The sequence below is a fragment of the Ovis canadensis genome, chromosome 12, assembly GCF_042477335.2.
Source record: "Ovis canadensis isolate MfBH-ARS-UI-01 breed Bighorn chromosome 12, ARS-UI_OviCan_v2, whole genome shotgun sequence".
NCBI lineage: Eukaryota > Metazoa > Chordata > Mammalia > Artiodactyla > Bovidae > Ovis > Ovis canadensis.
This window is the reverse complement of record NC_091256.1, coordinates 55,929,241-56,001,329: the sequence shown is the minus strand read 5'-3', so window position 1 is coordinate 56,001,329 and position 72,089 is coordinate 55,929,241. Positions and strand designations below refer to the sequence as shown.

The 72,089-nt window shown below is 43.0% G+C and overlaps 1 protein-coding gene across 2 annotated transcripts; it reads right to left on the bottom strand.

The window, feature by feature from the left end:
* Positions 1-25,570: 25,570 nt before the first annotated feature.
* ERRFI1 (ERBB receptor feedback inhibitor 1) lies at positions 25,571-39,687 on the bottom strand. 2 transcript variants are annotated; one of them, XM_069544779.1, is made up of 5 exons: positions 39,507-39,664; positions 29,254-29,449; positions 29,066-29,142; positions 28,651-28,766; positions 25,571-28,207 (listed from the first exon to the last, which is right to left on the bottom strand). In XM_069544779.1, the coding sequence occupies exon 5, from the start codon at positions 28,182-28,184 to the stop codon at positions 27,024-27,026; it is 1,161 nt and encodes a 386-aa protein (XP_069400880.1). In that variant the 5' UTR covers positions 28,185-28,207; positions 28,651-28,766; positions 29,066-29,142; positions 29,254-29,449; positions 39,507-39,664; the 3' UTR covers positions 25,571-27,023. The 2 variants fall into 2 exon arrangements, with proteins under 2 accessions (XP_069400880.1, XP_069400879.1); XM_069544778.1 differs by lacking the exon at positions 28,651-28,766 and having other exon boundaries at positions 39,507-39,687.
* Between the last annotated feature and the right edge of the window lie 32,402 nt (positions 39,688-72,089).

The following is a 72,089-nucleotide window of genomic DNA, read 5'->3' as shown; positions in this document are numbered from 1 at the left end:
TTCTCCATCCCTAATACAAGAATAATAGACATTCATCATACTTACAACAGAGTAAATTACCTCTGGGTTGTGGATAATGCTATGCTATTAGTCCATAAGGCATCAAGCTCAATGCCACCTGAGTCTTCAAGTGCTTTAAAAAAAAATGTACTTATACTGCAGGCATATTCCACCGTTTATCCATTGTATTGCCGATGAATATTTAAGCCCTTTCCAGGCTCCCAGCATTTTGCTCACATCTCCTGATACATATGGGCCAGAGTTTCTCCAGTTGTTATTGTTCAGCCACTCACTGATGTCCGACTCTGTGACCCCAGGGACCGTGGCACATCAGTCGTCCCTGTTCTTCACTGTCTCCCGGAATTTGCTCAGACTCATGTCCATTGAGTCGGTGATGCCATCCAACCATCTCATCCTCTGTCGTCTCCTTCTCCTTTTGTCTTCAGTCTTTCCCAGCATCAGGAGCCCCTGGTGACTCACACAGTAAAGAGTCTGTCTGCAGTGTGGGAGACCCGGGTTCAGTTCCTGTGTTGGGAAGATCCCCTGGAGAAGGAAATGGCAACCCACTACAGTATTCTTGCCTGGAGAATCCATGGATGCCATGGCTATCTTGGAGGCATCCTAGAGGAGCCTAGCAGGCTACGGTCTATGGGGTTGCAGAGTCAGACACGACTGAGCAATTTCACTTTCACTTTCCCAGCATCAGGGTCTTTTCCAATGAGCTGACTCTTTGTATCAGGTGGCCAAAGTATTGGAGCTTCAACTTCAGCATCAACCCTTCCAATGAATATTCAGGGTTGATTTCCTTTGGGATTGACTGGTTTGACTTCTTTACAGTGCAAGGGACTCTCAAGAGTCTTCTCCAGCACCACAGTTCAAAAGCATCCATTCTTCAGCATTCAGCCTTCTTTATGGTCCAACTTTCACATCTGTACATGACTACTGGAAAAACCATAGCTTTGACTATATGGACTTTTGATGGCAAAGGGGTTTTGAGATACCTGCAACAAATTCAATGTGATACACAAAATCTATATTATTTTGGTTTGTAGAAGTCACAAGTCCTAGTGACACAAAAATTTAGTTGGTAACAGAAGGAAATGGCAAGCTTCAGTTACAGTTAGTGAAAACACAGACATTGTTTTTTTTCCCATTCAAGTACATGGACCCCCCTGAGTTCTAATTGCATATCCAGGTTAAGAACTCCTGCACTAGGAATTGCTAAGCCATTTCCCAAGCAGTTCTGGCAATTTATTCTCCATGAGCAGTGAGCAAGAATGACTGTTGCTTCATATCATGAGACCATTAGTTATTATCAAACTCTTAAGTTATTGCCAGTTTGGTGCATGTGAAATAGTATCTCCTGGAGGCTTTACTTTGCATTTTCCTGGTTACTCAGGAAGAATTTTTCTTGGGGTTTCTTTTGTGTAATGACTCTCTTTTGCTCATTTTCCTGTTGAGTTTTTGTCTTTTTATTTGTAGGGATTTTTTTATACATTCTGGATATTAATCATTATTATTTACATGAGAAGAAAGGGGGAGAAGTGAGTGAACTGGTTTCGATTTTAATCTAAATAAAGAAGAAAAAAACAAAAGCGAAAGCCCTGTTAATTTATGTTTTGCAGATATCATTCGGATTGTGGCTGCCTTTTCATACTTCTTAAAAAACAATGATGTAGCTGATTTACAATGATCTATTAGTTTCAAGGTATAGCAAAGTGATTCATTTATATATATATATATATATATATACTAGATTCTTTTCCTATATATCTATATTCAAAATACATACATATTAGATTCTTTTCCATTACAGGTTATTAAATATAGTTCACAGTAGGTCCTTATTATTTATTTTATATTTGATAGTTTGTATCTATTAATCTCAAACCCCTAATTTATCTCTCCTTCCAATTTTCCTCTTTGGTAACCATAAGATTGTTTTCTATATCTGTGAGTCTATTTCTGCTTTGTAAATAAGTACATTTGTAGCATTTTTTTAGATTCTATATATAAGTTCAGTTCAGTCGCTCATTCCTGTCCAACTCTTTGCAGTTCCATAGACTGCAGCATGCCAGGTTTCCCTGGCCTTCACCATCTCCCAGCGTTTGCTCAAACTCATATTCTTTGAGTTAGTGATGCTATCTAACCATTTCATCCTCTGTCACCCCCTTCTCCTCCTGCCCTTAGTCTTTCCCAGCATCAGGGTCTTTTCTAATAAGTCAGCTCTTCACATCAGGTGGCCAAAGTATTGGAGCTTCAGCTTCAGCATCAGTCCTTCCAGTGAATATTCAGGGTTGATTTCCTTCAGGATTGACTGGTTTGATCTCCTTGCTGTCCAAGGGACTCTCAAGAGTCTTCTCCAGCACAATTCAAAAGTATCCATTCTTAGGCGCTCAACCTTCTTTTTGGCCCAACTCTCACATCCATATGTGACTACTGGAAAAAACCATAATTTGTCCTTTACCCCAAGTTATCTGCCATTTCAAGGTCCTGAACCTTAATCATATCTTCAAGTCTCTTTTGCCATGAATGATAATCTATAGGTTCTGGAGATTAGAACATAACATCTTTGGGGGAGGTGAGGTGGGGGGTGGGAATATTATTCTGCCTGTTGTAATAATATTCTTTATTAGATTAAGGAAATATACTCCCATTCTTGGTGTGCTAAATTTCTGTCATGAATGTTGAAATTTATTAAATGTTTTTCCCATATCAACTGAGATCATTAAAGCTTTTTTCCTTTAATCTGTTAATGTGGGGGATTTTATTAGTAGATTTTGTAATCTACTAATCTCACGCATGCCTGAGATAAGCACAACTTGGTCATCATGCTTTATCTTTTTTATACATCACCAGATTCTGGTTGGTAAGAATTTAATTTAGGATCATTTCTTGCATCTCATGTGTAAGGTTGAACTGGAATTTTCCTTTCTTGTAGAATTTTAGTATAAAGATTATGGTAAATGTCATAATTTGAGTTGGGGACTGTCCCTTCTTTTCTTTTCTGTAGAAACATTTGTGAATGATTAAAATTATATATTCTTTGAATGTCTGATGAAATTACCCTCTAAATCAATCTAGATCTGGAGTTTTCTTTGTGGTGAGATTTTTAACTGACCTGAAATTCACATAATGTAAAATTAACCATTTTAGAGCAAGGAATTGCTGGGTGTTCTACGGCTTTGTAATTTCCTGTTTCACTTTTTGAGAAACTATCGTTCAAATTCTTTGCAGGCAATAAGATTATTCAGGCTCTTTTATCTTCCTGAGATGGTTTTGGTAGGTTATATTTTGTCTAGGACTTCACTTACATCATTTAAGTTCTCAAATTTATTGGCATAAGCTGGTTTATAATTTCTTAGAATGTTTTTAGTCTTGGCAACCACCTGTAATATTGTCCCCTTTTTCATTCTTATTATTGCTTATTTGTGCTTTTTTCTTTTATTGATATTTTCTTTGATCAATAATCATGCAAGGGTTTTGTCTATTTTATTAGTCTTTTCAAAGAATCAACTTTTGGCTTTGATAATACTTTATGTTTTATATTTTACCTACTTTTGAGAAACTTCTTTCTTTTTCCTTTCCAGACTTTTCAGCCTCTAAAGTTGGATGCTTGGTTCATTAATCTTCAGATTTTTCTTCTTTTCTGATGTAAACACTCAAGGCTCTACTTTAAATGTGTGTGTATATATATATAATTTAAAATATATATACAGTTCCAAATTGGGAAAGGAGTATGTCAAGGCTGTATAATGTCACTCTGCTTATTTAACTTATATGCAGAGTACATCATGCAAAATGCAGGGCTGGAGGAAGCACAAGCTGGAATCAAGATTGCTGGGAGAAACATCAATAACCTCAGATATGCAGATGATACAACGCTTATGGCAGAAAGCAAAGAGGAACTGAAGAACCTCTTAATGAAAGTGAAAGAGGAGAGTGAAAAAGTTGGCTTGAAACTCAACATTCAAAAAGCGAAGATCATGGTACCTGGTTCCATCACTTCATAGCAAATAGATGGGGAAACAATGGAAACAGTGACAGACTGTATTTTCTTGGACTCCAAAATCACTGCAGATGGTGACTGTAGCCATGAAATTAAAAGATGCTTGCTCCTTGGAAGAAAAGTTATGACCAACCTAGATAGCATATTAAAAAGCAGAGACAACAAAGGTCCATCTAGTCAAAGCTATGATTTTTCTAGTAGTCATATATGGATGTGAGAGTTGGATCATAAAGAAAGCTGAGCACTGAAGAATTGATGCTTTTGAACTGTGGTGCTGGAGAAGACTCTTGAGAGTCTCTTGGACAACATGGAGATCAAGCCAGTCAGTCCTAAAGGAAATCTATACTGTCCATGAAATTCTCCAGGCCAGAATACTGGAATGTGTAACCTTTCCCTCTCCCGGGGATCTTCCCAACCCAGGGATTGAACCCACATCTCCCCCATTGCAGGCGGATTTTTTAGCAGCTGACCCACAAGGGAAGCCCAAGAATACTGGAGTGGGTAACCTATCCCTTCTCCAGTGGATCTTCCTGACCCAGGAATCAAATGGACTTCTGCATTGCAGGTGGATTCTTTACCAACTGAACTATTAGGGAAGCCCCCTAAAAGGAAATCAGTCCTGAATATTCATTGGAAGAACTGATTCTGAAGCTGTAGCTCCAATACATTGGCCACCTGATGCAAAGAACTGATTCATTGGAAAAGACCCCCATGCTGGGAAAGATTGAAGGCAGGAGGAGAAGGATGAGATGGTTGGATGGCATCACCGACTCAATGGACATGAGTCTGAGCAAGCTCCAGGAGTTGGTGATTGACAGCGAAGCCTGGCCTGCTGCATCTATGGAGTAGCAAAAAAGTTGGACACAACTGAGTGACTGAACTGAACTGATATATACAGTACATATATATACACATACATATATCTATGTCAATTCATGTTAACATTTGATTCTGATTATTTCCAAGTGCATGCATTTTTTCAGTTTATTTAGCTATATTTTTGCTATTGATTTCTCACTTAATTATAAGGTGGTCAGAGAACCTGGTTTGCAGAGTAACAACCTTTTATACTTTGTTGAACCTTACCAGTTCATCGGTTTTGTAAATATTTCATATGTAATGGAAAAGAATGTGTCTTCTCACACCCCTCAGAATGCTAAGATGGAGAAAGTAGGATGAAGCTGAGCACTGATGATGAGGGAGCACCTGGAATGCTCCTGGTGGGAACATAAATTGCTACAATCAATTGAGCAAACTTATTGGGAACATCTACAAACAATATAGGCTCAACCTACTCAACAAAAATATGTACATGTGATAGTCAAAAGACATGTCCAAAAATGTTCATCTCAGCACCATTTGTATTAGCTGTGAGGAGGAAACTAAATGTCCATCAGTGAAAAAAGGGATAGACATCCTGTGGTTTATTCTTATAATGGAATAAAAATGAAAAAGACATTTCTTTGTGCACAAGTCTCATAAGCATGATATTGAGCAAAAGAGATACAAAAGAGGTCCACTGTACAATTTCATTTATACAAAGTAAAAAGGGACACAATAAATCTATAGTGTTAGGATCAGGATGGTGGTTACCTACAGCATGGATTGTAACTGGTGAGGGGTTGGACAGCAAGAAGTGGGGTACTGCAATGCCGAGAAGTTGTATTTCCTGGTTTAAAATAAGTCCTGGCTCTATAATGTGTCCACTTGGTGAGAAATCAATTCAAATATTTTTATCCATTTCTTTATTTTTGGCTTTGCTGGATGTTCATTGCTGTATGCAGGCTTTCCCTAGTTGTGATGAGCGGGGGCAAATTTACAGTTGTGGTGAACAGGCTTTTCTTTGCAGTGGGTTCTCTTGTTGTGGAGCATGGGCTCTGGGGTGTGAGTGCTTAGTTGCCTCGTGGCACATGCTATCTTCCCAGACCAAGGATCAAACTCGTGTCCCCTGCACTGGCAGGCAGATTCTTAATCACTGGATCACTAGGGAAGTCCCGAGTCATAGATATATTTTTTGTTTATCAATTTATTTTTTGGCTGTGCTGGGCCTTCATTGCTTTTGCGCAGGCTTTCTCTAGCTGCAGAGAGTGGGGCTACTCTTTGATGTGGTGCATGGGCTTCTCACTGCACTGGGTTCTCTTGAAGAGCACAGGCTCTATGGTGCACAGGCTTCAGTAGTTGTGGCTGAAAGGCTCTGGAGCACGGCTCAGCAGTTGTGGCTCACCGGTGTAGTTGCTCAAGGCATGTGGAATCTTCCCAGACCAGGGAGCGAATCTGTGTCCCCTTCAGTGGCAGGCAGATTCATATCCACTGAGCCACCAGGGAAGTCTTTGAGTCATATATTTTTGATCTGTGTACTTTTCTCTATGTTCTCATTCACTTAAAAATTTAGTTTAAAAATGTCTATTCTTGGGAAAGAATCTGAAAAAGAAAAAATAATATATATATATATATAAAGAGAGATAATAACTTTGCTGTAGAGCTGAAACATTGTAAATCAATTTTGCTAAGTGCTATATTGCTTCAGTCCAGTTCAGTTCAGTCACTCAGTCATGTCTGACTCTTTTCAACCCCATGGACCACAGCACGCCAGGCCTTCCTGTCCATCATCAACTCCCAGAGTTTACCCAAACTCATGACCATTAAGTCAGTTATACCATCCAACCATCTCATCCTCTGTCATCCCCTTCTCCTGCCTTCAGCCTTTCCCAGCATCAGGGTATTTTCAAATGAGTCAGCTCTTCATATCAGATGGCCAAAGTATTGGAGTTTCAGCTTCAACATCAGTCCTTCCAATGAACACTCAGGACTGATCTCCTTTAGGATGGACTGGTTGGATCTCCTTGCAGTCCAAGGGACTCTCAAGAGTCTTCTCCAACATCACAGTTCAGAAGCATCAATTCTTCGGCGCTCAGCTTTCTTCACAGTCCAACTCTCACATCCATACATGACCACTAGAAAAAGCATAGCCTTGACTAGACACACCTTTGTTGGCAAAGTAATGTCTCTGCTTTTGAATATGCTGTCTAGGTTGGTCATTACTTTCCTTCCAATGAGTAAGTGTCTTTTAATTTCATGGTTGCAGTCACCATCTGCAGTGATTTTGGAGCCCCAAAAAATAAAGTCTGACACTGTTTCCACTGTTTCCCCATCCATTTCCCATGAAGTGATGGGACCGGATGCCATGATCTTCGTTTTCTGAATGTTGAGCTTGAAGCCAACTTTTTCACTCTCCTCTTTCACTTTCGTCAAGAGGCTCTTGAGTTCCTCTTCACTTTCTGCCATAAGGGTGGTGTCATCTGCATATCTGAGGTTATTGATATTTCTCCTGGCAATCTTGATTGCAGCTTGTGCTTCTTCCAGTCCAGCGTTTCTCATGATGTACTCTGCTGAGACGTTAAATAAGCAGGGTAACAATATACAGCCTTGACGTACTCCTTTTCCTATTTGGAACCAGTCTGTTGTTCCATGTCCAGTTCTAACTGTTGCTTCCTGACCTGCATACAGATTTCTCAAGAGGCAGGTCACGTGGTCTGATATTCCCATCTCTTTCAGAATTTTCCACAATTTATTATGACCCACACAGTCAAAGGCTTTGGCATAGTCAAGAAAGCAGAAATAGATGTTTTCTGGAACTCTCTTGCTTTTTTGATGATCCAGCAGATGTTGGCAATTTGATCTCTGGTTTCTCTCCGTTTTCTAAAACCAGCTTGAACATCTGGAAGTTCATGGTTCACATATTGCTGAAGCCTGGCTTGGAGAATTTTAAGCATTACTTTACTAGCCTGGGTATATTTCAACAATTCTGGAAAATTCTCACCCATCATTTTTTCAAATATTGCTTCTTCCTTATTCCTTTGTCTCTTCTTCCAGATAATGTAATTTGCCTCCTTTTATCACAGTATCTTTCATACTTCTCAACCTCTCTTTTCCCAGATTTTTGTATTTTGATACTGCATTCTTCATAATTTCTTCAGATCCATCATTGAGTTCATTAACTCTTCAGCTGTTTCCAACCAGGTGGCCGACATGTCTTTTGAATTATTCTTCTTAATCATTACATATTAATTTTATTTTAAAATTAGTTTTAGTCTTTTTCAAATCTGTTTGTTTTATTTACATGTTTATTTATTTAAGTATACCAAACATATGTTTTATAGTCTATGTCTGATAACTCTTTTTAAATTAAATTTCATATGGAAGTATCGTTGATTGACAATGTTGTGTTAATTTCAGGTGTACAGTAAAGTGATTTACTTATGTGTGTGTATATATATATATATTCTTTTTCAAATTCTTTTCCCACTTAGGTATTATAGAGTATTGAGCAAAGGTCCATGTGCTATACAGTTCCATGTGCTATACATGTGCTAACCTTGTTGGCTATCTGTTTTAAATATAGCCGTGTGTCTCTGATAATTCTAGAATCTCAAGTCTTGGCATTTCTGTCTCTGCTGTCTCTGGTTCCTGCTGTTTTTACTTATGGTGCTTTGTTTCCTTGTGTGTTTTATGGTTTTTGCTTCAGAAGTGTTCATTTTCCTTTATTTTTAATTTTGTAGGATTCTTTGAGGTTCAGAATAATTTTGAATTCCTTTCAGAGAGAGTTTACACTTGCTTCAGAAAGTCACCTGAGGGGCCCTTTCATTCTAAGACCTGAGTGTGTGTGTGATCAATTTCAGGGCTCAATGTAGGAAACAGAAACTACTCACTGCATTTTAAGACTTTGTTGTTGAGCTGCTAAGTCATGTCCGACTATTTGCGACCCCATGGACTGCAGCACATCACGCTTCCCTGTCCTTCACTGTCTCCCGGAATTTGCTCAAGCTCACATCCATTGAATCTGTGATGCCATCCAACCATCTCGTCCTCTGTTACCCACTTTTCTGCCTGCCCTCAATCTGTCCCAGCATCTGGGTCTTTTCTAAGGAGTCATCTCTTTGTATCAGGTGGCCAAATTATTGGAGCTTCAGCTTTAGCATCAGTCCTTCCAATGACTATTCAGGGTTGATTTCAAAGGGGTTTAAAACAGGAAATTAGGTGCTTATAAAATCACTGGAAAAGCTGGAGTCATGGTAATCAGGACGCTTCCCCCAGAATTATTGAGTTGAAGACCGCATCACTGTAGTTTTGATTCAGGCATAAAGAAGCCAGGGTTAGGAGGCTACTGCCACTGCAGCTGTTACCACAGCAACCATAATCTACCCACAAAGCTGCTGATTAAACCCTGAAATGCTGAGTCTGGCCACCGCCAATCTTTTATATTCATCTCCATGACCTTGGTTGTCAGCAGAACAGTCTCTGCCTCAGTTGCAGCTACCAAAACTCATGCAGGTCCATGCAGTTGGCAGAACCTAATTCACATCTGGGCTTATCCGCTGGCTCAGTGGTAATGAATCTACCTGCAGCGTAGGAGACCTGAGTTTGATCCCTGGGTTGTGAAGATCCCCTGGAGATGGGAATGGCAACCCACTCCAGTATTCTTGCCTGGAAAACCCCATAGACAGAGGAGCCTGGTGGGCTACAGTCTATGGGATCTCAAAAGAGTCGGACACAACTTAGCAACTGCAAAAGAGCATCAGAAATTAAGCTTTTATGTTCCAGCCTCTACAATTACGGGAGTTGGAATGTGTGCTGAGTCTGTAGATTGTCTTGCTCAGAGCTACCAGACAGCTTCTCACCTCTTTGCAGCCACTCTTTGCCCTTTTATCAGCTTTTGCTTAGTGTATCTTTTCCATCCCAATATTTTGGTCCTGTGTGAGACACTGTTCACTGGCTACAGAATGTTCATTTTGAAATCCCCATCTCTTGTCTACCTTCACTAAGTAAGCTGGGGTTTCCTCCTCTCTTGCCAGCTAACAACAGTGTTGATTACTGAAACACCAGCAGAAGTCTATTGAGAGTGCTGGGAAGGTTTTTGCTTTTCCTGAAAGAGGAAGCCACGTGACCACTGTTGCTTTTCTCCGCTTCCCACCTTCAGTATAGATGCAATATCTGAACCCTTGGCAACCACTTTGTGACCATGAAGAAAGAGCCCAGAGACTTGCTGAGGTGCCACCCTTATGCTCATGAACCAGCGCCAGCAGCCACATACTTCTAGACTTCAACAAGAAAGATAAGCGCTTTTGTTAGCCACTGTTAACTGGCATTTCTGTTAGTATTCAAAAGGAGCTGCAACCAATATATAACTTTTTTTTTACGTACGTCTTCTGTGAATAATATATCAATTTGGTTGCTACTAACTTAACCTGAAAGTCTCTATTTTAAAGTGTTACCCTCATCTTTGTTGTTAATGCTGTTATTGCTTTTTATTTTATGTAAGTATATTTGATTTACAATGTTCTGTTAGTTTCAGGTGTATAGCGCAGTGATTCAGTTATACATGTATATATGTGTGTGTGTGTGTGTGTGTGTATATTCTTTTTCAGATTTTCTCTTATAGAGAATATATTTTGATACTATACTCAAAATATTGAGTATAGCATCCTGTGCTATATATTCATAGTAGGTCCTTGTTGGCTATCTGTTCTGTGTTTAGTAGTGTGTATCTGTTAATCCCAACCTCCTAATTTATCCCTCTCCTACTTTCCTCTTTGGTAATCATAAGTTTGTTTTCTTTGTGTGTCTATTTCTGTTTTGTAAATAAGTTCATTTGTATCTTGTTCTTCTTAAGATTCCACATATAAGCGATATCATATGGTATTTGTCTTTCTGTGTCTGGCTGACTTCACTTATTATGACAATCTCTGGGTCCATCCATGTTGCTGCAAATGGCATTACTTCATTCTTTTTATGACTGAGTAATATTCCATTATGTACAACTATACCACATATTTTTTATTCATTCATCTATTAATGGATATTCAACTTGCTTGTAAGTCTTGACGATTGTAAATAGTGCTGCAGTAAACATTCGGGTGCATGTCTATTTTTGAACTAGAGTTTTCTCCAGATACGTACCCAGGATGGGATTGCAGGGTCCTAAGGTAGTAGTATATCTGGTCCCATCACTTCATGGGAAATAGATGGGGAAACAGTGGAAACAGTGTCAGACTTTATTCTTTGGGGCTCCAAAATCACTGCAGATGGTGACTGCAGCCATGAAATGAAAAGATGCTTACTCCTTGGAAGAAAAGTTATGACCGACCTAGATAGCATATTCAAAAGCAGAGACATTACTTTGCCAACAAAGGTCCATCTAGTCAAGGCTATGGTTTTTCCTGTGGTCATGTATGGATGTGAGAGTTGGACTGCGAAGAAGGCTGAGCACTGAAGAATTGATGCTTTTGAACTGTGGTGTTGGAGAAGACTCTTGAGAGTCCCTTGGACTGCAAGGAGATCCAACCAGTCCGTCCTAAAGGAGATCATCCCTGGGATTTCTTTGGAAGGAATGATGCTAAAGCTGAAACTCCAGTACTTTGGCCGCCTCATGTGAAGAGTTGACTCATTGGAAAAGACTCTAATGCTGGGAGGGATTGGGGGCAGGAGAAGGGGACGACAGAGGATGAGATGGCTGGATGGCATCACAGACTCGATGGATGTGAGTCTGAGTGAACTCTGGGAGTTGGTGATGGACAGGGAGGCCTGGCGTGCTGCAATTCATGGGGTCGCAAAGAGTCGGACACGACTGAGCGACTGAACTGAACTGACTGAACTGAAGGTAGTATGATATCTATTTTTAGTTTTTTAAGGAACCTCCATACTGTTCTCCATAGTGGCTGTAAATTTACATTCTTACCCACCGTGGAGGAGGGTTCCTTTTTCTCTGTTCCTTTCCAGTATATATTATTTATAGACTTTTTGGTGAGATTCATTCTGACCAGAGGTGATACCTCATTGTAGTGTTGATTTGCTTTTCTCTAATAATTAGTGAAGTTGGCCTGTTGGCCATCTGTATAATTTCTTTGGAGAAGTGTCTATTTAGGTCTTCTGCTTATTTTTGTTATTGTTGTTTGCTTTTTTACATATTGAACTGTATGAGCTGTTCGTATATTTTAGAAATTAATTTGGAAATTAATCCTTTGTTGGTTGCATGGCTTGCAAATATTTCCTCCTGTTCGGAGGTTATCTTTTCCTTTGCTGTGCAAAGCCTTTAATTCAGTCCCATTTGTTTATTTTTGTTTTTATATTTTGTTTGTATTTCCACTGTTGCAATTTATGTCAAAGAGGGTTAATGGGAATTTAACTTATTCCCCTTCTGTGATTACTGCAATGTTTTGACTTATTCTTGCTATCTTATGTTTGCTTTTTACATGATTTTTCATGTTAAATTTCTCCTCTTTCACCATTTGTTGGATTAATCATTCTCTTAAAGTTTCATTTTCTTTTTCACCAAGTGTTTTAGGGGCCATACATCCAGTTTCTACCATTCCTCCTGAGACAGTTTTGTAGTCTTGTTTCTTTTTGTGCTGTAGTTTGAATACCATCTGTGCGTGTGTGCATGCTCACTCTCTCAGTAGTGTCTGACTCTTTGCAACCCCATAGACTGTAGCCCAGCAGGCTCTTCTGTCCCCCGGATTTCCCAGGCAAGTGTGTTGCCATTTCCTCCTTCAGGGGATCTTCTGTGTCTCCTGCATTGGCAGGTGGATTCTTTACTACTGAGCCACCTGGGAAGGCCCTTGAATACCTTCCACTTACCTTAAAGTTTGTTTTCATGTTCACATTAAAAGTCCTTTCTTTTGCAGTATCTAATCTGTTGTCAGACTCCTAAACTTTTTTTCAGGTATAACATTTTTCAGGTTTAAGACTTCCCTTTGGCTCTCTTTTCACAGTTTCTGTATCATTCCTAAAAAGTTGTCCCTGGGGACTGCCCCTCTGGTCCAGTGGCTAGGACTCCCCACTCCCAGTGCAGGAAACTGGGGTTCAGTCTCTGATCAGGGAACTAAATCCCACATGTGGCAAGTTAAGAGTTTGCATGACACAACTAAAGATCCCAAGGGCCTCAGCTAAGACCTGGCCCAGCCAAATAAATAAATGTTAGAAAAAGTCAACCCTAAGTCTTTACCCATTATATCCATCATTTCCTGTCAAATCTTTAACATGTATAATACTTATTTTCACATCTTCACTAAGTCTGGCACATGGCTTTGCTGTGGGCCTTCTTCTATGGACTGCTTTTTCTCTTGATTATGGGATGCACGCTCCCACTTCTTTGCAGGCCTCATAAATTCTGATGTACCCTGAACATTATGGGTGAGGCACTGTAGTAGGGTGGTTTCTGTCATCTTCCTCTGAAAGGTGATGAACTTTGTTCTAGAAAGCAGTTCAATTACTGGCAGATAAGCTTTGATCCCACGGCAGCTTAGTTCTCTGCTTTGTTCAGGTAGGTTTACTTCAGTTTTGCCCTCAGTTTGGGATGTGGGCTTCACTCCTAAAACATCACCCTTCTGGGGTTTTAGTAGAAAGTCTAAGAGGTTTACCAAGCACCTCGAACTTGAGTGGACTTAAATTCCAAACTCTGTGTATGCAGTTGGGCAGCTGCTGAAATCTCAGCTCCATCCTTTGCCCCTCCAGGTGTCACTTTCAGCCAGGCTCCTTGGAGGCATGACCCATACACATACTGTACTGGAGCCAGCCAAGGACTGAAGGGGTGTTTGTACACAGATTTTGGGCATTCCTCCTTTTGGGATCTTCCCTCCCTTAATTCCCAGCTACTCTGGCAGAACTGAAACCCAACTTCTCTCTTTCCAGCCCTGTAAGACGGCCAGCCAAGCAAGAGATGTGGGTTCAATCCCTGCTGAACTGGAAAGATCCTGGTGAAGGAAATAGCCACCCACTCCAGTATTCTTGCCTGGGAAATTCCATGGACAGAGGAGCTTGGTGGGCTACAGTCCATGGGCTCACAAAAGTGTCAGGCACGACTTAGCAACTAAACAACAAGATGGCCACTTTCTGTTTGAGTTCTGTTTCTTGTGTGCAGAGAAAATTAAGAACTCTTAGGGGAAAGCTGGCTACTCATGGATCACCCCTGGATTCCTTCCTTGTAGGGCACTGGTTGCTTTCCAGCACCTTTACATAGTTGTTGTTTATATTTTTCCTGAGTTTATAATTGTCACAAGTAGGCTGGGCGAATCTGACACAAGCTTCTGTGCTATTATCTGAAGTGAAACTTATCCTGTAGATTTTGAAAAAACATGTATTTATTTATTTGACTGCACTGGGTCTTAGTTGTGGCATGCGGGCTCTAGCTCCCTGACCAGGGATTGAACCCAGGCCCCCTGCGTTAGGAGCACAGAGTCTTGGCCACTGGACCACCAGATTTTTAATGTACACTGTGTGTGCTCTGTTGCTCAGTCATGTCTGATTCTTTGTGGCCCCATGGACTATAGCCCATTGCATGCTCAGTTGCTTCAGTCATGTCCAACTCTTTGCCACCCTATGAACCATAGTTTGCCAGGCTCCTCTGTCCATGGGATTCTTCAGGCAAGAATACTGGAGTGGGTTACCATTCCCTCCTCCAGGGGATCTTCCCCCACTAGGTGATCGAAATTCACGTCTCTTACCTCTCCTGCATTGGCAGGCAGGTTCTTTACCCCTAGCACAACCTGGGAAGCCCATAGCCCATTAGGCTCCTCTGTCCATGGAATTCTCCAGGCAATACAGAAGTGGGTTGCCATTTCCTTCTTCAGGGATATTCCTGGTCCAGGGGTCAAACCCATGTCTCCAGGCAGATTCTTTACCACTGAGCCACCAGGGAAGCCCCATGTATACTAGCAATATTCAAAATATCCAGAATTAATCAATTCTATCCTCTTCTCCAAAAAGACAAAAATGTGCATTTGATTTCACTTCTTCCATCATTCTCCTTTTCCCTAAATTAATCTGGGATCTTAGTTCTCTGTTATTATTAATTTTTTAACTATGCAACGAAATGTATACAAATTATTTAAATTTCACTAGAAGTTGTAATGGCTGTCCTGTTTGCCTCTGGCCCATTGGATAACACAGTTTCCTCCTTCTTGGATTCTTTGTTTCTTGCTCTCTTTCACCTTGAGGAATTCCTTCAGAGAGCAAATCTGAGAGTTACTGATGTCCTGAGGTTTATATGCCCTAAATACTCCATGTGGCCTTTCACCGGAATGCTGATTTGGCTGGGAAAAAGATTCTGGGATCAAAGTCATTTTTTCTTAGATTCTTGATATTAATATTGCTCCATTTTCTTCCAACATCCTGTGTTGCTGGGGCTCATATAATTCCTAACTCTTTGTAGATAAGTGTCTCCTTGTTTTCCTTTGGAAAGGATTTCCCCCTCCTTTCTTCATATTCTGAAGTTTTGGGAAAGGTGTCTGAGTGTGTCTTATTTCCAGGTAAGTCATTTGTAACCTGAGGGCCCTTCCCATGTGAAGACCTGTATCTTTTCTTCAGATCTGGGAAATTTTCTTCTATTATGATTTTTAAAAAATATTTATTTATTTGTCTATCTTAGCTGCAGCACACAGGATCTTCCACTGTGGCATGTGGGCTCAGTACCCCTACACATGTTCAGCCACCTGATGCAAAGATTGGACTCATTGGAAAAGACCCTGATGCTGGGAAAGATTGAAGGCAGGAGGAGAAGGGGATGACAGAGGATGAGATGGTTGGATGGTATCATTGACTCAATGGACATGAATTTGAACAAACTCTTGATAGTGAAGGACAGGGAAGCCTGGTGTGCTGCAGTCCATGGGGTCGCAAAGAGTTGGACACAACTTAGCGACTGAACAACAACAAGGCTTGGGGGATCTTGTTCCCCAACCAGGGACTGAACACTTGTCCCCTGCATTGCAAGGCAGATTCTTAACCACTGTGCCACTAGAGAAATACTGTTAAGTTTTAACAGTATTTCTTTCATGCCATTCTTCATTCCTGCCTCCTCAGATTCTAACTGTGTCTTTACTTTTCTTCCCCTTTTCTGTTCCTTGGATCTTTTTTCCCCATACGTTCTTAGTCACTCAGTCGTGTCCGACTCTTTGCGACCCCATGGACTGCGGCCCATCAGGCTCCTCTGTCTACAGGGATTCTCCAGGCAAGAATACTGGAATGGGTTGCCATGCCCGCTTCCAGGGGATCTGCCCAACCCAGGGATCAAGCCCAGGCCTCCCACTTTGCAGGCAGATTCTTTTACCAACTGAGCCACCACGGAAGCCCAAGAATACTGGAGTGGGTAGCCTATCCCTTCTCCAGAGGATCTTCCTGACCCAGGAATCAAACCAGGGTCTTTTGCACTGCAGGCGGATTCTTTACCAGCTGAGCTACCAGGGAAGCCCTTTTTCTTTTTTTTCTTTAATGCCTTGTTTTTGTGTCATGTAATACTGTGTCTAATCTCTGAGGATTATTTTCATGTGTTTGCTTTGTGAAATGTTTGCACGAGTGTTGGTCTCTGTTTATAGAGTTTTGTGCTCTTCTTGATATTAATTTTTTCCCAAAGGCTCAATGATTTTTCATTTTATGCTCATGTTTGCATTTGAAAACTCTTCTCTGTCGGTGGATCCAGGCTCAGATCTCATGTCCTAGGAAGAGGAAAGGTCTGTGCTTCTGGACAGGGTGTGCAGTGGGGACGGGTCCTTTTCATCAGGTAGGGCTTTCCTCCCCACCTGGAGACTTCCTTGTCACCTGGGGCCTGTCTCTTGGACACCAGCACTCTAGCCTGGAGGCAGACACTCACTGGCACGGCTTAGCGCAGGGCTGGGGGTGGGAGCGGCTGGCCAGCAGATCCTCTGCAAGTGGTTCCGCAGATAATCACCCTGACGACTGCCTCAGGGCTGCTTCCTGTTCTGTGCCCATAAACACAGAACTTTCGCAGAACTCTTGGAACGGCTTTCACAGAAGTCATTGCCTGCAAATATTTTAGCCTTCCTTTCCCTTTGATCCGATTGCTCCATCAGACCACACCTATCTGCTCTGCGTCTTTCATGAATTCCTGAAACAGTCTGCGCTGCCAAAGTGATGTTTTTGGCTTCTATTCTTCATTTTGGGAGATTTCAGGAGATGTTTAGAAGGGAGGCAGGAGGGCTATACGTGTTAGGCCGTGGATGGACTCCCCACAGCCCTGCCGTGTTACATCCCTAGCGTTGAACTACAAGAGGGGCTCTGACAACTACTGAGACCATGTGCCGCAGCTGCGGAAACCTGTGCACTTACAGCCCGTGCTCTGCACCAAAAGAAGCGGCCTTGACGAGAAGCCTGTGTGCCGCAGCTAGAGAGGAGCCCCACTCTCCACAATGAGGGAAAGCCCGCGCGTAGCAGTGAAGACCCAGAGCATCCAGAAATAGACGGAGGCAGTTAAAAAAAAGGGAGGCTCTGCACCACTCCAAATAAGCTCCAACTTTAGGAAAAAGACCTTCCAACAGTAACCAGAAAAGGAGTTGAAAGCATAAATTAGACTACAAAATTTTAGAAGGAAACCTTTCTGTGCAATTCCCATCTAGAACCAGTTATGGGGAAGTGAGGTGATCAATAATTCCAGAAAAGTATAAATGGGCTCTTCTAAGTCAGCCACAACTTGTGTCAATACACACTGATGCATAAATAACACGGCAAAGTTTTATGTGCAACTCAGGGCGTGGCACTTCTGTATGATTCAGAAAGAATAATATGAGTTTGCATAGCTGGAAATGAGCATTGGGTGGGGATTAAGCAAGGACAGAATTATAATGCACACTGGGTGGGATGATGTGTGTGCGTGTTGTCACTTGGTCACGTCCGACTCTTTGTGACCCCATGGACTGTAGCCCGCCAGTCTCCTCTGTCCATGAAATTCTCCAGGCAAGAATACTGGAGTAGGTTGCCATTGCCTCCTCCAGGGGATCTTCCCAACCCAGGGATTGAACCTGGGTCTCTTGCATTGTAGCCAGATTCTTTCTCACCAGGGTAGGAAGAGAACACCCCTTTTTGCCTATAAGGCTGTTCAGAGAAAGTTCTGCATCCAGAAAACTGTCTTAATCATTAAGAATAGGATTTGAGAAAAAAATAGACATAAATAGATGTCTATAGATTGATCAAAACTTCAAATAAGCAGATGATACCATTCTAATGGCAGAAAGTGAGGAGGAACTAAAGAGCCTCTTGATGAAGGTGAAAGAGGAGAGTGAAAAAGCTGAGTTGAAATTGAGCATTCAAAAAACTAAGATCTTGGCATCAGGTCCCATCACTTCATGGCAACTAGAAAGGGAAAAGGTGGAAGCAGAGACAGATTTTGTTTTCTTGGGCTCTCAAATCACTGCAGATGGTGACTGCAGCTTTGAAATTAAAAGGTGCTTGCTCCTTGGAAGAAAAGCTATAGCAAACCTAAACAGAATATTAAAGAGTAGAGACATCTCTTTGCCAACAAAAGTCCGTCTAGTCAAAGCTATGGTTTTTTCTAATAGTTGTGTATGGATGTGAGAGTTGGACCCTAAAGAAAGCCGAGTGCTAAAGAACTGATGCTTTTGAATTGTGGTGCTGGAGAAGACTCTTGAGAGTCCCTTGGATTGCAAGATCAAACCAGTCAATCCTAAAGGAAATCAACCTTGAATCATCATTGGAAGGGCTGATGCTGAAGCTGAAGCTCTAATACTTTGACCACCTAATGCGAAGAGCCAACTCATTGGAAAAGACCCTGATGCTGGGCAAGAATGAAGGCAAAAGGAAAAGAGGGTGGCAGATGTGATTAGATAGCATCACCGACTCAATGGACATAAATTTGAGCAAACTCCGAGAGATAGTGAGGAATAGGGAAGCCTGGCATGCTGTAGTCCATAGGGTCACAAAGGGTCGGAGACTGAACAATAGCCGGAAACTCCAAGATTTAGAGGAAAATATTTAAAATGAGGATTTCATGGACTTTCTTGGTCGTCCAGTGGCTGAGACTCTGTGCTCCCAATGCAGGGGGCCTGGGTTTGATCCCTGATCAAGGAACTAGATGCTGCAACAAGAGTTCACATGCTGCAGCTGAAGACTGAAGATCCCATGTGTCGTGGCCAAGACCGGTGAAGTCAAATGAATGAAACAAATATTTTTAAAAAATAATAAAATGAGGATTTCAGTTAGATAAATCAATTTCTTTATAAGATCCTTATCAATGACCAGATAAGTGGCTATTTGCTTAATCCCATTAAAGTGTGTGGTTTCTTGCAGAAGGAACAATCGAACTGATTCAGCATCCAATGAGTCTGGAAGAAAAGAAAAGAAAAAACCCTATAGCTTTGAAAACAAAAACAAAAACAGATTTCTGGCTGCTCTCCTCAAAATCCTCCCACACGGCTGACTGACGGCAGGATCAACACCTGTTGTGTTACCCCCTCCCACGGCTCAGCTTTCTTTCCTGAATAAGCTGTTGACCGGCATGTGCCAGTTGAGATTTTGGTCTCAGTGACAGTGACTTGGTTGCTTGGCTCCACACAGGTGTATTTTCTTCTTATATATTCTATTTTTTTAAAATATGTATTTATATATTTGGCCATGCCAGGTCTTAGTTGTGGCCTGTGGGATCTAGTTCCCTGACCGAAGATTGAACCAGGCTGCTGCATTGGGAGTGCTGAATCTTAGACTCTGGACCACCAGGGAAGTCCCCAGGTGTCTTTTCTTTTGAAGAAGATGGCTTGGTTGTAAAGCGGGTGCTGATGTCTTCACAGAAGATTTCAGGGTGCCTTGTGAAGACCCTGGGAAACAGAAGTTTCTAACTGTTGGCTGTCAATATGGTCAAGGAGCTGCAGGAAGAGGGCCCACCAGTCAAAGTGGCTTCCCACGATCTGCCTCGTGGGCCACAGCTTCATTGTATGGGGGAAAATCCAGCTGCTTGGGGGCCTGATGTTGTGTTTTTTTTTTGCATTGGTTCTGCTGCGATGCCCAGGAGTTTTCTGCTATGCAAGTTGGAGATCTGGAGGAGATGGAAAGTTGAGCTGAAAGACTGCAAAGGTAGAGCTTGGTCGGAACCTTGATGGGAGGATACAGTGGTGGCAATGCTTGGAGAAGAGCCGCCTGGTTAAATGAACTCTTGTTGTCTTTGGAAGGCGGTTGTTATAATTTATATTGAAATGACGCACGGGGCTCAGAGGAGCCTCGCCCACCGGCTGCGAGGGCAGTGAGAACTGTTCCCGCAATCTCTTCACAGTTCTGGGATCATGTGAGCTGGGCCACCTGGGCTCCTGCGAGCCCCAGACGTGTAATTAGAGGCTCCTGGGCCGGGACGATGCGTGGACAAGTCTTATCATGCATCTGGGCTGCTGTGGGTGCGCTGAGCTGGGCTCCCAGGCCTCCCTGTGCCTTGGGATCCTGCGTTGGCTTCTGCTTAGCCAGGAACTGTGATTGGTTACTATCAATAGACATAAAGCTGTGTATAGGACACCAGTACCTGCAGGAACCTCAGCACGGCCAGGGAAACCAGCAAAATTAGCTTCCTGTGCACTAAGCTGGGGACGGCTCCGGGCTCAGCCAGACAGATGGACTCATCCTGCCTTACTCAAGAGGGGAGGGGACAGAAGTCATGCAGTCCCCGGAGGAGGCGCTGGGCTCATCCTTCATGACCGTGATCTTTGAAGAAGCACACCAGAAGCATGTGATGCAGATGTTTATTTGACGTGGATCCACAGTGATTGCCAAGGAATGAAGCTGCTGCCTTTCTGCATCAGGGCAAAAAGTCAAGATGATGAATGTTCCTACATTCCCAGGGATTGGTCCCTTGATTATAACCAGTTGGTTCCCCCCTTGCCGGCTTCTACTTTGGTTGGGAGAAGGGGAAAGGCAGGCTTATCTGCCATCAGGGATGCTGTTTTAGAGGACTTGCTACAGGTGGGCTTGCTTGGGGTTCCTGGCCGTTTTATGAGATCACGGGGTGAAGGACGACGGCATAGGCGAGGCATGTGTAAGCCTAGTGGCCTGCCAGCAGCTCTCTTTCTAGGCAGGGAAAACCTTCCCAACCAGCTCCACCCACCAGGTGGCCATGGGCTGAGGAACAAAGGGCTGTCAAGGGCTGCTCTGACGTGAAAGCACTTCTGCAAGTGTGGGGAAACATGCACGGTGTACGTAGGTTTGCCACTGAACTCTGGGCATATCATGTGAGAGCCGAGGTGCGCTTGTTTAAACATGCTCTAGTCACAGTTCTGGATGGCTGAGGAAGGAGTACCTTGAAATTTGATACATGCAAGTGAAAAAGCAAGCATGAAAATTCACACCCTCAGATTGCATTACGCTTGAGTTACATGATTTCACTCAGTTTTTTTTTTTTTAATTCCCTGAGCTCTTTAAAAAGATATATAATTTATTTATTTGGGTCTTCGTTGCTGCGCAAGGGCTTTCACTAGTTAAGGTGAGCAGGGGTGACTCTCTAGATGTTCGAGGCTTCTCATTGTGGAGCACAGGCCCTAGAGCATGTGGGCTCAGCAGTTGTGGCGCACAGGCTTAGTTGCCCCGAGGCATATAGGATCTTCCCAGACCATGGCTGGCCCCCGTGTCTCCTGCATCGGCAGGCGGACTCTTAACTACTAGACCACAAGGGAAGCCCCTCACTTAATCTTGATGAAAGGAGAGGCAGCCAACTTTGAATGGACTTGAACCCTCTATCCCGTTCTCACTTCTCTCTACTTTTTCCAAATAAAACTCCAAAACTTCTCTTAAAGGGTGTAAGGTTTGAATGTGGAGAGGAGAAGGGTCAGAACATTTGTCAAATGGCCTAGTCTGCAAAGCAAACAAGTCCCTCAGTGTGTTTTAGTTTGATCCAAACTTACTTTCTTAAGAACAAGAATTCAAACACCGACACCTCAAGCTTTAGGACTGGTTTAGAAATTCACAGTGTGCCTCCTGGCTTGTCTCAGGTTCAGATTCAAAGATATGGAACATTAAGTCTCTGTCTATCTGAAGGCCTTTAAAGGAAAAATCATTCATGAATCCTCAAAGTCTGAAGTCATATCTTTACTTGAGTTAATGAAAATTAATCTTGCAGAAAATCTTGGCAGATCAAAATGAACATGAGTCAGTTCTATCTTCTCAACTACCATTACCAAAATGTAGAAATTTTTACAAGGTAACATAGTTCTAAAGCTTTATTAGCTTTTCACAAAATGCCTAACAGAATGACGGAATGAATTTCTAAGTTAATTTTTAAAAGTAGGACCTAAGTCTATTTTGATGTAACTATTGCTAAATAAAATATTGTATTATGCGTGTTGTGACAATGTAGTCAGCTTCCTGGGGTTATTTTTGGCCGTACCCCGGAACTCCCCAACCAAGAATTGAACCCACGCCTCTTGCTGTGGAAGTGTCTTAGCCACTGGACCACCAGAAGGCCTCACTTTCCTGGTTTTGATAATGGATGATGATTATATCTTATTGTTGGGGGAAATGGGTAATGGGTCCAGGGGACCTCTCTGTACTGATTTTGAAACTTTAGAATCTATAATTAATCTCAAAATGAAAGTCAAAAAAAAAAAAAAGAAAGAAAGAAAAGCTATATATGAAATAACCAGGAGCTTATTTTTGAGAAAAAGTCTCCATGTACCCTAAAATAATAGATTGTGTGATCAAATTAAGAACTAAATTACTGGGAATGCTCCAGCAGTCCTGTAGTTAGGACTCCATATTTCCACTGTAGAGGGCATGGGTTTGATCTCTGGTCTGGGAAATAAGATCTCGTAGGCCTAGAAGTACAGCCAAAAAAAGGGAGAAATGAAACAGAGAACAGCATAATAAATATCTTGATTCTTGAACTAGTGGGCGGATGTAGTTCTCTTTTCTATGAACTGCTCTAGAAAAATCTACAACTTTCTTGTTTTGACTAAGGGCCCTAGCATTGAAGAAACATCCCCTTAATCTTTTCATGACATAGTTAAGACAGCCCTTGAGACCTAAGGAAAAATAAACAACATATAAACCAGGTTAAACTTCATTAGAATGTGGAATTTGGTGAGATTGGCAATGCATATTTGATTGTTGCAGCCAGAGAGACTTTGAATTTAATATCATTCAGATTTGGAGTTGACTTACTAAAGAGTCCTCTTGAATTTAACTTCTGTTTTCTACCATGAAACAATCCCTAATAAAAATAGGGCTGGGCCCTGCTCTGCCATGGTCTCCCATGGATGGGGAACAGAGATTGTGGGAGGCTGAGAGGCGCCTGCATTTCCTGACTTAAAGCCAGAGCTTTGTTACTGGGTATGACCTCTCTTTAAGAGAGACATCAACAGTGCATTCAGTGGCTGCTAAAAGTGGCTGTTTCCTTGACATAATGGCCTTATCAACACTAAGAGAGCAGGCCCAGGGCTGTCCTAGGCCAGGGAAGTGCTCAGCATTCCCTCTGCTCTGTGTGCTGGCTGAGGACTGAGTTGGCAAATGGATAACATTCTGGTTGCTAGTGGCAATGGCCAAGAAGAAATAGGAAAAGATAATATTTTTGCAGGACTTCCCTGGGAGTCCAGTGGTTAAGAATCCGCCTTCTAATGCAGGGACACAGGTTAGATCCCTGGTTGGGGAACTAAGATCTCACATGTCCCAGGGCAACTGAGCCTGTGGGCTGCAACTAACAAAGTCTACACACCACAATGAAGACCCAGTGCAGCCTGCCCCCTACCAAAATATATACACACACACATATATAATTGCAAAATCAAGGAAAAACTCAAAGGCGAAGAGGGTAGCAAATACACAATGAATTAAGGATTGTCTTGACCACAGCAGACTTCCCATGTGGCTTAGCAGTAAAGAATCTGCCTGCCAACAAAGGAGACATGCACTCCATCCCTGGGTTGGGAAGATTCCCTGGAGAAAGAAATGGCTGCCCACTCCAGTATTCTTGCTTGGAGAATCCCATGGACAGAGGAGCCTGGCAGGCTTCAGTCCATGGGATTGTGAAAGAGTCAGACATGATTTGGCGACTAAACAACTTGACCACTGTACAAAGAAAAGGCATGCAGAAAGCTGCTGCTGCTGCTGCTAAGTCACTTCAGTTGTGTCCGACTCTGTGTGACCCCGTAGACGGCAGCCCACCAGGCTCCCCCATCCCTGGGATTCTTCAGGCAAGAACACTGGAGTGGGTTGCCATTTCCTTCTCCAATGCATGAAAGTGAAAAGTGAAAGTGAAGTCGCTCAATCATGTCCGATGTCCAGTGACCCCATGGACTGCAGCCCACCAGGCTCCTCCGTAGAAAGCTGGGAGATACTTAAGGCACCCCAGGCCACATACCCGGGACTGCCTCCCACCTGAGGTCCCCAGCCTGCTGTTTCTACCTTGAAGTATTATCTTCAAAGCCAATTTTTCTTCTTTCCCACTGTCCAACGCTCGGATCTCTGTTCTGACAGCCTCTGTCCTGAAGTCTCCTTGTTTCCAATCTGTTCTCCATACGACTGGCCTTTTGAAAACACATCCCACCGCATCCATCCTCTGCTTGGTGGTACCCACCACCCTTTCCCATTGTCCATCTCACTGTATAATTTCTGGCTTCTGGAAAACATCCAGCTCTCCTCTGGCCTGTGTCTCCTCTCCTGCCCTTCCCTGTTCACTCTGCCTCCTTCAGCTCAGATTCCACCCCTGCAGACCCTACCACCTTGGGGGATGCAGCGAGGGGACGGCGTGCTTTGTCATCCTGTCACCACCATCCACGCCTTCCTAGGGTTTATCACAAATGGTCATTATGTACTGCTTCAAATTCCTGGGTGTGTGTTCCACGGATGTAGTTACTCAACGTTATGTCTGATAAATGAACTCAAGTTCATTTCTTCATTTGTTAAATGCCAGAAATAATGCCCAACTTGCAGGCTTAGGGTGAGCAACACAGAATCACAAAATCAACTCCCGAACCAGGCCCTCACTGTGTGCGTTACTGGTTTACATGTAATTGTCAAAGGTAATTCCCATAGGTATCATCCCTGCCCCCCTACTAACTTTACCAGTGAGAAAATCAAGGTACAGATTTTGAAGAATCCGCCCAACGGGTCATTAGAAATAGCCGGAGCTGAACTTTTAGCCCAGACTGTGTGTTCAATTCTCACTCTTGACCCTGGCAGGAACTGAGTACGGGCGGGGATGCAGTCAACATCACGGAAGCTTTGCCGTCATGTGGGAAGCTCAAGGGGAGAGGAGAGCAAAGCAAACTAGGCGAGTGACACTGGACAGGAGGGTACCTTCCCCAACAGCATCTCCGTTTCCTCCTACTTCCCAAAACCGTGACTCTGAGAGACCAGGGCAGGCTGTACTTTCTTTGGGGGCCTCAGGTCAAGCGAAAAGGAGGGGCTTCGAAAGGACCCACAGCAATCCAGACCTAGTCCTCAAGCCCAAGATGAGACATGTCACATCCACGTCAGAGCTGGTTCCTTCCTGTTACAATCCACTTCATGGGGACATCCCTCCCCACATGGAAACTGTTTCCCTGGCAACATACCAGCATCAATTTAAAAGGACCCTTTTAATTACAGGTAAATACAAACAGCTCATTTTTGCTGTTGTCTGTATACTACTTAAATCTAAATTGCTCAAATTATTTGCCATTTTAAGGAATGATGGTAAATTTCAAGTGCATATTAGATGTAAAACATCCTCCTTTGTGCTTAAAAATGGTCAAGTAGTCATATTACTTGAGACACAAAATTATATAAGAGTGTAGGCAAGAAACATTATTAACGGTGTCATAAATAAGTATTATAACTTTATTAAAATGAAAAGACAATATTCAAAATAATGCAACAAAAAATGAATAAAATCCTTTGTCCAATACTGTACACATAAATGCAGAAATCAGTGCCTTTTTCTAAAGCATGTTTTAACCTTCATTTAGTTCATACTAAAATATAAGCTTTAAATAGCTCAAATAACATCACTCAGCAGTTTAAACTGTAAACAGCTTGTTTAATGTGGAGAACATTGTAGTAAGGTACTTCTGTTAATGAGCACCATTTCTTCCGTGCTGCTCTACACGAGATAAATACAGCGAAGCATGTGAAAGTGGAACACAAGCTCTGTGTCTCACCAGATCCAAGCGGAGCAGCCTGCCGTGAGAATTTCCAAAGTAGATGATGTGACCTCCGGTCTTAAGACATACTGGGCTATTGGTCAGAAGGGTTTTACTTAGAAAGCAAATAATCCCCAGGAAATACTGAAGAGGAACCAGCAACACAAGGCCAGCTTGTGTTGTATTTGTTTATTCATATGCAACTATAATAGGGGAGGGGAAAAAAAAAGAAACCCACAACACTCATCTCCACACAGATACTCTCAAGCCAACAGCTGACTGTTTCATTATTGCTTCAACTGACATCCTCAACACTGGCCAAGAGTTTGCTTTTCCCCATGTGTCCTGCGTTTCCTGGGGGTGGAACAGAGAAGGAATGGTAAGGAAAAATGACTTATTCTGTTACCTTCCCATTTTTTATGAGACTCAGACAGGTTCGAATACAGTACCAAAGGTGCTGCCACCCCTCCAGCAAGACCTACAGGATTTAGGTCTCAGGACGACTTAAACCAGGCAGGTGAAGTCATGGAAAGAAATGTACGGCCTGCCCTCCATGGAAAAACTGCTTGTAAAAATAAATGAAACAAAACAGAACAGGCCTCAGAGCTGGCAATCTTCAACCTTATTATGCAAAAAGTAATATATATATATATATATATAATATTTTATGATTCTGAGCTAAACAATACTGTATTCTCTCCCATTTGCTCAATTTTCAGTCTCTCAGGAGCCATCCTCCAGCTTGAGTTTTTATTGTTCTAAATATATATTACTCTAAGACAGGAACTACTGGGTTAACTTGCAACTAGAATCTATGATTTTACCACAAGTGTAGATGCAGGCGTCTAACGTGCACACATATGCGTGTCCCTTGTCCTTCCTCCCTGCAGCGCACCTTTAAATGACAGGCTTGAGCAGACTTTTCTCTGACGCTCACACGGTCAGGGATGCTCAGCACCTCAGCACCTCCCGACTCTCTAAGCCCTTCCCATTCAGACGGAGAGTTCGACTCTCTGATCCTGTGATCTGGACTATTTTCCTGGGGAACCTTGACAGGTCTGGGGAACTGCGAGAGAACCACTTGCTCCCATGGCACCTCTGCTGAGCTGCGACTCCAGGGTCTAAGGAGAAACCACATAGGAGAAATGTTTGCGCTTCACATGGCCTCCCGGGTCCACTCGTGGCTTTAGGTCCAGCTTTTCTGGGGCTGAAGAGATACTGCCATTGGCCAGGAGTGGGTGGACGGGGGTGTTCCCGTGTGTTTCTTCTGCTTCCCTAAAAAACTTTTCGAATCTGTCCAGGTAGGGTGGCCTCTCAGGGAGCAGGTAGTAGTGCGTGGAGCTTGCCTTCTTCCCATTTTCAATGATGGGCAGGATGCAGGGTGCCTTGCCGGCAGCCCCCTCGCTGTGCTGTCTCTGCAGGGCTTTGCTGCTCACGTACTTGGGGTCGGGGGCAAAGCTCTGCGTGGGGGGCATGACCCCGTTGAGGTAAGATGGGAGGCTTTTGGGGCTTGGGGTGCGGGAGTTGCTCCGGGACAAGGGCTCTCTAGGTGGGACTTTGGGGGGCCTGTCCTCATCGCTATAGGTACTGGAGGTGACCTCGGCCGACCACCTTCTGTAGTCTGGCTTGGCCGGCCGGGGAGGGATGGGGACCCGAGGGGGAACTTCAGGCTTGTCGTCGTCGGAATTGGGAGAAGCCCTGTGCACAGAGCTGGAGATCCTGATGGCCGGCTTGTTGAAGGAGCCCGCGGGGCCTGAGTGAGACCTCCTCAGTCTCCGGTGGGCCTGGGGCGGAGGGGGGTTGGCACTCGGTGCCCCGGCTGCCTGGTCAGGCTCCTGGCTGAGATCCACGGCGGAGACGGTCGGGGTGTCGAAATATGCATAGTTGATCTGTCCGCAGCCTCGGAAGCTGCGCCTGCCGGGGCCGTCAGCTCTGAAGTCGGAGAGCCCGCAGTCTTCCAGAAGGAAGTCCGTGTCCGAGCTGGTGAGGAACTCGACCTCGCAGTCGGTCTCGTCCAGGGCCAGGTCCTCGGAGATGGGCAGTGGTGGCAGGGGCCGGGAGCCCCGCTCGCAGGGTGCTGAGCTGGAGAAGAGGGTCAGGGGGCTCTTGACGGGGGTCAGCGGGGGTGTGGCGGCACAGACCCCGTTCACCGCCAGCTTCTTCAGCCCACACGCCACCCGGTCCTGCTCCTGCTGCCCCCAGCCTTCACTTGGGGGGATGATGAGGGGAGGTAGGCGGGACCTCAGAGGGGGCCCGTGCTCTGCACAGTGGCTGCTGCTCATCGGGCTGGATCCGGAGGTGCGCCCTGGAAGGAGATGAGATGTTATGGAGGATGGTCTGTGCTCTCCCCGCGCGGGGAACTGGACCCCACCCCAGCAGCCTGGATTCTTGTTGCCTTCAGCTGGGTCACTCGTGGTGAAACACCAGCTGCTGGAACGCTGAGCACACCCAGGCAACTGCCGCGGGTGTAATCAAGGGCCTGGAGGCGGGGAACGCACCTGATCTGGTTCAAAGAACAAATTATCTCTTCCATCGTCTTGGCCGTGTGCACGGCGCACGCCCACACGCCCCAGACAGGTTCTGTGACATGTGCGAAGTCCACTGAAGGTGAACAGCATGTAATTTGGGGAGCCAGGCCACACCAACCTGGCCATTTGCGAGACGGGCCACCCAGGACATGCAGGGCAGGCCTGAGATAAGACGAGGCCTTACCTGGCCCATTGCAATACCCAGAGCCGGTAGACTCACCCGTGATATGACAGGCAGCCCTTAGCAAAAATCTAGAAGGGCTGATGATACACACATTCGTCCAAGTTTCTGTCAGTATCTGTACTATTCTGTTACTTTCAAACAGGTGTTCGAAGCTAGTAAGGAAGAAGAGAGTTCATGTCTGAGGTTCTGGAGAGTTCAGTGTGTCTCCTGGCTGGGGTAGCTTCATGCCTCCACACAGAGACCCAGTGACTCCGGCTGAGCCACCGAGAGCCTGACAAGAACACGCTTACTTTAGGATCTGCTGCCACTAGGGGTCAGACTCCTGTCGGAAATGGCCTCGGTCACTCCCTCATTTAGAAAACAGCACTGGGGGACAGGCTCCCTCGGGGCTGCCAGTCTCCTCTCCCCACACCGAGGGCACCCGGGTTCTCAGGATGCTCTGGATACGTACCGATGGAGGTTAGCTGCTCCTGCGCCCGCGAGTTCAGACTGTAGGCCATGGTTATGGGGTCGATGTTTAAAAAGCCGCTGAAAGGGAAAGACGGACATCTGGGTCACAAACAAGTAGCAACCGCGTCCCCTCTCTCGCTCTGATGTCACCTGCTTAGGGGCTCTGGCGACCCCACATCTTGCACTTACTTCTCAAACTCGCTGCGGCCACCCCAGCAGGCCTTCAGGCTTCCCAAGGCTTGGCCATCATGCAGAAACCCAGTTTTTAATGGGACTCTGATCTCCTGAGCAGCCACTCCTGCCATGGACATGGTGCCTTATTCTGGGACGTCTTCAGACTTGTGATGCCCGGGGACGCGTACAGTCAACCAGTGGCTTTCATTCCCTGGTTGGGGGGAGGGGAGGGTACAGAGGAGGTTAAAAGCAGCATAAACAATCCCAAAACACGAGGAGCTCGAGGGGAGAGAATTTCAGCGCCTGCGGAACAGAAACATCCAGTTACAGACTTACATTTGCTGTTGCTGCTGTTCAGTTACCAAGTTGTGTCCGACTCTTTGCGATCCCATGGACTGCAGCACGTCGTAACACTCCTGAGTTCTTACTTTTCACGAGGTTACTTAAATGCAGACATTAAAAGTCTTTTGGGGGGGTGGTGGTGGTGGTAAATACAGGCTTCCCAGGTGGCACTAGTGGTAAAGAACCTCCTTGCCAATGCAAGAGGCATTAAGAGATGTGGATTCGATCCCCGGGTTGGGAAGATGCCCTGGAGTAGGCAGTGGCAACCCACTCCAGTATTCCTGCCCTGAGAATCCCATAGACTGAGGAGCCTGGCAGGCTACAGTCCACAGGGTTGCAGAGAGTCGGATATGATTGAAGTAACTTAGCATGCATGCGGAAATACTAAGATTTGAGATGTTTTCAGCCAATGAGAAACAGTCCGTCTCGGGCCAGGGCAGACCTTGAGGTTGGGCGTGGGGGAACAGACAAGTGCACACAGAGAGGCCTCACACAGACGTCTCTCCTGCCTCCTAGTAGACCGACCTGCCCGTGTGTGGTTGCACTGAGTGTGGAGCTCATTCCCTACTCCCTGCACCCCACCCTGTCCCAAGCTAAGAAAGTCATTTCAGGAATTACTGTGTTCAATATGGAAGCACCCTTGTTCACGAAGACCCAACTCTGATGAAGCAGAGGGTCTACAGCTGTCACTTGGTGACCCCACAAGCCCAGCACTTGTTTAGATTCTGTATTTCAGGGGTGGGGGGTGGAGGGGGGGGGTGCAGATGGGCCCCGGGAAGACAAATTCTCCAGGCACTACTTGTGCAGGAATCAAGAAGTCCTCACACACAGAGGACACTCATTCCCGTTCTCCTGTAAAAAAAAATCAAGTTCTGCAGGATGACCGGCTTCGGGCAGAGGCCTGGACAGCATCCTCCTCCCTTTTGAAGGCAAACTGCGGTCTGCATTCTCTGCATTCTCCCCGGTGGAGTGCCTAGTAATTTATGTGCTGCCTCGCTGCAAGGCACGGGCGACAGAGGCCAAGTCAGTGCAACTTCTCCTACTCCAGCCGCCCCTCTCTTCAGACCCCTCCAACCCCGGTCGGATGCCACGTTTCTGGAGCCCCCCTCTCCCCTCAGTCCCCACTGCCTCACTTCAGTTTCCTGTATCCATTGGCAAGGTATACTCATGATTAGCACACGTCTCTGCCCCCTCTTCAGATACTCATATCTGCTTAGAACAAGTTGAGAACATACCCTGTCGACCCTCTGTGTCACAATGACCCCTTCTGTGACGTGTAGATACACTTTATGGTCCGTTCTCATCCTCTCGGCAACTGTGTTTGCACAAACCGAGAGCTGGGTGTTGTGCTGAGGGCTGTGGGCGACGTGAGTACGATAGAGATGCGTGTGCGGAGCAGAGGGAGGTGGCACATGGGCCAGGGTTCTGTTTTAGGGACGAGTCTGTCACCCACTACAAGACTCTGAGCTCAGGAAAGAAGCTGTGTCCCAGTTATTAATTATCACCACCTGAACAGGAGCAGGTGCTGGGTAAGTAGATGTTTGTTGAATGTATGTTTGAACAACGCCATCAAACTATTAGCATTGTCAATATCAACTGAATGTATACAATATGTAAGGCACAGAGTTGTTTTTAAGTTAAGGGTCTAAACAACACTCTGCAAATATATATATATTTTTATAAAAAGCAATGTAGAGAAGGTACTGTTTCAGTGACAAAGGACCAGGGGGCCCAATTACCACTTCTCAGCTTTTTTACTCTCCCAAAGTCAGCTGTTTGAATATACCAGGCAGAGACTTAATAGGTTTGAAATATTATTTCTAATAGTCAAAATTTATCTTTCATCAGTCTCTAAAGATAAGGAAGAGTGGGGGGGAACCCATCATTTCAGAAATCTAAGTTATTTAGGGGAGGTCTTTTCTGTTGTTTTTGAGGGTTGGTTTTTAGATTAGGAACACAGCGAAATGTGTTTTTACTTCCTTTGAATTCAGTTTAAGCTCTAAGAAAAAAATTTTAAAGACAAGTTTTGGAAAAAGATTTGCTAGACACTTCTCTGTCCCTGCCTGGTGGTTTACAGTGCTCTTCCTAAGAGATCTACAAGCGCGGGCAGGACGACAGGGAGCATATCTGCGGTGATAGAAAAATGAAAGGCCAGAGAGGAAGAAGAATATGGTATTTAAGTGGTTTGAAAGCACACGTTTGAAGATCGCCCATCCAGATTACAGGAAAGTGCTGCGGGGGACTGTGGAGGCCCAGCCCCCACCTGTCTGCAGGCCAACAAGAACTACCAGTAATTACTGTGTGTCAGACTCCTAATGCCATCTAAATCTTCGCTTTCAACAGAGTGATTGTGTAACCATCGCCTCTGCTGAAATGGCCTCGGAATCCTGGCCCTCCGTGTCAATGGTCCCTTAACATCCTGTATATGTTCTATAAAAAGTTATTTTTCGGTCATTGTTTCTGTCACCTACTTGTTAGCTTTCTTAAAGGGAAAAATTTTTTTTTTTTTTAGTATAAAAAGAATTGTGTTCACTAAGGCAGCTCGCTTGTAACCACAATAGTGTCTTTGTGCATTCATCGAAGGTGACCTGCCTCTACATTTCAATGGGGAATTGTGAATGGGCTGTGTTATGAAACTGTCCAAACCTCCCACTGGCTCGCACGGGGAGCTCCGCAGCAGTGTCGCTGCTCTCTCTCTCTCCTTCTGGAGAATAACTCCCCCCACAGTGGACTCCCAGGAGGGCAGCCTGCTAGGGGTCCAGAAGCCAACTTCTACAGGGTGTTCCCCACGCAATAAACTGTGGGTGTGGGACAGAACCACCTGGAATTCTTTTATGCCTCTCAAAAAACTCTAGAAGCATTCAATATATGTACTCCTTAGAGTAGGGGTGGTGGATCCATCCACTGGTCAACCCTGAGTTAAAAGAAACGTGTGCGGAGCTCAAGGAAACTTAAGCTGATACTGCTGCGTTGTGAATTTTGTCCCCTTACATGTGTAAAATGAGCTCTGCCTTCCGATTCATTAGGAAAACAACTGCAAAAGATACCCCGCTCCCCCCACCCTGGGGAAAACCAGGATCTACAAGTCCAAGATGACACTGGGTGATGAAATGCAGAAACACGGAACCTGATGGGAATCTGGGCAGCCTAGCACACTGACCAGGGTCTCCATAATCTTGGGCATGGTAGCTCTTCTGAAATATGTGGACTAATCTTCAGCCTTTTAGGGTTGAAAATGCTGTTCAATACCAATGGCAGGTGTGAACTCCTTTTTCCTATTAACATCACTTTTTTTTTTTTTAAATTCAAGGAAAACCAAAGGACAACCCTAAAACCATCTGTTTCTTGAGGTTGCCCCTTTACTTTCTGTCCTAACAACCTGGGCCCCGCCTTGAGTTCTGATCCCTGTAGAGGGCTTCAACCCCGCATCACAGCTCCTGAATCCCAGGTCCAGCCCTGGCTCAAGCCTCCACTTTGTATGTCCTATTGTCTGGTGATTACCTTTCCACTTGGATGGTCCCCTGGCATCTGGAACTCCACAAGCCAAACCCCTTTTGCCACACTCCCTTCCCAAACTAGTTCACGGTCTAAGCAGATCACACGTCTCCCAAAGGCACCATTTTTATCCTGAGCCACAGCAGACGTGTGTTGAATCACCAAGGGCCAGGGCTTATTTCTATGCTGTTTTCCTCAAATCTATCTTCCTTCCGTCCTAATCTGCCTCGGCTATGAAGATCCTCAATCCACCCTTCACGCTGGATCTCTGTCCCTGACCTAACCTAAGCTCAAGCTTAGATCTTCCGCTGCTCAAAGACCTTCAAAGGCTTCTCCATACATGCCGCTCAGCCTGCCATTGAAGGCCTCAGGAACAAGGCCCCCTTCCACCTTTTTCAAGCTCTTGCTTCTCCTTTCCCCACACGGCTGTTAGAAATCAACGTCTCCTTTAGGGCGGCTTCTCAAGCTATCTTCTCCGTGAACCTGCTTCCTCCAGAAAAGCCAGGGAAGTGTCTCCGGGGCCTGGTTATTCTGCGCTGTGCCCTAGTCCCCTTCTGTCATCCTGATTTTCTAGAACAGGACTCTCTGCCTCCTCTCCTCCAACAGATCCTGGCCTCATTCATCCCCAACACGTGCTTATTAAGTGGACTCAGAAAACATTCACCTCATTTTTTTAAAAAAAAAGTAATTACATGAAAGACTCATGTAATTTATAATATAAATCAGTGAAGAAGGGAAAAAGCAGAGACTTGTAAGGGATAAACTTAACATTTGGTGACACTGCTCAATTATAATACAAGTCTAGGGACATGGGGCCAGCAAGGAATGCTCACTAAATTCATTTCCAAAGCTCAAAGCAGACGGTTTTGAGACTGGGTAGTAAAAAGATTAGAGGCTTAAATGGTTAACACTGTAACTTTCCAAACTAGCAGCTGTTACCACATGCTTGCTTAAAGCAATCAGGTGGGGGCTTCCTAACAATAATGTCACCTTCTCTTCTGGATTATAAGGCACCTACTGTGTTTTTGTTGCTAAATTTAAGTTCATTTTCCTAAAAAGAAAAGGGGGGTACACCCAAAAGCATGTTCCACATTCTTTATTAAATAGGTAAATCACATGTTTTTGGTTTGAGGATAACCTCTTTGATACTGTTCTTTAAAAAAAACAGGCTACCTTAAGACAGTAACCTAGATATGCTTACCTGGCCACAGATCTCATTAATAAATCTCAGAAGCAATCCACGAGAGGGGGAGGGGCACATTTTTGTCACACGACTCATCCAGTTCTACTCAGTGCTTCCTTATTTAAAAGTGTGATGTAATTTCCTTCTTTCAATCTGGTTTAAGAACCTGATTTCTGTTTATTCAGAGTGATAAATGGTCTCCTCAGCTGCATTTAACAATTACCTCCCTAACAATTTCCATATCCAGGGAGATATCAGGTAACTCTATTTAGAGCCAAAATTTGAGAAAAAAGAAACAGACTTCAGACTGTGACAAATACCAGGATTTTAGATTCTGACCCACCCCCCCCCCCGCCACCTAAAGAAACCAACTCATCTTTCATTCTGAAAATGTCTAAAATAGTCACCTTTGGGAAAGTGAAAAAAGAAAACCAAACCAAGCCTCACTATTTCTCCTGTGATCAGTGTCTATAGCACTAATGGCCGAGTGATCTGCACTGAACATTCAGTCTGGCTGTTCTAGAGGGTTTTCATTTTCATTAGGAATATGAGAAAACTTACTGATTTGCTCCTCTCCTAACACATTCCGTGTTCATAACTGCTATGGTGTTGTGTGGTCTGAGTTGATTCACTGAAAGCAGAAGGCTCTTCAAAAATCACTGGCTTTAATTCAGGGTGTTGCTCGGATTTTAACAGGTGTGATCTGGCAGAGGGCGGAGGGGAGAGGAAGAGAGGGGGCCACAAGGTAGGGGCCGCTTTGTGGAAGCATCAACAGCTTCACCCTGAATGCCCAGATGACCTACAAGGGTGTTGAACGAAGTTAATGACATGGAAGGAAACTCAGTGGTTTCTGTGAAGACGTGAGGGGCCCAGTGCAGTGGGAATGGACATATTTTGTCCTCCTGCAGCCCCAGACCTGGCACACAAGAGCCCATTGGTAGGTGGTAAAAACCAACGCGACCAGGAGAATATTCACCTTCACTCTGTCACAGTCAAAACTGGATGACCTAAGTTCAGGAATAATTCAGAATATTTTCTAGCTAAGTATTTTAAGAAATGGCAAGCCAATGGAAAACCTATTTATTCAACTCCATGGTCACTGCCAGCCTCTGGACTCCCGCCGTCTCCCACACGGCCCTGGTGACACAGCAGAAACACCCCGCGGCAAGAACAGATGCTTTTGTCCTTTGTCCCTTCCCTACAGAGCACCGCTAGCATCAGCAGAACACACAGACACACTGGAGGGGAAAATATTATTCCTTTCAGACACGTGCATGGTAGGTTTCCAGTTGTAGGAGATACAGGATTTCTATTCAAATCTTAATGACGATGAGCACAATAGTCTAATGATGGGAAGCATATCTTTCAAACTTCAAATTTACTTAACGAGCGTTTAAGTCACCCAGTGGATAACCTGGGATTGTTACAGTGAACAGAAACCCAGCAAGCATAATCACTAGCTCCCTGGATGCTTATCTGACGGGCATTGTTCTAAGTGCTTTCTGTGTATTACCTAATTTAATCCGCAGCCCTGGGAGCTGGGTGCCTGCGACTACCCTCATTTACAGACAAGCGACTGGAGGCACAGAGCTGAGGGGCCCAGGTTACAGGCTTGAGCCAGGTTCTCCCACACACCCCGCCGACAGATGATCTGAGCCACTATGGAGCCCAGGTCTTCAGGGGGGGCTCAGACAGACTGTCCTGGGGCTCTGTTGGCGGGTAACAGTTTTTCCTGGGTAACTTTTAGTGTATCAGAGTTCCTATTTAACCTCCAGTCCCTCAAATCTCCAGAAAGAGTTATTACTTGCAGTTCTGTCCTATCATCCTCTAAAAGGAGAGGGGGGATTAAGGTATTGATCTATTCTGTGACCTCCTCAAACAGCTGAGACCCTCGACCTTTAGTGACACAGGGATGCTCCGCCGTCATATAATCTGTTTGATAATAACGCAGGTCTGTCTTCACCCATAAAAAGGGGTCACAACATATACCCAGAGAGCCCTCCAGCCTGGATCTCTGTGGGGCATTATTACAAGAGTCTTATAATCGGGCTCTACTGTTAAGATCCAGAATATGATAGAATGTCTTGTATTTGGAAAGTGTTCCACAAATGACAAAACACTCATCCCACTTGATCCCAACAACATCCCTGTAAGAAGTGGCAGGGATCATGATCTCCATTTTGCAGAGAAGGAAGCGAAGTGAGGTGAAGCATCCTCCTATCTGCTAAAGGTCAGCATGGTACAGCATCTTTCTCGCTATACTTTCCTCACCTCTCCTTTCTAGAGCGTCTGCTTTGTAGGCGACAGCCACGTTTCTCCTCCTCTTGGTTACAGGTGGGGAGACTAATACACAGAACAGGACCCGAGCGCTGGTCCACTGGGCAGAGCAAGACTGAACTCAGCTCCTGTGTTTAGCTCATGGGTTCTTAAGAGGGCAGGGTTTCACTGATATTTTCACAAACAGCTACCAGATGCTTACTCTTTTTGACTAGATACGACGCTCATTGAAAGGGACACGGTGCTGCCAGAGGAAGGCCCAGTCTAGCGAGGAGAGAGGTAACAGGCAGGCAAGCAGTTTCAGACTGTGGTCACTGTCAAGGGGCCAAATGGGGAGCAGTAGAGGACAAGGAGGGATGACGACCTATTCACACAGGCAGTGAAGGCAGGCTTCTCTCGCGTGATTTTTCAAATGCGAATCTAAAGGATGAAGAAAAGGCAGCCGTGAGAAGACTCAGGAGGAGAGCATTTCATGCAGAGGGGAACAGTATCTTCAAAAGACAACCTGTGACTCATCGAGTTTCATATTCTGGGGGGGCCTTTATTTAACAAGAGCTCTTGGACGGCATCTTCTCATCCTTACCTTCCTACTGTGTCCCCTGTTAGACTGTAATGTTTTGTAGGATCATGGCGCTCTGGAGTTGAAAAGAGTTGCCAGGGGCCCTTATTTTAAAAATATATTCGATGGCCTTTTGGTAATGTTGCCCCATTTGATGGTACAAGGGACTGGATTCAAGTTATCAGCAGTGACTCCAAATGGCAGAACTCTTTTATTCTCTCTTCTGAAATCTGAATCCCATGCTAACTCTCTCTTACCTTAAAATAATTGCTGTATGAAGCTAGTCACTTAGGTTCAGAACCCTCGGAAGTCACCAATTTTATCTATCTTTATAAAGCATGTGTTTATGCTGTATGGATAATGCCAGAATGCCACAATGAAATTTCGTTTCTCTAGTGAGTTATCCATCAGCTTTTAAAATGCGTGACCAAACAGCAGCACCAAAGGAAGCTCCAGGAACCCTGATGCTGCTGCACTGATTCAACTGTATTTAGATCAAGAAAAGAGTTGTGCCTCTGCTAGGGGGAGCCTGTGACATTCAAATTCCTGGAATTACCCTTGGCACCACCTTTCCCCTCCTCTGCTCATCTTTCTCAAGAAACCTGATGGTATGCAGAAATTCAGGTCAGTTTCCAGCATGTTAGATTGCACCTGTAATTTGGGTGACTTGCTTTTAAAAGCTACCATTACTACCAGCAGAAGGGAAGTACTATCTGGTTCGGCTTCCGAGGAGCGGCAGTTAAGAGCTCTTTCCACACAAAAACTCAGGAGTACACTGTAATTAAATCTCACAGAACCGAGCGACTAGTATCCACTGTGAACTTAAAGTAGGAAACCCAGTGCATCACAATGCTGGTTCTCCCTATCTGTCAAAAATACAAATAATTCAGACATTTCATAATAGCCATTCGAAAAAAGCAGATTTGTTTTCTGAGGTTTATCAGTGACTGGTGCAATCCTGCTGAATTTTAAAATGTAAAATATGCTTTCCTGAAATTATTTATCAATCATCAACTAATGTGCAAAGCTGCCTAAGACAGAAGCTGTGCAAGTCAGGGTTCCTGCCCTTAAGGAGTTTACAATCTAGTATCTGTTGGGTTATATACTGTTAGTCCCAGTGAGTGTCCACAAGAACACACAGCTGAAAAGGAAACCTCTGTGTTTGAAGTGAAGGCAATGAACTCCATGCTATAACCAATTTGTAGTTCTCTTCAAATATGCTAATATCTGCAAACAAGCCTGACTGATTGATAACATACTGATAACCAATCACCGTCAGCCTGTTAACAAGGACCTGATTTCTTTCATTTTGGTCTTAACAAAATTTGGTCATTTCCTGAAATGGGTATCAAAATGCCTTTAAGGAAAACTGCACTTACAACTACATAATTCCAGTGAGGTTTAAAATAGAAAAGAAAAAGGAAAAACAAAAAAAACAGAAATGCAGTTTAAAAAAAGAAAGCAAGACAAGGTATGGTGAACTTAATCCGATGCCTCAGTCTTCTCAACAAATGCTTTCTCACTGCATTCTTAACAGATTTATAAAAGCTTGAAATTTTGCAGAACACTTGTTCTCCAGAAAAGAAGGGGGGGAAAAAGCATTTTAACCTCACCTTTCTTCACCCCTGACAGTTGCCTAGAAACCAGTCTTGCCCTACCTGTGTTGCAGGTGTACCTAAAGTCACCAACACATCTCTTTTAAAGCTACAGTCTCTATTCTGACTGCACTTAAGTTTATGACTAACAATCTATTCATATTTTTTATCAGGTAAGAGACTGGTTTCTTTCAAGCAATGACGAAATCCTAATAAAGACTTTGCAAGTACCAATACAGTACTAATCCTGGTGAAAGAGTCATCTAATTTGTACAAGACTACGATATACATATAAATACACGCAGAGGCGAAATATCTAATAAGCGTTCACGTTTCGAACACAATTCTGCACTTCTTTCCCTTTTGAGGCAGCATTTAGGACGTTCTAGAAAAGAATCGCGTTTCTGGGAGGAGGAGGGCACAGGGCTGCTCAGATGAATTAAGAACACCGACTGGGGATGACCGTCGTCGCCGAGACCAAGCAGTGGGACCGCGGGTCAGAACCCGCGCCGATCCCGGCCCCCAGCAGCTCTCCGACCCAGTCTGCGGGCGCGCGGTGTGGACCAGACTCGCGCAGCCCCGGGAAAGAGGAGGAAAGAGCCCGAGGCCGCCGCCAACCCGCGGCCGCAGGACCCCAGCTAGCCGCTCCTGGAGCCGCGCGTCTCCAGCGCGCCGGGCCGGCCCCTCCCTCCGTCCCGGGAGACTCCGCGCCAGGAGACCCTCTCCGCGCCCGGGGACCCGCCCCATGTCGGGAGCCGCCCGGAGTCCCGAGGGGCGCGGCGCCGCCCTTCCCGCCCCGGGCCCATAGGCCCCTTACCCCAGCAGAGCCGCAGCTGCCCCACGGAGCCCTCCCGCGCATGTCCGTCCCGGCTGTCTCAGCGCCTCGGGCTCAGGGGCCAGACACCGCGCAGGCGCCTCGCCCCACGCCAGCCGCTCGCTCCCGCTCGCACTCCAAGCTCGCACCCGGCAGCCGTCGTCGCTACCGCCGCCGCCTCACTATATAGCAAGGGGGGCGGGGCCGTAACGTCACCGCTCACCGCCCCACCTCCGCCGCGCAGCCAATCCCGGCCTCTAGCCGCTTAAAGGGGCGATGTCCGGTCAAGGTGCTCGCGTGGGGTCCACTGGCGTCGGATGGCCCCTCGCCAGGGAAGCAGTCTTTGTCTCCCGAGGGACGTGTTTTTGGCCTGCTGCGGCCCGGGCGTCCCTGCTCTGCCGAATCCGGGAGGCCGATGCCCGGCTCTGGGCAGTCCTTCCCCTGAATCTTCCTCTGAATAGTGCAGGCCGCCCGGCCTCGGCCGCGGTTCCTGCCCGAACCAAAGGCGGCGCCATGCCTCGCACGGGGTTTCCGTCGTTTGCATCCCTGGGGAGGGTTTTCTCTTCCTCTGTCGGCGGGCCGCGTGGGTGGGCCGAGGGCACCGCGGGGAGGCGAGCGGACCCTCTGCGGGCCGGTCTGGGGAGGCGGGGGGCGCGTCTCCTGCAGGACCCGCGCTCACCACGAGGCCCGCGACCCAAGACGTTGGAAGGACAGCGCGGGGCATCAAGGGTCTGCGCAAGACAAGAAAGGACAGAGCGAGGCATCGGAGGACAGCGTGGGCAGAGTGGCACAGTGTGAGACAGCGAGGGTCAGGAGGCCACATTCGTGAGGGTGCCCGGCCATCTCTCATGACCGCACTTCTGCACATGGAGGCCGGGCCTGGTTGGCAGTTGACTCGGATAGGGCCGCCCACGGGCTTCCAGAAGGTGCCCCCCACCCCCAACCCGGTGTCCGCTTGAGTTCCAACCTCTTGTTTACTTAATAGACCCACGCAGACCTCAACATCTCTTGGCATGAGGGCAGCCACTGATGTCCAGGGACAAAACACCAGCGAGCCGGCGGGAGGAGGTTTCTCAGGGCGCCAGTGATGCAACTTAGGCTTATAGTTTAACCGTAAAATAAATAATACAAATGATAACAAACCAAGAGTAACTAAAGTAAGAAAAAAAGCAAACAGACAGAAACCCTCCAGTTTTAACTAGAACAAATCCCCTGAATGGTACTCTGTTGAGTAGAGGTCAGAGACCTCCTGCTGACCTCTTTGGTCTCTGCAGAGGCCCTTTTTACATTTCAGCAGTAATGCCGGATAGTTAGACATTTAGCGCTGCCTAATTGGGATAGTTTAACATATGGAATGAGATTGCGACCTCATTATCAGGTTAACTATTAACTTTACACTGCAAGAAATGATTTGCCTTCTCCACATTGCTATTTACTTACTTTCTTTTAAATTTCATTCAAAGGCCTAATTTTGAATTCAAGGCCTTAAACACCAAAAAAAAAAAAAAAAGAAAGATAAAACAAGAAAACAAAACTCTTTTATGTGCAAGATATTTAGCCAAGAGAACTCTATCCCCCCATTTTGATGGGCTCCTTTGGGCCATTTTCATGGCTAGGCTACTTATCAACAGTTCAGTTGTTTCATCTTTCTTTTAAGTTTTCTTATTGCCATTTGGTATTATTTTAGGAAATGATGGCAATTAGGCATAACTAATTGCTAACTTTCTTACCGAATCAACTAGGTTTTTTGATTCACAGTTACACAGTTTCCCCCCCAACCCCCATTTTGGTTTCATTAAAGTTTACAGCTTACCCATACAACTGTTATCAGTGTAAAAAAGGGATCAGCATGAGAACTTGCCAGAGAACATCTTTTCAGACCTCACAGTCCAGCATTTAATGAATGGGGACTTAGCTGAGCTCAAGTTTCACCCAAAAGGAACCCTAGTTGCACTATTTCAAGTCACCACAATACAGCTGTAATTTGTGCTTTGGCCTTATTGGCGAGCTTTTACATTCTCCCATTCATTAAACAGTGATAATCACTAGAGCAACCATCAAACACAACCCTTCTTTGGAGAAAGAAGATCAACAGGATACTCACTATAGGATTGGGAGCTGGGAGCCGAATGAGGGGCTGTTTTGGTAAATTATAAAAAAAAAAAAACCCACAAAATCACAGGAGTCACTCCTCATGAATCCAATTTTTTTCTTCTGATCCATTTAAAACTTGCAAAATAAATATCTTAAAATTTTTTCTTTATTGAAATGAGTCAACTTACAATGTAGTGTTAGTTTCAGAAATACAACAAAGTGATTCAGTTATATATATATGTATATGTATATATTTTTCTTTTTTTAACATTCTCTTCTATTATAGGTTATTGTAAGATATTGAGTATAGTTTCCTGTGCTATACAGTAGGCTCTTGATTATCTATTTTAGATATAATGTGTATATTTTAGTTCCAAACTCCTAATTTATCCCCCTCCCCAAAATAAACATTTTGATTTATTCATTTTGGAGGAAAAACCAGTTATAGCTGATGGCTTACTGAATTTTGCTTATAATGATATTCACATTATATGGCTTTCTCAGCTGTGGATGAATTACATGAGAAGACTTAACCCCACAAATCTTTTATCTAAGACTCTATTAATGATATTTTGTAATAGCACTAGCATGTCAATAATACTGTGGAATATTTGGGGAAGAGTTTAAATGGAAAATGCTAAGCAAGTTGAAATGAGCCTTTTTTGTTTATCAAGTGATCATTTGGTGACTTTTCACAGATTAGAACACTAAGAGGTTTAGGGGCAAAAGTACCTTCTTTGTACTGAATCTAGCATGTTTTTAAATTATCTCCAGTAAGGAAGAAATTTAAAGTCAGAATGTTTTTTCACATCTCTCTGAATCCATCTAATTTTGAGGTCACCTCTCAAGGAATTTATATTAGCTGATGTTATTTAATATAAAAGATTCTAAACATAGCATCTAGAACATTAGACTTATATCACATTGACCCAGATTGTCACTTGGCACTTTTGCTTCTTTCAGAGTAAGAAGAGGCTGTCCTTGGAGTAAGAACAGGGGGAGGTTCTGGCTCAGAAATCTTACGATCACAATATCTGCTTTCTTGAGGACATTGTTCCTGTCTGTCCTTTCCCAGCATCCTTGCAAGTCGTGTGTAAGCTCACATTGTGTCAGAGAGGGGCCTTGCAACCCTTCTGAATTTCTGTTTTGATATTATGTGAGTCCTGTAAAAGAGGATCACAATTTGGCATTTATTCATCTTGATTACAGATGTTGTATTTTGACTTGTTTATAGAGACATATTTTAAAGTGAGACACTTTCTGCATACCTGCTTAGTCCTAGAGCCTTTTCTATTCATGATATATGTAGATATTCACTTTCAAAAAACTAATTTATAGATGTGTGCAACTAAAAAATACATGACAATAAAAGAATTGCATTTCGTATAGGTCACTAGTTGTCACTTTATGTTTTGGAAACATCTGGCACACACACACACATACACACACACACACATAGATACATGCACATATATATGTATTGGAAATATACATGTATATATATATATATATATATTTATATAGTATTTCCAATAAACTTTGTGGATTATTTTAGACACTCACACTGATAAGGGCTGAGATTCACCCATAAGGATTGCCTCATCGAATCAAAGTCTGCATGGAGCGTCCAAATTTAGCAGTCATTTGAAAAGTTTCACAGAAAAAGATTTTCTTTACAACTTCCGTTTTCCCCAGGGATATTAATGAAGGATATTACTTCACCTTCTTAGCTTTCCCCCTAAATATATATATATATTTATGCAGTATATTCAGCCTGGGAAAAGACCAAACAGGCTGGTTTTAATTTATCTGTCTACTCGTTTAAGTGTTAGGGCCAGGGCTTACCTGTCTTTGCTTACTATGAGTTTTGGAGGGCTGTTTGTATAGTTTTCTTTCAACTGGGCCACTTTTTCATTTAATGCTCCCTTAACAAACATTTGATGCTGTTGGCAGTTATTATATTTCTAGTTTTATCCCATTTCTAGAACTTGAAACCTTTTTTTATTGTCCTATAGATACATTAATGTATAGATGTTTATAAGACAATTTTTTTCAAATTTCTTTGAAACACGAATCTGATTTTTATCTTCAAATTTTAACATGACATTTTCTTCCAAGTAAATGCTGTATTTCCCATGAGCTGGCCAGTAGGGTGTGCTCTAGCCCCTTGCCAAATTAATTAATTAATTAAAAATATTAATGTCAGCTCTCCATTAAGAGATTTCAGAAATATATTTCAACTCCTTCACTGCCACCAACATTGATGAGGTATGGTTATATAGACACAAGCTAATAGTTCAGCACACACAACATATATGGGAAGTTACGTCATTATATGAAAGCAGGAAAACTTAGAGCTATTTACTTCTTTGGATTTAGTTCTAAAATAACTTGGTATGGGGACTTCCCTGGAGGTCCAGTGTCTAAGACTCCTTGTTTCCAGTGCAAGAGGCCTGGGTTCGATCCCTGGTTAGGGAACTAAGATCCTACATGCCACAACTAAAGGTCCCACGAGCCGCAAGTAAGACCCTACAAAGCCAGTGTGTAGCCAGTGCTTGTGTGTATGCTCCATCATGGCCAATTGTCTTGAGACCCTGTGGACCAGGCTTCCTTGTCCATGGAATTTTCCAAGCAGGAATACTTAGCAGATTGCCATTTCCTTCTCCAGGGGATATTGCTGACCCAGGGATCAAACCTACATGTCTTGGGTCTCCTGCATTGACAGGCAGATTCTTTACCACTTTGCCACCTGAGAATCCCTAAGATCTGAAATAGCCAAAGAAATAAAAATAATATTTTTTAAAAGGCCAACGTGGTGTGATTTTACCAGATTGGTTCCTTGGTAAGAGATATTTTCTTTTCTTCAGGATGAAAGAATAAGGAAAATGGTGCAGTGATGAAGGGTCTGTATTTAGAGGGATGAGTCTGAATCTCCATTCTGTCACTCGCTATGAGCTGGGGCTAACAGTGCTTCCTACTCTGTAGGGTTACTGTTCAAATAAATAAGATTGTACACCTAAAAGTATTTAGATCATGGCCTGGTCCCAATCAGGATTCAATATGTGTTGTTAATCAGTCACTAAGTCATCTCTGATTCCTTGCAACCCCATGGACTTCAGCCCTCCAGGCTGGTCTGTCCTTCACCATCTGCCAGAGCTTGCTCAAACTCATGTCCATTGAGTTGGTGATGCAATCCAACCATCTCATCCTCTGTCATCCTCTTCTCCATTTGCCTTTACTCTTTCCCAGCATCAGGGTCTTTTTCCAGTGAGTCAGCTTTCTGCATCAGGTGGCCAAAGTACTGGAGCTTCAGCTTCAGCATCTGTCCTTCTAGTGAATATTCAGGGTTGATTTCCCTTAGGATTAACTCATTTGCTCTCCTTGCAGTTCAAGGGATTCTCAAGAGTCATCTCTAACACCACACTTGGAAAGCATCAATTCTTCAGTGTTTAGCCTTCTTTATGGTCCAACTCTCACATCCATACATGACTACTGGAAAAACTATAACTATGACTATATGGACTTTTTTTGGCAAAGTGACGTCTCTGCTTTTAAAAATGCTGTCAAAGTTTTTCGTAGCTTTTCTTCTAAGAAGCAAGTGTCTTTTAATTTTGTGGCTGCAGTCACTGTCTGCAGTGATTTTGGAGCCCAAGAAGATAAAAATCTGTCCCTGTATCCACTATTTCTCCATCTATTTGCTATGAAGTGATGGAACTGGATACCATGAACTTCGTTTCTTTGAATGTTGAGTTTTAAGCCAGCTTATTCACTCTCTTCCTTCACCCTCATCAAGAGACTCTAGTTCCTCTTCACTTTCTGCCATTAGATGTTCAGTTCAGTTCAGTCACTCAGTCGTGTCCGACTCTTTTCGACCCCATGGACTGCAGCAGGCCAGGCTTCCCTGTCCATCACCAGCTCCCGGAGCTTGCTCAAAACTCATGTCCATCAAGTCAGTGGTGCCATCTAACCATCTCATCCTTTGGTGTCCCCTTCTCCTCCTGCTTTCAATCTTTCCCCAGCATCAGGATCTTTTCCAGTGAGTCCATTCTTTGCGTCAGGTGGCCAAAGTATTGGAGCTTCAGCTTCAGCATCAGTCCTTCCAATGAATATTCAGGACTGATTTCCTTTAGGATTGACTGGTCTGATCTCCTTGCAGTCCAAGTGACTCTCAAGAGTCTTCTCCAATGTCACAGTTCAAATGAATCAGTTTTTCTGTGCTCAGCTTTCTTTATGATCCAACTCTCACTTCCATGTATGACTACTGGAAAACACATGGCTTTGACTAGATGGATCTTTGTAGGCAAAGTAAGGTCTCTGCTCTTTAATGTGCTGTCTAGGTTGGTCATAGCTTTTCTTCCAAGGAGCAAGCATCTTTTAATTTCATGGCTGCAGTCACCACCTGCAGTGATTTTAGAGCCCCCCCCCAAAATAAAGTCTTCATTGTTTCCCCATGTATTTTCTATTAAGTGATGGGACTGGATGCCATGATCTTCATTTTTTGAATGTTGAGTTTTAAGCCAACTTTTTCACTCTCTTCTTTCAATTTCATCAAGAAGCTCTTTAGTTCCTCTTCACTTTCTGCCATAAGGATGGTGGCATCTGCATATCTGAGGTTATTGGTATTTCTCCTGACAGTCTTGAATCCAGCTTGTGCTTCATCCAGCCTGGCATTTCACATGATGCACTCTGCATATAAGTTAAATAAGCAGGGTGACAATATACAGCCTTGACATACTCCTTTCCCAATTTGGAATCAGTCTGTTGTTCCATGTCCGGTTCTAACTGTTGCTTCTTGACCTACATACAGATTTCTCAGGAGGCAGGTCAGGTGGTCTGGTATTCCCATCTCTTTCAGAATTTTCCACAGTTAGATCCACATAGTCAAAGACTTTGGTGTAGTCAGTGAAGCAGAACTAGATGTTTTTCTGGAACTCTCTTTCTTTTTCAATGTTCCAGCAGATGTTGGCAATTTGGTCTCTGGTTCCCCTGCCTTTTCTAAATTTAGCTTGAATATCTGGAAGTTCTCGGTTCACATACCGTTGAAGCCTGGCTTGGAGAATTTTGAGCATTATTTTGCTAGCGTGTGAGATGAGTGCAATTGTGAGGTAGTTTGACCATTCTTTGGCATTGCCTTTCTTTGGGATTGGAATGAAAACTGACTTTTTCCAGTCCTGTGACCACTGCTGAGTTTTCCAAATTTGCTGGCATATTGAATGCAGCACTTTCACAGCATCATCTTTTAGGATTCGAAATAGCTCAGCTGGAATTCCATCACCTCCACTAGTTTTGTTTGTAGTGATGCTTTCTAAGGCCCACTTGACTTCACATTCCAGGATGTCTGGCTCTAGGGGAGTAATCACAGCATTGTGGTTATCTGGGTTCATTAAGGTCTTTTTTGTATAGTTCTTCTGTGTATTCTTGCCACCTCTCTTAATATCTTCTGCTTCAGTTAGATCCATATCGCTTCTGTTGTATTGTGCCCATCTTTGCATGAAATGTTCCCTTGGTATCTCTAGTTTTCTTGAAGAGATCTCTAGTGTTTCCCATTCTTTTGTTTTCCTCTATTTCTTTGCATTGGTCACTGAGGAAGGCTTTCTTATCTTGTCTTGCTGTTCTTTGGAACACTGCATTCAGACGGATATATCTTTCCTTTTCTCCTTTGCCTTTTACTTCTTTTCTCAGCTATTTGTAAGGCCTCCTCAGACAACCATTTTGTCTTTTTGCATTTCTTTTTCTTGGTGATAGTCTTGATTACTACCTCCTGTACAATGTCACGAACTTTCATCCATAGTTCTTCAGGCACTCTGTTTATCATATTTAATCCCTTTAATCCATTTGTCACTTCTATTGTTGAATCATAAAGGATTTGATTCAGGTCATACCTGAGTGGTCTAATGGTTTTCCCTACTTTCTTCAATTTAAGTCTGAATTTTGCAATAAGGAGTTCATGATCTGAGCCACCGTCAGCTCCTGGTCTTGTTTTTCTGACTGTATAAAGCTTCTCCATCTTTGGCTGCATAGAATATAATCAGTCCAATTTCGGTATTGACCATCTGATGATGTCCATGTGTAGAGTCTTCTCTTGTGCTGTTGGAAGCGGATGTTTGCTATGACCAGTGCCTTCTCTTGGCAGAACTCTGTTAGCCTTTGCCCTGCTTCATTTGTACTCCAAGGTCAAACTTGCCTGTTACTCCAGGTATCACTTGACTTCCTACTTTTGCATTCCTATCCCCTATGATGAAAAGGACATCTTTTTGGGGTGTTAGAAGGTCTTGGAGGTCATCATAGAACTGAAGTTCAGACTCGGTGCTAAAATAGGGGAGAGTGGGCATGGAAAAGAGTTTGCATGTTAGAGATGTCACTCCTATTGCCATGGGTATTGTGTGACCAAAAGAGTTTTAATTTGGGGCTGTGGTGGTGGCTAAATTATCTTCCTAGTTCTGCATCATCTTTTCTTGTTAGGGCATCAGTTCTTCTAATCCTGGGGTGTGGAGACCTGCACCAATGCTTGGCAGTGATTACAAAGTGAATGTGAAATAAGAAGAAAAGGGAAAGGCAAATACAGAGATTTGGGGTCAGTTCCTTGGTTTTCAGCTTCCCTAGAGGCCGCCGTCTCTGGGGTCACAGAGTTGGACAGGACTGAAGCGACTTAGCAGCAGCAGCAGCAGCGGAGGCTCAGACAGTAAAGAATCGGCCTGCAATACGGGAGACCTGGGTTGGATTCCTGGGTTGGGAAGATCCCCTGGAGAAAGAAGAGGCTTTCGTGGTACTTATTATATTTTTCTCATCCCAATTTAGAAGTTTTACCCTCTGTTTTTCTTTTTTAATGTGCTTATATAGATTGTAAAATGGACACTTGACATGCTGCTAAGTCACTTCAGTTGTGTCTGACTCTGTGCGACCCCATAGGTGGCAGCCCACCAGGCTCCTCCGTCCCTGGGGTTCTCCAGGCAAGAACACTGGAGTGGGTTGCCATTTCCTTCTCCAATGCATGAAAGTGAAAAGTGAAAGTGAAGTCTCTCAGTTGTGTCCAACTCTTAGCGACCCCATGGACTGCAGCCTACCAGGCTCTTCCGTCCATGGGATTTTCCAGGCAAGAGTACTGGAGTGGGGTGCCATTGCCTTCTCCTATACTTGACATAGAAAAGTCTAAAACGATTATTTTTATCCTCCTGAAAAATAGGATGAATACTTCGGGAATATGTTAACTCAAATTGCTGCCTCCCACTTTTCATTGCATTGTCTATAATTGTATTCCCTTTCTTCATCACCCCTAATTAGACATTGTTATCATTGTTTATACAGTCAATATTTATTTAGATTTAACTTTATATCTTTTTTGTTCATCATGCCTTTTTGTCCCTCAGATAGGGTTAGTTTTCTATCTACCTCCTATATATTTCTTTTGAAAGTTCCTTTGAAGTTGATATGTTGATTGTAAACTCTATCAGTTTTTGTTTGCTGGTAGATGTCTTTCTTTATCACCCTTAGGGCTTCCCTGGTGGCTCAGAGGTTAAAGTGTCTGCCTCCAATGCAGGAGACCTGGGTTCGATCCCTGGGTTGGGAAGATCCCCTGGAGAAGGCAATGGCAACCCACTCCAGTATTTTTGCTTGGAGAATCCCATGGACGGAGGAGCCTGGAGGGCTACAGTCCACGGGCTCTCAAAGAGTCGGACACGACTGAGCGACTTTCACTGTCTCAAGAGATGATTTCATGTATGTACAACTCTGAGTTGACAATTTTTTTCCTCAGAAATTTGAAAGTGTTATTTCACCATCTTTTAATATTATCGTTATTGATGAAAAATTATTTGTCAGTTTAATTGTCTTTTCTTGCAGGTATCATCTTTTCTTTCTGTCTTTAAAGACTTTCTTTTTGTTGATCATTGCTGGTTTATGGAAGTTCTTTCATTTATATTTGAGGAATGTTGTATTTCATTTGTTCTGGGAAAATGTTAGGCATTATTTCCTTTGCCTCCTCCCTATTCTTTCCTATCCTTCTATAAGTTTGATGAGAAATAAACTTTCTTATTCTATCCTTTGTGTCTCTTATCTCTCTTGTATTTTCTATTTCTGTCTCTCTGTGTTGGATTTTGTGTAATTTTGTCACATCTATCTTCCAATCTGTTATTATTCTCTTTCACTGTATCTGCTACTTAATATTAATGTACTTTGTAATATCAGTGTTATTGCACTGATGCCACGGACATGAACTTGGGCACACTGTGAGAGATGGTGAGGAAAAGGGAGTCCTGGTGTGCTGCAGTCCATGGGACTGCAAAGAGTCAGACATGACTGGGTGACTGAACAACAACAATATCAGTGTCATATTTGTCATTTTTAGATGTTGTATTTGGTTCTATTTCAAATACGCTTGTTCATTTTTAATCGTCTCAGCTTTCTTCTCTGATATTTTCTTTTATTTTTAAGATTATAGTAGACATAATGTTTTACATTTGAAATCACATAGACATAATATTTTACGTTTGGTCTCTAATAATTCCAGTATCAGCAGTCTTTGTGGGTCTACTCTTGATGTTTGTTTTTTCTGCTTAGTTTTACTCTCTCTCTACAATATATTTCTTTTGAACATTCCTTTGGGGGTGATATGTTAATTGAAAGATCTATCAGTTTTTGTTGGCTTATAGATGTCCTTTTTTTAACCCTCCTTCTTAAAAGATAGTTTCATGTATATAAAACTCTAAGTTGACAATTTTTTTCCCTTGTGTAACTTGTTTCCTCATGCATTTTGTGCTTTTTGATTTGAAACTTTGATTCTCTGGAACTTTATCTATGGGAATTCAAGGATTCCTGTTTGTTTATGCTAGACACCTAGGGGCACTACTGAGACAGGATCACTTGAATAAACCAAAGTTTTGACTAAGACTTTTTTTGGACCACCTCAGAGATAATGTGGGTTCTGACCTATGTGAGGATGGACTTGGGGTAGGAATTCTCAAAGAAAAGATTTTCCTTTCTACTGCAGCTAAGATATGAACCCCTTCATCTCCCTTTTCAGACAAGCATTCTCCTAATTCATCTACAGAAAGTGTCACCTTTTAGGATCCCAATTTTATTCACTCTTTCATGAGACATCCTACTCTATGCACATGCCTGGCTTTGTTTCCCCAATCCCATAAACTCAACCCATGAAAACTCAGGACCAAGAGTCAGCAAACTTTTTTTGCAAAGAGTCACAGAATAAATATATTAGGCTTTGCAGACCACATGGTCTCTGTGGCATCTACTTATCTCTGCTATTTTAGAATGAAAGCAACTAGGGACAACACATAAATGAATGCATAGGGCTGGGTTCCAATAAAACTTTATTTACAAAAAGAGGTGATAAACTAGATTAGTCCCTGGGCCATAGTTTCCTGACTTCTGGTCTAGGCCAACAGGAAATGGCTGATGCCCTCAGAGCAAACGCCAACTTCATCATTTTCTTACCTGCTTGGAGTCAGGCTTTCTTCTTTTGTCAGGTCTCTGAAGATTTTACTTATCTTTTTGCCAGTTCAGCAACATATTTATGAGGATGTTTTAGGATATTTTGTTTGCAGTTGCATTGTTCTGCACTGGGAAGATTTCTCTGGATGGAAGTCAGCAATGAGAGTCAGATTCATCTTGAAAATGAAAGTGAAAGTCTGAAAGTCTCTAAGTCATGCCCAACTTCTTGCATCCCCATGGACTGCAGCCTGCCAGGCTCCTCTGTCTACAGGATTTTCCAGGCAAGGATGCTGGAGTGGGTTGCTATTTCCTTCTCCAGGGGATCTTCCTCTCCCAGGGACTGAACCCTGGTCTCCTGCAATGCAAGCAGATTCTTTACAGACTGAGGTAGCAGGTTTTCTCAGACTTTCAAATCACTGGGAGAAACTTTAATAACTACATTTGCTTAACATTCCTATGAACTGAAGAGAAGGCTCATCAGCTTCCATGAGAGCCATTGCATTCCATCAAGAATAGAATCACAGCTGTGCTTATATCCTACAACCCGTGTAGAATCTCTTTTCATGGTATCTGAAAGTTACTGCCCACAAAATCATGACACCACCCAAAGATAACTGCTGTTGACAGTGCATGTATTGTTAACAACGATATTATCCCCATTGTCACTAAGCACGCTTTCACAACAGGATTTTTTCATAGCTACTTTGTAATTCATCATACGGATACAGCACGATTGTATCTGTATGATGACCGACCAGTCCCGAGTATTAGACTCTGAACATAATATTATTAAAGTAATGTTTTTTTCCCTAAAGATTTTTTTGATGTGGGCCATTTTCAAAGTCTTTATTGAATTTGTTACACTATACTACTTCTCTTTATGTTTTGGGTTTTTTTTGGCAAGGAGGCATGTGGGATCCTAGCTCCCTGACCAGGGATTAAACCCACACCCCCTGCATTACAAGGCAAAGTCTTAACCACTGGACCACCAGGGAAGTCCCCTAAATAATGTTATAATGAACTGGTTTGTATGTAATTTTCCATCTCTCTGCTTCTTTCCTCAGGATAAATTCTACCAAGTAAAGAAAATGTTGAATCAAAGAGACGGATCATCTTTCAAAACTTTTTCAGTTGCTAAATGGCAACCAGATTGTTGGGACAGCTAGTAGAAGTACAGTGTTCAGTTAATGATATGCTCTTCAACTTTGGAGTTTTGGGTTAATTTCAGATTTTTTTCTTGTTTCTTTGTTTTTGAGGGTTGCTTTAGTAGATAAAATTTTTGCATAGCTCTCAGAAAATGTGCATTTCTCCTGTTGGTACTGAAGTTGAATATATATACACATGTATGTATATATATACACATATACAATGAATATATGTATATATATGTGTGTATCCATATGTACATATGTATATATATATGTACACATGTATATGATGGTTAGTCCTCATATTTCTTTTGTGATTTACTTACTCATTTCTCTTTTTTATTGTGGCATTTGTTTTTTCTTATGATTTATATATTGATGAATTCATTCATTATCTATCACACATGTTACAAGTATATGTATATACATTTTAGTATACATCTTTTTTTGTTTATGACAATTATTTAAAATTTTGACATAATTTCAGACTTGCAGAAAAGTTGCAAGGTTAGTGCAAAGAATTCTCTAGTACCTTCACCCAGAGTCCTCAGATGTTAACATTTTAGTACTTTCATCTTATTCTTTTTCTTTTTGGTTTTCTCTATCTATATAATTTTTATTTGAACTGATAGACATGAAGCTATGGTATAGTACTTAGAGTTAAAGAGCCAATATTGATAGGTTATCAGCTAAAGTGAATCATTTATTCACATTTTCTTAGTTCTTACCTAATTTACTTTATCTGTTCTAGGAGTCCACCCAGGACACTATATGGCCTCGTGTCTTCATGTCTCCCTAGCTTCCTCGGCACTGTGACAGTTTTTAAGATTTTTCTTTGATCTTTGATGATCTTTGAGTTTTGAGGAGCACTGGTCAGGATTTTGTCTAATGTCCTTCTAAAAGTGTTTTTCTCATGATGTTACTGGTTTGGGGGAGGAAGACCATGGAGGGAAAGTGATATCTTCATCACTTCCTATTAAGTCTGAATTCATGTCAAAAGACTATTAACTTCGTTTTTCACTGTTGATGTTGACTTTGATCTCAGGAATCCAGAGCCTTTTAATGTCTATATAAACATCCTCAGTTTCGAATGAAATTATTTACAAAACAGAAAGAGATTCACAGACATAAAAAGCAAACGTATGGTTAATAAAGGGGAAAGATTGGGAGGAGGGATAAATTGGGAGTTTGGGATTAACATACACACACTACTATATAGAAAAGTGATGAACAACAAGGATCTACTATGTAGCACAAGGAACTCTGCTCATTCTGTAATAACCTAAATGAGAAAAGAATTTGAAAATGAATAGACATACGTATATGTATGACCAGTTCACTTTGTGTATGCCTGAAACTAACACAGCATTGTGAATCAACTATAGTCCAATATAAAATAAAATAAACATCATCAGTGGCGTTTAGGTCAGGTCAACTATTCTGAGCAAAATTTGGAGGTTCAAGTTGTATTTTCTTTTTATTTTTTAAAAAGCATTTTTGTTTCTGTGGCTGCTTTGGGTCCAGTTTTGGCGTGGAAGATTTCGGTTGCATCATGTGGGATCTTTCCTGCAGCTTGATAACTCAGTAGTTGTGGAACTTGGGCTTAGTTGTTCTGCAACATGTGGAATCTTAGATCCCTAATCAGGGATCAAACCCAAGTCCCCTGTATTGCAAGGTGGAGTCTTAACCACTGGACCACCAGGGAAGGTACCTCAAGTTATCGTTTAATCATCATGAAAGCTGCACAATAGCTAGAGAACTGTTATATTCATTGCAATTCATGAACCTGAACGATACCTTGATGAAAATTCCTTAACTATAAGGTTACTGTTATACAGTGTGTTTTTGGTGATACTACAAATTAGGAATTAATCTTAGAACAGAAAGTCTTAAAATTGGTTCTTCAAAACATTCAGCAAATTATTTGAAGGGCAAAAATACTTGTGCACATCCCCTGTTGTGTCATCTGTACCCCTCTGTGTCCCAGATGTAGCCTTTGACTTTCTAGTATTGTTTTGCAAAAAACCACATCTTATCTATTATAAATGATTTAGCTGTCTCATTTCGACTACTCTTGTTTTCCCATTCACTGAATAAACCTTTTGAATGTTTGAGCAGTTAGATTCCCACACCCTACGTTTGATCATTTCCAGGAACCAATAAGAAAGTTTAGCAAAGTGAATCTGAATGATTTATTTGTGCAGAAAGAGTGAATTTCCTCTTAGTCGTACATCCGACACCCACACGATACCTCATCTGTGATGCTGGGAAGGAACATTTTCAGGAGAAATTTGATGCCCAATTAGTGTGTTTTAATTTAGTCAGTGGAATTTCCATCTGGCTGCAGCACATATCCTGGAGGGTAGACAAGCGCTGAGTGTCTTGATGAGTTTGTGAGATGGGTCTGCAGATACAAAGGACACTTTACCCAAGCAGGATTTTAGAGAGTCTGAGTTCCCCCACCCCCACCTCTATTTGTTAGTTACAGGGTGAATGGGAACAGAAATAATGCGTGCAACTTATTTTGCAAATAAACAATATATAATTCAGTTTATATATAAATATAAATTAACTGCCACAGGAAAGTCTGAGATTAAACAAGCCTATTATAAAAAGTTAAGTTTTCATGGAAGGTTTTGGTTCTTATTATGTCTAAAAATAGAGGGGATTTCAGAAGTCTATAATCCTTATCCAAAAATTCTGTTTTCCATTTTGTGGAAGATATCTTTTCAGTCCATTTCAAACAGTAATATGTTGTGTTTTCTGACCTTCGGTTGTTCTGTTTGCATACACTTAGGAATGAGCTTACACAGCTGACATTGATCTTTTCTACTTTCCTAAGAATCATAGTTGCTCCCTAGACACCTTTATCTCCGAAAGTCCTGTAACACTATTAAGTGATGTCTAGATTTGGCTAGCTCCTAACACTAGGAATTCATTATTTTTAGGAGGGAAAGGTGATCATGTACCTATAAGACTTAAACACTGACCTTTGCTAACACAGTTCAGACTGTGTTTAATTGTGACTATTGGGACGTCATTGAACAAGCCCCAGGCAGAGACGTTCATAACAGAAACACCCTGTCCTTCCAGGAACAGAACCAGAAATGTCTGCAATATGTCTGTAGACTCTGGACCTCAGACTGTGTGAACACTTTCCTGGGTTCCACTGTACCCTCAAGTTTGTTTCCCAGCCGTGGAAAATGGCTGTGAGAAATGATTGTGCAACTGCGAACTGTTAGTCACTTTAGATTTCCTGAATATTCCCTGTTTAATTTCTCTGGTAGCTGGCAATCGCATCGAGGATTTAAGCTGCTGAAGGGAATTCGGGAAAACCCACATAAATGTCCTGGATGAGATTTGGCAAGCTATGTGTCTTGGTGACATAACAATGTCATAACTAGAGATTTCATCAAACACAGCAGGCAGGAAATCCCTCTCGCTGCCAGACACCCACTTACAGTCACTGGAGTCTGAGAATCATTGTTGGTTAGAACGGATTCTACACAGTTTTTAATTTGATTATCAGGCTGCTGGAATATAAATTTGGACCCAGAGTTTAGATGCAATGAGATTTCGTTAAAAATGGGCATCTTCAGAGACTTTTTAGAAAAGGAAAAAAAAAAAAAATTAAAATGTAGGAAAGTTTCTGTAAAGGGAACAACAGCTTCTCCAGGAAAAACCCAGCCTACTCCCTCCAGATGAGGCCTGAGCTCTGGGGCCGGAGCTCTGCACCCGGCCTAAACTGTCAGCCAGGCCAACCACTGTGGACTGTCTTCCCAGGCAACCTTTCCTCACCCCCAAGAGCCTAATGAACAGGACCTTTCATTTGAGACCCCATGGACTGCAGCCTGCCAGGCTCCTCTGTCCTTGGAATTTTCCAGACAAGAATACTGGAGAAGGTTGCATTTCCTACTCCAGGGGATCTTCCTGACCCAGGGATCAAACCTTCATCTCGTGTTTTATTTATTGGCAGGAGGATTTTTTTTTTTTACCACTGTGCCACCTGGAAAGCCCTAATTTAAGATAGCATTTTGTAAATTGATGTGTTATATTTATCTTAGTCACTATGAAAAATAGTCTGATGTTCTGAATTTTATCCCATTCTAGAATGTTGTTTCCTAGTGTGTAGGTTTAGATTACTTCAAGATACCTTTTCTTTTCATTCATTTTTGGGGTCTTATTTAGATCTAAGACTATCACCAATTTCTGTTCTAGAATTCGGAAGCTTTTAGGAGAGAGATTGTATACTGTTAAAGGAAGTTGACTTTGACCTTCCGGTTTTCTCCACTTATTCCTGCTCACTGTCACATTTTTGTATCACCCAGGGTTACTTTCTCTGTCTAATTCTTTGATATTTAATTCTGTCGCTTGGGTAAGTATTGAGATTCCAGGTACCATTATATATGTTTATTGGTCCCATTTTCACCACTGAAGACATTTTTATTATATTCATTGGGACATGAATTTAATGTAATGGTTTTTTTTTGCTTTTAAAGTATTTATTTATTTTGACTGCCCCGGGTCTTTCTTGTGGCATGTGGGATATAATTCCCTGACCAAGGATTGAACCTGGGTCCCTTTCATTAGGAGCCTGAGGTCTTAGCCACAGGACCACCAGGGAAGTCCCCATAGTGTTATGTTTTTATTGTCTAATGGTTTACCATTATATGGTGATTTTTTCTGCTTTGCTCTTGCTTGGCATTGATTTAATCTGATACTATGGTGATCACTCTGCTCTTAAATTTGTGTAGGTGTCTTAGAGTATAGACCATCTTGCTAATTCAAAAGTTGACCTCTGTTCACATATGTGTAACTCCAGTTGTCTGTTTGTAGTAGACTGTGGATTTTTCTCTATAGTGAAGTCTAGTCTATTTGCTAATCGTATTCTAACTGTATCTCCAAACTGACCTCTTTACCGCAGACTCCCCTCAACTCCAGACGTTGAATTTCTAATAAGCATTTTATTTGTTTCCTGGGGTTGCTGTAACAAAGCACCACAAACTGGGTGGCTTAGAACAACAGAAACATATTGATGCACAGTTCCAAAGTCAAGATGTAGGCAGGGCCATCCTCCTTGGAGCTCTAGGTAGGATTCTTTCTTGCCTCTTCCAGCTTCTGGTGGTGGCCAGCAGTCCTTGGAGTTTCTTGACTTGCAGCTGCCTTCCTGCCATCTCTGCACCCTCGTCATCACATGATCTTCTCTTAAGGACACTAGTCATATTGGATGAAGGGCCCCCCTAGCTCCACTATGATCTCATCTTAACTAATTATTTCTGTAAATCCCCTTTTTCAAATAAGATCATGTTGTAAGGTTCTAGGGGTTGCTGCTGCTGCTAAGTTGCTTCAGTCGTGTCCGACTCTGTGCGACCCCATAGACGGCAGCCCACCAGGCTCCCCCGTCCCTGGGATTCTCTAGGCAAGAACACTGGAGTGGGTTGCCATTTCCTTCTCCAATGCAGGAAAGTGAAAAGTGAAAGTGAAGTTGCGCAGTCATGTCCGACTCTTCACGACCCCATGGACTACAGCCTACCAGGCTCCTCCATCCATGGGATTTTCCAGGCAAAAGTACTGGAGTGGGGTGCCATTGCCTCGGGGTTGAGACTTCAGCATATCCTTTTGGAGGGACACAACATTAAAAAAAAGAAAAAATTGTTAATTTTGTATTGGGGTATAGCCCAGTAACAGATGAGCTTCTCTGGTATCTCAGCTGGTTAAGAAACCTCCTGCAATGCAGGAGACCCCAGTTTGATTCCTGGGTTGGGAAGATCCCCTGGAGGAGGGCATGGCAACTCCCTCCAGTATTCTTGCCTGGAGAATCCCCATGGACAGAGAAGCCTGGGGGGCTAAAGTCTGTGGGGTCACAGCAAGGAGTCGGACGTGACTGAGCAACTAAGCACAGCACAAGTAACAAACAATGTTGTGATGGTTTCAGGTGAACAGCAAAAGGATGGAGTCATACATACACATGTATCCATTCTCCCCCAAACTCCTCTCTCATCCAGGCTGCCGTGTGACATCGAGCAGAGTTCCCTGTGCTATGCAGTAGGTTCTTGTAGGTTATCCATTTTAAATATAGCCGTGTGGGACACAGCATTTTTAATGGAATTTTTACAGCTTTGTTGAGATAGCTTCTTGTGTTGTTGTTGTTGATTTTTTAAATATGGCTGCACTGGGTCTTAGCTGCAGCATGCAGGATCTTTAGTTGCAGCATGGGAACCCTGAGTTGTAGCATATGGGATCTAGTTCCCTGACTCGGGATAGTACCCAGGACACCTGCATGGGAAGAGTGGTGGCATCTTAGACACTGGGCTGCCAGGGAAGTCTGCTTCCTGCTGTCTTCTGAAAGATAGTTTCTGTCTTAGGACTTTGAATTTGCTGTGTCTCTGCCTCCACTTTCCCCCATCCACTCCCCAGTCTTCTCATGGCTTACTTAGATCATGCAGCTCCTTGCTCAAACCTTATTTCTTCAAGGAAGCCTCTTCTGACCACCCTACCTAAAATAGAAACTCATACTCTTACATATACCACTGTCTGACACTTTATGGGGTTTTTTTGTTTGTGTGTTTTCTGTCCCCAAGTAGAATGTAGGATCTGTGAGAGCAGGAAATTAATCTTGCATCTGATCAATCTATCCCCAGGGCTTGAAGCAGTACCTGGCACACGATATATGCTCAATCAATATGTGTTGAATTAACACAGGGAGGGATATCACTGTAGCATCGTTACCTTATCAAGCATAGATCTGAGTCAAGTGAACAAGCAGAGTGCTGGAAGACACTACGGGCAAAGGGCCTGAGGCAAGACCCTGCTCGGCGTGTTCGAGGACCAGCGAGTCAAGGTGAGTGTTGAGAGATGCATCAGAGGAATGGACCGCGTGAAGCTCTCCCCTTGTTCATGATGTTCTGGCCACCTGTGCTCTTTCCCTGGTTGTTCTGATGGTTGCCTTCTCATTCTTGGTGGCTTCAGTGTAACCTCCCTCTCATTACTCTGTGTCACACCACCTCATAGCGTTTATCACCAGCAGTAAATCTATTTATTGCTTTATTGTCTTGTCCTACTACCCCACCGGGCACAGAAGTGCCACACGGGTCAAAACTGAGTTTGTTTAATGACTGTTGTGCTCCTGGAAGCTAAAACAGTGTACGTTCTCACAAGTGTTGGTTAAGTGAGTGAACAAAGATAACCTTATACTGGTAAACGAATTCCCCAGAGTAGTTTAATTCCGCTTATAAAAACATGTCTGGCTTTTACTGGGAGGAGAGAAGGAGGAGAAGAGAAAAAGGCAGCCATATCTAAATATGTTTCTACCTCCCATAATGATTACCAAATAATATAAAGATATTTCAGTCATCTTCCTATGTGACAATTCTCTATTCCCATGACCTTAAAGCATATCCCCTATGAATACTAAGGCTCTGTTTTTTCTCTTACCACATGGATCAAGTTTTTACCCCACATATTTTCCCAGTGTTTCTTTATTTTCTTTTCACATATTCTTCATAACATTAACCATATAAAGCATATAAATATTTCTTGTCAGAGTATAAATAAGAAAAAGGTGAGATTAATGGGCTATAATTAGTAAGCATATTCATTAGCTTCTTTTTTTTTTTCTGCCAATTCTTCAACTGTTTATTGTGTGCCTACTGTATACATGCTTCCCTGGTGGCTCAGACAGTAAAGAATCTGCCTGCGATGCAGGATACCCGGGTTCAATCCTTGGGTCAGGAAGATCTCCTGGAGAAGAGAATGGGTACCCGCTCCAGTATTCTTGCCTAGAAAATTCCATGGACACAGGAGCCTGGTGGGCTCAATAGTCCATTGGGTAGAAAAGAGTCAGACACAATTGGGAGACTAACACTTTCACTTTACTACATACAAAGCACTGGGCTAGGCTCTGGGTCTTCCAGGGTCAGACAAGCAGGAGACATGGTTCCCACCTTCCTCAAGTTTATGTTCTATTGTGAAAAGGACCTAACAGAAGCAGAAGAGATTAAGAAGGGGTGCAAGAATACACAGAAGAACTATACAGAAAAGGTCAGCTGGCCCAGATAATCACAATGGTATGATCACTCACCTAGAGCCAGACATCCTGGAGTGTGAAGTTGAGTGGACCTTAAGAAGCATCACTACAAACAATGCTAGCAGAGGTGATGGAATTCCAGCTGAGCTATTTCAAATCCTAAAAGATGATGCTGTTAAAATGCTGTGCTCAATATGCCATCATACTTGGAAAACTCAGCAGTGGTCACAGGAATGGAAAAGGTCAGTTTTCATTCCAATCCCGAAGAAAGGCAATGTCAAAGGATGTTCAAACTACTGCACAATTGTGCTCATTTCACAAGCTAGCAAAGTAATGCTCAAAATTCTCCAAGTGAGGCTTCAACAGTACGTGAACCAAGAACTTCCAGATATTCAAGTTGGATTTAGAAAAGGCAGGGGAACCAGAGATCAAATTGCCAACATCTGTTGGATCATAGAAAACATAAGAGATTTCCAGAAAAACATCTACTTCTGCCTCATTGACTATGCTAAAGCCTTGACTGTGTGGATCACAGCAAACTGGAAAACTCTTCAAGAGATGGGAATACCAGACCACCTGACCTGCCTCTTGAGAAATCTGTATGCAGGTCAAGAAGCAACAGTTAGAACCGGATGTGGAACAATGGACTGGTTCCAAATTTGGAAAGGAGTGTGAGAAGGCTGTATATTGTCACCTGGCTTATTTAACTTATATGCAAAGTACATCATCATCAGAGAAGGCAGTGGCACCCCACTCCAGTACTCTTGCCTGGAAAATCCCATGGACGGAGGAGCCTGGTAGGCTGCAGTCCATGGGGTCGCTAAGAGTTGGACACGACTGAGCAATTTCACTTTCACTTTTCACTTTCATGCATTGGAGAAGGAAATGGCAACCCACTCCAGTGTTCTTGCCTGGAGAATCCCAGGGACAGGGGAGCCTGGTGGGCTGCCATCTATGGGGTTGCACAGAGTTGGACACAACTGAAGCAACTTAGCAGCAGCAGTAGCAAGTACATCATGCGAAATGCCAGGCTGGATGAAGCACAAGCTGGAATCAAGACTGTCAGGAGAAATACCAATAACCTCAGATAAGAAGATGTCACCATCCTTGTAGCAGAAAGTGAAGAGGAACTTAAGAGCCTCTTGATGAAAGCAAAAGAGGAGAGTGGAAAAGCTGGCTTAAAACTCAATGTTCAAAAAACGAAGATCATGGCATCCAGTCCCATCACTTCATGGCATATTGATGGGGAAACAATAGAATCAGTGACAGACTTTCTTTTCTTGGGTTCCAAAATCACTGCAGATGGTGACTGCAGCCATGAAATTAAAATGCTTGCTCCTTGGAAGAAAAGCTATGACCAACCTAGACAGCACATTAAAGTGCAGAGACATCTCTTTGACGACAAAGGTCCATCTAGTCAAAGCTATGGTTTTTTCAGTAGTCATGTGTTAATGTGAAAGTTGGACCATAAAGAAAACTAAGCACCAAAGAATTGATGCTTTCCAAGTGTGGTGTTGGAGAAGACTCTTGAGAGTCCCTTGGACAGCAAGGAGATCAAGCCAGTTAATCCTAAAGGCAGTCAACCCTGGATATTCATTGGAAGGACTCATGCTGAAGCTGAAACTCCAATACTTCGGCTACCTGATGCGAAGAACTGACTCATTGGAAAAGACCCTGATGCTGGGCAAGAATGAAGGCAGGAGGAGAGGGGGATGACAAAGGATGAGATGGTTTGGATGGCATCACTGACTCAATGGATGAGTTTGAGCAAGCTCCAGGAGATGGTGATGGACAGGGAAACGTGGACTGGAAGTGCTGCAGTCGCAAAGAGCTGGACACAACTGAGCAACTGAACTGAACTGAATTGAACTTACCTACATCCTGAGAAACCTGTATAATATCAAGAAGCAACAGTTATAACAGGACATGGAACAACGGACTGGTTTCAAATTCAGAAAGGTATATCTAGCTTGTATATTGTCACTTTGCTTATTTAACTTAAATGCAGAGTATATTATGTGAAATGCCAGGCTAGATGAAGCACAAGCTAGAATCAAGATTGTGGGGAGAAATATCAATAACCTCAGATATGCAGATGACACCACCCTTATGGCAAAAAGTGAAGAAGAACTAAAAAGCCTCCTGATGAAAGTGGAAGAGGAGAGTGAAAAAGCTGGCCTAAAACTCAACATTCCAAAAACTAAGATCATGGCATCCAGTCCCATCACTTAGTGACAAATAGATGGGGAAACAATACAAACAGTGACAGACTTTATTTTCTTGGGCTCCAAAATCACTGTGGATGGTGACTATAACCATGAAATTAGAAGCAGCTTGCTCCTTGGGAAAAAAAAGACAAACATGGTGTATAAAAAGCAGAGACATTACCTTGTTGACAAAGGTCCATCTAGTCAAAGTTACGGTTTCTCCAGTAGTCATGTAGGGATGTGAGAGTTGGACTATGAGGAAAACTGACTGCCGAAGAATTGATGCTTTTGAATTGTGGTGCTGGAGAAGACTCTTGAGAGTCCCTTGGACAGCAAGGAGTTTAAACCAGTCAATCCTAAAGACAATCAACCCTGAATATTCATTGGAAGGACTGATAATTTTAGGTCCTGCCCCAAATTCTACTGATTTATTCCCAGTTGTGATCAAACTAATTATCCTAGTCCGTGCAAGGCTCATCCCAGCCCCTAGACCTTCTCAGTCTGTGCACTGCTGCTCCTACTACAACAACCAAGAGCCTGCTCCTTAGGTCCAACTCTAAACAACTTGGAGAGTAGTTCACAGACTACAAGTTCAAAACTAGTCCAGAAACTATTATAGTCTGCAACAGGATGAGCAGAGAATAGCATTTAAAGACTTGGGCAATTTAGCATCTCCCCAGCATCTAAACATATGACTGATGAATTCGTCTTGTTGACAAAGCATAGAGCCCCTGAGTGCTGTCAAACTCAAGTGATGAGTTGGATGCGGCCCCAGATGTTCTACAGCCACAGGCAACAGGACCGCTTCTTGGTTCATGATGGACTGAAAGTTAAAAGTGGTCCCTCACCATAGAGAATTTGAGCATTATTCTTATTCAGTCGCTAAGTTGTGTGGGACTCTCTGAAACCCCACGGACTGCAGCATGCCAGACTCCTCTGTCCTCCACTATTTCCCAGAGTTTGCTCAAATTCCTGCCTATTGAGTCGATGATGCTATCTAACCATCTCATCCTCTGCCACCCTCTTCTCCTCTTGCCTTCAATCTTTCCGAGATGAGGGTCTTTCCCAATGAGTCAGCTCTTCACATCAGGTGGCCAAAGTATTGGAGCTTCAGCTTCAGCATCTGTCCTTCCAATGAATATTCAGAGTTGATTTCCTTTAGGATTGACTGGTTTGATCTCCTTGCAGTCCAAGGGACTCTCAAGAGTCTTCGGCAGCACCACAGTTTGAAAGTATCAATTCCTCGTCATTGTTCTAACCCACATCTTTCTTCCCTGTTGTGCGTCACCATGGTGATTCTGTCAGTTTCGTCTCATCTTATACTGGATTTTTTATTTTTTAAGCTTTATTCTAGTTGCTTTGTCTGTGGTGATCTCACTTTCTTATTTGTATTGCAAGACTCATGAGGACAGAGATCATCCTTTTTCTGTGTTCTTGTCTACCCTAGCACTTAGTATTATCCTGGTCCCATACAGTAAGCACTCAAGTTTTTTTGTTTGGGGTTTTGCAAGGGTGGTGGTGATGGTGTTTCTCTCTCTCCCTTTTTTTTTTTTTTGACCCTGATTCAAATCATAAGACAAGACTGGGGTTGGACAGGCAGAAAGAGAAGAGTCAACTTTGCTTTATTTTGTGCTAGAAGGGAAAAACATTTAACAAGTGATTTTTTTTTTTTACAAATGCAAGTCAAGGAAAAACCTCAGGCACACTATTGTAACAACCATTTGTGGTCTGGGCTTCCCCAGTAGCTCCTTGGTAGAGTCTGCCTGCATTGCAGGAGACACAGGAGAGGCAAGTTCAATCCTGGGTCCGGAATATCCCCTGGAAGAGGAATTGGCAACCCACTCCAGTATTCTTGTCTGGGAAATCTCAAGGACAGAGGAGCCTGGTGGACTACAGTCTGTGGGGTCAGAGAGTCGAACAAGACTGACCACATGTGCAATCATGCATTTGTGGTATATGCCAGGCATTGTGTTAGAGTTGTATTTATTTACATGTATTATTTCATTTAATCTTTGTACAATCTCTTGAAAGCTGTAATTACAGGTATCATTTCCACCACTTTGCAGATGAAGGAAGTGATGTGTCAGAGGTGAGTAACTTGCCCCAAGTCACACAGCTCCCAAGTGGTGGTGGTCCATCTGCCTTCAAAGCCCGTATACTTTTTCTTGTTTCCAATATTACTTAGTAAGAACATTTATTGCTAAAAGGGCATGTTACTGGATTTAGAAAAAATACATGGACTCTTGTCATTTCTCTGAACTTGCTTTCTTTGTCATGGCTCTGATGTCTTATATTTCCATTGAGGCTTTTCCCTAATATACTTTTCTCTTACTGTAGAGGATGGAGTTTTAGGCCGCCCAGAAAATTACAATTCCAGCTTCACCTTTGTATCTCTTGGGAGAAGAAAGAGACAAAGCCTTCTTCTCTGACTCTAATTAGGCTATAATTCAGCTTCCTCGCCATGGAGGTCGGGACACACAGCTTTAGCAGAGATCTGTGTCCTGTCTCTGAGAGCAGTGGATTTGTTACATGCTTCTCTGGTGTGTCATCCTTACTGTGTCTCATATGGGGTTTTCAGATGCTGCTCTCTGGTTGTCAGTAATAATCGTTTTTTAGTGTTTGTAGTAGTTTTCAAAGGCTTTTTATCATTTATGGTCAATATATATTCCTTAGTTTTTAATTTTATCAGTCTTTGACAACTATTTGGACAATTTGTTCCCCTGAGTTAGAACAAAGTTGCAAATTTGATGAGACAAAGGTACTTCTACCTCAACTAAGAGCCTCAAACTCATTGTTTAATTATACTCCAGAACATAAATGTATCACTGTATTCCTTTAGACGTATTTTAGGAAACTGACTACTTAACGGATAAAATTTGAAAAAGGTCAAGTGGAGATTTTTTTTGTGTGTGTGATATTGGCATTTCTATGTCAGAATCAAGTCTGTATTTTAAAAACAACTTTTATGTTCTAAAAAACAAGGTTACTAGGGATTGTCTGTATTCAGTGTGATTCCATCGGTCCCTAATAAGCTCAAAGGAAACTTGATGATGGAAAGATGACTGAGAAACCAATTCTTTCATACTGTATTTGTCTTGAGGTGACTCAGTAATTAAAAGTGAAAATAGAACAATTGTGATTCAGGATGTTGTTATAAGGAGGGGAAATACAAGGAAGGGAAAAATGTAAATTCCCCTCTTTGGAACTAATGTGGTCTTCTGAAAAGTTGTTTACTCAGCGTGGTACCTCTAAAATACATGCATGCATATGTATTCAGGTAATTTCTCATTAGCCAGCTGCCTGTCACATCACTCTTCCTTTCATCTCTCACATCTAATTGGTGACCAAAGCCCTGAACTCTGGTAAATGAAACTCTTCATCTGTCCCTTCCTCTCAATCCAGCTGCTCAGCAGCTGCTTTCCCTTCTTGCCTTTTAACTGGTCTTCTTATTGTTGTCTCTTAGTCACTCAGTCGTGTCCAACTCTTTGTCGCCCCCTGGACTGTAGCCTGCCACGTTCCTCTGTCCATGGGATTCTACAGACAAGAATACTGGAATGGGTTGCCATTTTCTTCTCCAGGGGGTCTTCCCGACCCAGGGAACAGATCAATGTCTCCTGTGTTGGCAGGCAGATTCTTTACCATCTGAGCTATAGGGAAGTCCCAAAATGGTCTTTATAACTCCCAAATCTTCCATTCTTCAACTGCCTCTTACACTGCTTGCCCAAGTGGTGGCGCCTTAGAAAACGTACCTAGTTATGTCATTCCGCCACTTAAATTTCTTTCATCCTTATTTCTTCCAGAAAGAAAATAATAATAATTTAAAAAGCAGAGATATACACAGAGAAAATATAGGGACAAGATAAAACAGACCTTGCCTTCTAATTCTTGCCCACCCTTCTTTCTTCCTGATCACTGGTATTCCAGCCTCGGGGACAAGCCCATCACTCCTGGGTCTGTCTTTTTGATCATATGGTGCTGTAGGCCTAGAATATCCCTTGCCAGTCACCTCTCCTCCATGAGGACGAGTGAAGGGTTTGACATCATCACCTCCTTGATAAACCTTTCGTGATCAACTCTTCTCTCCCTCTTCTGCTTCTTTATACATATATATATTCATTTATTCAAAATACATATAAATATTCATTTATTTGGCTGCACTGGGTCTTAGTTACAGTAAGTGGGATCTTCAGTCTTCATTGCAGCTTGTAGGATCTTACTTCCTTGACCAAGGACTGAACCCAGGCCCCCTGCATTGGGAGTGTGGAGTCTTAGTCACTGGACCACCAGGGAAGTCCCCCTACCTCCTCTGCTTCTATGTTACCAAAAGCCCAATGTGTTCTCAATATTAATCTAGGTTTTATAAGTTTTAATTATTTCATTTGTATGTAATCATTGTATTTTAATAGCAATGTGGTCGAGGAGGTTGAGACCTCCATGCTGATTGCCTGGTTTCTAATTCTAGTTTTGCCATTTCCCAGCCGGGTTATTGGGTGAATTACTCAAGCTCTCATACTTCAGTTTACTCATCTGTAAAAGGGGATAATAATAGCTCCCACTTCCTCCACTGCAGTGAAGTCTCAGTGAATCAATGCAAGTAAAATTCCTCGAACACTCACTGGTTGTGACAAGCTAGTTGTCACATTGCTCATTACTGGAGGAAGTCATTATGTGCATTGCATAGATCTCATTAGAGAAAGTGCTTTAAAAATACCTTATTTTTTATTATTCATTTAATTATATTAGTTAAATGTTAATAAAGAAATAAAAGGGCTTCCCAGGTTATGGCTGTATTCATTTGTAAGATAAAGAATTGGATCATGTTAAAGGCAGTGGCAACAAATTGCTGTTTGTTGGTAGGGTTCTTGCTCAGGAAAATGAAAAACTTTTTAAATAAAGGGCTTCTATACTCTTGGGCAGAAAAGTTTAATGTAGTTCTTGAATTTTAGTTATTTTAGTCATATTGATTGGTAGATTGCCTACAATTTATTGAACTCAGTGACTCGGTTCCTGAAGAATGCAGTGCACAGAATAAGCTACATTAATGTACAGTATTCCCACTCCAGTATTCTTGCCTGGGAAATCCCATGGACAGAGGGACCTGGCAGGTTACAGTCCATGGGGTCACAAAAGAGGTGGACACAACTTAGCGACTAAACAACAAATCTTACCAACAGTGTTTGAAAGTGTTCACTTTCTCTATACTTTGGCTCTCCAGAAGTAGGAAGTAAAGACTTCTGGCAGGTCTCTTGGCCACTAGTGGTCAGGGAAATGCAGTTTCATTTTTCAATTCTCCCATGGATGATTCCAATTTTCACTGTTATAAATGATGCTGAAATGAACATCTTTTATCCAAAACTTTTGTGCACCTTTAATTATTTCCTTAGAATAAATAGATCAAAGCACAAAGCAGAATGATCAACCCAAAGGAAATGATTGAGTCTTTGCATACTAACTGCTAGCTTATTTTCCAAATAGGGTTTTACTCGTATATACTCTTTTTTTTTTTTTTAACTCATTTATACTTTTACCGAAGGCATCCCTGGTGAGTCAGTGGTAAAGAATCCACCTGCCAATGCAAGAGATACAGGTTTTGTTCCTGGGTCAGGAAGATCCCCTGGAGAAGGAACTAGCAACCCACTCCAGTATTCTCATGGGATTCTGGGAAATCCCATGGACAGAGGAGCCTGGCGGGTTACAGTCCATGGGCTCGCAAAAGAGTTGGACACCACTTATCAACTAAACAACTACTCTTACCAATAGTGTTTTAAAGTGTTCATTTTCTCTCTATTTCGGCTATCAAAGAATATTTGCTTTTTTATCTTTCCTAAATTCATAAGCAGAAAAAAAAGAAGAAAATAGGAGAAACAAAGAAGGTATAGCTCATTCTTGCAGGGGAGAAAACATTTCACTCTCAGTTACATTTCTTTATTAGTTTTTAAAAAGGTGTGCTTCAGATTTCACTGTTTTCTGTTCACAGAATTTTTAACTCCCAAAACTTTTCATACCTAATACTTATCAAAAAAATCTACATAAGTTAAACAAAAGAAGAGACAGAGATACTGCTATTACATGTATTAAGTGAGATTAAGAAAGATGACAAGACTTTAAAGTCCAGAGCCTAAAGACTGACTTTTAAAAAGGACAACAGGATTTGCAACCATTGGAATCATAGAAACTCAGTTTGGAACTTGGTATTTTCCAATTACTAGGTAGGAGTGTGTAAAGTTTTATTAATAATAGAGGGGATTTTTGGTGACTTAAGAGCTATCTGATCTATATTATTTGTGCATGCCTGCTTGGTTGTCCAACTCTGCGACCCCATGGACGGTAGCTCACCAGGCCCCTCTGTCCATGGAATTTCCCAGGCAAGACTGAACTCAGGTCTCTCATGTCTCCTGCATTGCAGGCCGATTCCTTACCAACTGAGCCAACAGAGTGGCTATTCTTATTTGTGAACTAGCTCAAAATTTTACAGTGCTCTAGTTTGAAAAATGATTGGAACTATTATTCTTTTTATCCAAAAAAAGTATGTGAATTAGAAAGATGCATGTATAACTTTAGAGTGATTGGCAGTACTTCTTTTTTTTAAATACTTTTACGTATTTGTTCACTTTTGCCTGTGCTGGGTCTCCATTGCTGCTCAGGCTTTTTTCCTCTAGTTGCATCGAGTGTGGGCTTTCTCTCTAGTTGCTATGCGGGCTCTTCTCACTGCTGTGGCTTCTCTTGTTACAGAGCATGGGCTCCAGGCTCTCGGGTTTCAACGGTTGTGGCTCTCTGACTCTCGAGCATAGGCTCAGTAGTTGTGGCACACAGGCTTAGCTGCTCTGAGACATGTGGGATCTTCCCTGATCAGGGATGGAACCCATGTCTCCTGCATTGGCAGGTGGATTCTTTACCATTGAGCCACCAGAGACGCCCTGGCGGTACTATTTTACTTACTGTCTCCTGCAGTGTTCTCACTTGCTGTTTGGGTTGATGATGTGTGTATGAGAATGTGATTCATCCTTCTATCTAAAAAGTAGTCAGAGGTGAGGATTTTCAGAGATATACATGTATTTTAAATTCAAATAGTCTTCATGGTATTTGCAGGCAGAATTCTGGGGACCTACAGGAGGGAAGGAAGGGGTTAAACAGAGTAGGAAGTTGCTGGGGCAGGCCGCTGGGCTGACTTCTCATTAGGAAATCTGGTATTTCAGGTTGGACTGGGCTTGAGGCCTGGCTGCTCCTTTGTTCAAGAGAAAAAGTGCTTGGATCTGCCAGCCCTGTCACAAGGGACTTGTAGAAAATGAATTCCAGCGCTTTCTAGCATTAGAAAGTGAGGCCGGGCCCCCGAAGTCCCTTGAACACATTTCACCCCCATAAATCTAAGACCACATCCCCTGATTTCCTACGCTTGTGCATAATAACTGAGCCTGCAAAGCCGAGCCCCACTGCACACCCGCTTGTCCTGGGAGTGCATTTGTAAATGTTAGGGATCTAGTTCACCAACCTTCCTCTTTCTAAGTGCTGTGAATTCCTTTCACATCTCTGATGAGATTACCCCTTAAGGAAAAATTGCCTTGAAGTTGCCTTTTTGTTTCAGGTGAATTTGTTTTCCCACTTTTCATAGGTGGTGATTCATGTCTTTCTGTTTCTCTGATGACCAGCATCAGCGTGTGGATTCCTTCTTGCCATTTTGTTTTTCTCAGCTGCTTCATTTAACCTGTGACTAATTAGTTAAATAAAAGCAACATGTACTCCTAGAATTTAGGAGTACATCTTGTTCCCGGCCTGATAAAAAGGAGTGGATTGAGCTGTTCATTCCTGTCATTCTTTCTCCCTCCCTTCCCTTCAAAATCATCATCAAGGTCTTGCTGGAAAGTTCTTAATTAATGATAGAGTGCCCAGGGCATGTTTGTTTTGAATTAAATTGATTGGTTCATTTACAAATGTACCTACCAAGCACTAACTTATCTTCTGATCATTTGTGAGTTATTCTGTGAATGTTCTCACCAGCCAGCTCACAGGCCTGAGGGCTTCAGTTTGTACACAGTGCCTGAAGGAAAGAAAGTGGTCAGGAAGGAAAGAATGTCTTGTCTACACAATGGAAACAGGGTTGACCAGAAGTATGGAAACCTGGGTTCTGACTGAGTTCTCTGCTTGGTTGTATGATGTTGCCCAATGTCATCTAAACTCTCCAGTCCCTGTCTGCTCCACTTATAAAATAGAAATTATAACCCCTAGGTGGCCTGTTTCCCCAGGATAATTGTGGGAATCCAATGATATACTGTGTGCAAACTCACTTCGTAGAATCACTTTCTAAAGCTCTTTCTGGACGAAACTTGTCATTATTTTAGAAAGAAAGTGTGGTACAGGCAGGAAAGTGCTTCCATGTTGGGAATTCATTCTAGAGTGAGGTTTTAGTGATTCCTGGAAGACCCATCTCTGAATAACTTGTATGACAATTCCTCAAGGAAGTTTTCCCTGCCCCTACCCTTTCCCACACCCAGATCTGTGCTCCCCAGACACGCCCTAGCCATCCTGTACTCTTGTGTCCTTTAGCATTTTGCTGACAGTGTTATCATTGTCTATTTATAAAGCTGCAAGTCCCTTGAGGTCAGCATCTAGTCTTATCGGTCAGTGTGTCCAGAGAGTCAGGCGCTGTGCACGTGTTGTCGTTTAGTCACTGTCTTGTCCAACTCTTTCGCGACCCCATGGACTACAGCCCACCAGGCTCCAATGTCCATAGAATTCTCCAGGCAAGACTGCTGGAGTGGGTTGCCATTTCCTTCTCCAGGGGATCTTTCCGATACAGGGACTGAAACTGCATCTCCTGTATTGCAGGAAGAATTTTTTTTTTTTTTTAACCACTGAGCCACCTGGGAGGCCAGCTGTACACATAGGGTACACTTAATAAATAAGTGAAATTATTTCTCATTAGTAAAATCCTGAAGAAGGCATTAAATCAGAGTCATACATCAAAGGATGGAAAAGTCTGTGGATTGAAACCAGGCTTGGTGTCCAAAACCTAAAGTCCTAACACTTCTCACTTCTTTGCTGTGTTACCTTAGGAAAGTGATTTAACCTCTCTGAGCTTAAATTTCCTCATGTGTAAAATGAAATAAATTACCTTTCTGGGCTTTCCCTTCTTCAGCACCATTAATAGGTCATTTTTGTACTTTGCTAATGGCACATTTAATTTGACGAATGCTCTAAAATATTTTGTTTTAATTACTCCTGCAAACTTTTCAGTGTTTCTAAAATAATACATACAATCATAATAAAAGAATCATTTTGATCTTAGCTCATCTATAGCCCTCTTCTCTCATTGTTTAGGTTGTTGGGTGATTTGAATCATGAAGGTCTGAGGGACACGGAGTATCTAAGTAAGGGTGAATTTTCTATATAAACTCATAAACTACACTGCTGGTATGTCTTTCCTATGACCACTAGCCTAGTGCAAGCTTCAGTTAAAGCCTGACTTCTCCCTGCCCAAAAATCAAGTCCAGGATTCTGCTGGAGCTGCTGCTCCTTATTATGTCTCTCTGTCTCTGTTGTTGTCCTCTCATTACCCTTCAGGGAGCTGGATCTAATCTCCTCAACCCCAAACTTTGTCCTGCTCTTTCCTCTGCCTGTAATATTCCTTCTTCACATTGTATCTTGCCAATGGTACTGTCAACCGGGT

Excerpts from the sequence above, each read along its gene's own strand:
- ERRFI1 (XM_069544778.1), bottom strand. The coding sequence starts at position 29,375 with ATGTCCATGGCAGGAGTGGCTGCTCAGGAGATCAGAGTCCCATTAAAA. Across the intron at positions 29,143-29,253 it reads GGCCGCAGCGAGTTTGAGAA|CGGCTTTTTAAACATCGACC; the intron begins GTAAGTGCAAGA and ends TTTCCCTTTCAG. Across the intron at positions 28,208-29,065 it reads GGAGCAGCTAACCTCCATCG|GGCGCACCTCCGGATCCAGC; the intron begins GTACGTATCCAG and ends ATCTCCTTCCAG.